The sequence below is a fragment of the Trifolium pratense genome, linkage group LG4, assembly GCF_020283565.1.
Source record: "Trifolium pratense cultivar HEN17-A07 linkage group LG4, ARS_RC_1.1, whole genome shotgun sequence".
NCBI classification, from domain to species: Eukaryota; Viridiplantae; Streptophyta; class Magnoliopsida; order Fabales; family Fabaceae; genus Trifolium; species Trifolium pratense.
The window spans coordinates 27,575,770-27,647,858 of record NC_060062.1 but is presented as its reverse complement, the minus strand read 5'-3'; the positions used below and the strand labels follow the sequence as shown (position 1 = coordinate 27,647,858).

The window sequence follows — 72,089 nt, the reverse complement described above, 5'->3', positions numbered from 1 at the left end:
TACTAATAATTCAACAAGTCTCTATTTGGAAAAACAGCTTAATTAAGTAAGCGTGTATCAAGTGCTTATGTATATGCTATTTCTATAATAAAAGATAAAATAAAGTCAGATTGTTTTCATATAAGCTATAACCTGATTTTATAAGCTATCCAAGAGAGCTTATGGGAATAAATTAAAAACAATGTATGGAAAAGTTTTAAGTTGTTTAAATAAACTCTCCCAAACAGTCTCTAAGCTGATGAATTTAGAAAAAAGATCATAAAATGCACAAAACTCAAAAGCAATGACAAAGCAAACCAACATGCATTTGGCTTGGTATCATCAAGAAAAACATGATAGAAATAGAAAATGCAATTTTGTTAAAGGTTACAGTGAACAAGTGTAAACATAGAAAATGCAACCCAAAATATCGCCTACAAAGTGGCCATTTCATTGACCAAGACGGTAGTCAACCTCACAGCATCAATAAGCTACCTATTAATTGAATTATGAACTTATTCATTATAGTTAACTATAGGGTTGTCTGGGAACACAAATAGATTAATGACTAGAACTACCGCTTAGCGTCCCCATGTCGTAGTGGCGGAGGGCTCACTGCCACGCTATGCCGCTATAGCACACTATTAACAACATAGCAAGAGACCACGATACAAAATCTCCACCTAAAATCTTAAAGACATTAATATATAAGTCAAATCTCTTGTATAGCTCTCCATTATGATCATTCCAAACCAATAACATAATAACCACTCACACTTGATTTTCAACAATAACAATAGCCAAATTGCGAGTTATAGTTCAAAATTGATTTTTTTTTTTACTATCCCACATTACATTGATTCCTTAAGACAACTTTTAAACCTTTCCAATTCAATGTCATAATTTAACATTAGACATTCTAATTAAGCGCTTATAACATAAGCACTTATCATATAAGTGCTTATGCGTAAGCTAATTCTGTAGCAAAAGATAAAATAAAGTAATGTTGTTTTCATATAAGCTATAAATGTAGGAAATTTTATAAGCTATCCTAGAGAGCTTATAGAAATAAGCCGAAAACAACTTATTGACATAATGTAAGATGTTTCTATAAACTCTCCCAAACAGTCACAGAAGTGTTTCCATAAGCACATAAACTCAAATAAGTTAATCCAAACAACGCTAGATTAGTTATAATTGGAGGAAAAAACAAGATTAAAATAACTAATTACCAACTAAGCAAAATTTGAAGTTCATATTCCATGATCATAGAGAAAGAAAACAGAACCCAAAAAGCAAGACATCGTTGATTACTGGAACGACAATCACTCTCCAATGCCCTAATAGAAACATATCTGCAACAAAACACAGAAAAAATCAGAGTCCTAATTTTCTTGTATTCTTTAAAAAAATTATAAAAAAAAACTAAAAATTAATTAATAAATTTACTTACAAAGGACAAAGCAAAATAATTGGAGGCCTGCATGTAACAAAAATAAAAAAGGGAATAGATTAATTTTCAAGAATAAAATAAAAATGTAACTCTATGTTCAATAATAAAAAAGAAAGAAAAAAATAAAAGAAAACGAAAAAGAAGAGATAGCATACCAGGAAATGACGGTGAGTGATTTTGCTAAGATAGTATGAAGAGTTTCAAAATCCATTTTTTATTTTGTATTTTCTTCAAAATAAGAAACTTTTGTTCTTTTTTACTGTTGACTCATAACTTAATGGTTAAGGGAGAGAGAAGAAGAAGAAATAACATAGTAAGCGGTTTGGTTTATAAAGAAGAAGCTAGGGAGAAGAAGAGAATACCAAAAGTCAAGACAACCTTCTTTCCATTGGGTTTTCTCCTGTCTTTTATATTTCCCAAATAACCCCACTATTAATTAAACCGTTCAACATGCTTTTGATCTCTATACTTTTTCAGAATTTTATACTTTTTCAGAATTTTATAGTTTTGAGGATTTTTTTCCATTTCTTGTTAATATTTTTAGTCTCTACTTTTCATTCAATTTATATATTTTCACATTTTTAAATGATTTTTTGTATTTATGTTTATAATATAATATTATAACAACATCTCCTATAAAAATTTATAATTTTTTAACATAATGTTAATTATTGATGAATTTTTATGTGCAAAAAACTAAAAAAATATATTTAATTCATCTTTTGTTAAAAAAATTTAACCTTTTGTAACAGAGATTCATATGATGTACTAAACACGACCGCAGGAAAAAAATTAAAATTTCAAATGGTATGCACGAGTTGAATGAAAAGTAGAAACTAAAAATATTGACGGAAAAAATTTCGAGGACTAAGCATGGAAAAAAATTTCAGGGACTAAAATGAAAATTCTGGAAAAATATAAGGACCAAAAACATATTTAAACCTTGATTAAATAAAAGGGGAATTAAACAATATTTTTTTGTTAAGTAGCCTAGTGACTAGAAAATCCACCTTAAAGGTGAATAAGTGGAGTGTCCCGGGTTCGAACCCGGACTTCTAAACATATGGTGTAATGTCCCTACCAACCGAACTAAGCTCACGAGGACGAAATCAAACAAATTTTATACTCTAGTCTACTAAGAAATTTACTTTTTAGATCTATAATATAATTTAAATACATAAGTTTTATAATAAATCTTTTGGTAATTTTTTTTTGTTTTAATTTTTAAAAGATTTTGTGAGATTATATTAATTTTATGGAATTTTAAAAGTCTTAATTTAATATTACATGATTGTGTCCCACGTGAATTTTGCTAAATTGGTAGGAACATCGTATTATATACGTAGGAGTTGGGGCTCTAACCCCGGACGCTCCACTTATCCACCTTTAATGTGGAATTTTTAGCCACTAGCTACTTGACAAAAAAATATATTTCATGATTATTGTATCTTAAAAAGTATCTTTTAGTAAAAAAAAATATCTTAAAAAATAATTTAAAATATTTTGAAATCTCAGTTCAACACACCTATTACCATACTAACCCCCTCACAATCTAGAGTATAAGCACCGTTCGCATTCTAGAATGCTAATGTGTTAAAAAGGTGACTGTTGGGCCACCCTCAAAATGCGGCCACCATCCATAGAGAATATTTTTTTAAAAAATGTTCGCAATCTATATAAAGTGTGTCCCACACTCCGACCTTATTCCTTTCATTTGAACAGTTCGCAAAAAAAAAACAAAAAATCCTCCAAAACACACTCTCAAAAACCCAAATCGCAAACAAACATTATCAAAATCAACGAGTTGCTGCTCATTGGTGGTCGAAATCACCTAAGACGTAAAGAAGAAAGCATCGAACAAGAGGTAAGTCCACATTTCAGGAATTTATGTTGATCTCTACTTAAAATTTCAAGAATTTACACGTCTGCTACTTAAGTAGATAACTGCATGATTTTTCAACAACACAAAATCCAAATCCCTAACTTGGGACCTGGATTGCATGTTTCACGCTATTGTGTATCTCAACCGTTTATTCTTGATCGGACGTCTCAGATTAAATACAAATAAAGTAATCATCAAATGATCTCATCCATCAATACTTGATCGGACGGCTGAGATGCACAGCGTGAAACTATTTGCTTTTTCAACAGCACCAAATCTAGAGAAATACTTGCATGGACCAAAAAAATTTAGATCTAATTTGGTCACACTTACATAACAACACAAATAATTTAATTATTTTAAAATACACATTATTTTATTACTTTATCTTTCTATCTTTTTCTCAATCACGTGCGTGACTAAATTGGACCTAATTTTTTTTCTTGCAATTTCTCCCAAATCTAAATCGCCAACTTAGTTAGTAGTAACAACAGTCAAAAAAAAAAAAAAAAGTCACAAATCCCAAAAACGCAACATAACCCCTTCTCCTGTAGACGCGTCACACCCAATTCCAATATCATTTTCCGTTACACTGGCGCCATCACCAGTGGCATGTATTGAATCACCGAGCACCTCACGGAACGGATCTTACTTAATTTTTTCATTTTTTGTGTTTTTTCTTTTTCCATTCTCAACAATTCTTCTATTCATGCAATCCACCGCCGTGACAGAGAATAATCGTCTTCGTCTTTTCATTTTCCCCCTTCCAAAATGGCAGTTTCTGCCACCAAATTCCTCATCGTCTACTTCCTCTTTTGTGTTGCACTTACTCTCGCATTCATGTAAGTTCAATGTATCTCGCTTATCCAATTTCACCATATTTAGCTATAAACTTCTATGAATCACTAACACGGACACCGACGAAGATACATCAACACTGATAATTTTTTTTTTAAAATATGAATAACTTTTTTTTTTCCTTTCGCCACCGGTTTAAAAAAAAAATGAATTGATTAAATGTAATCACATGAGTTGGATTAAAACAAAATGAATTAATTGAATGTAATCAAATGTGTCCGACACCGGATATGCTTTTTATCAGAAGTGTCGGTGTTACGGTGATAAAAGTTAGAACCTCGATGTCCTGAAAGCATATTGGACTAATTCTGTTACTTGCTGTAGTACGGATTTTATTCTTTTCATGTTGGATTGCATGAAATCATATTGACTCTGATTTTACATGTTACTGTATTACAGATTTTCTGTTTCATTGCTGTCTTGGATTTTGAGCCGTGTTTTAAAAGCATCTGTTGAATTTTGTGTTGGTGGATGCAGCAGTTTACAAGATGTGGTCATCAAGTTTGAAAAGGTTTTTCATTTTCTTCATTTACTGATTTTTTTTTCCTTTCGAAGTTTATAACATTGAAGTGAAATGTGGTACATTAAGCCTATGACGCACGGATACAGACACATACACTCACATAATTTGAAAATATGGCATAATTCAATGTAATCACATGTTCTGACACTTTTTAATCAGAGTGTCGGTGCTACAAACATTCACCATAATGTTGGATATAATAAATTTGCTCATTGATTGGGTTTTATTATGGTAATCCATGGTATTGCATGACTAAATTTTCCCATTGAGAATATCTACACGTTTCATAAAAGACTTATTGTGAAGATAAAATGTACTAGAAAATAACTATCAGGGAGAATTTAATTCGAATTAGCCTTGTACCTTGCCATCGACTTCCTTTAAGCCTATTTAATCCTAAATGGGCTAAAGAAAAGTTTTCCCGCTGTTTCTGAAATCTATGGTATGGGAACTTGGTTCAAATGATCTGGTTTTCCTTATACACCCACTCACTCTATATATCATAGTTCAAATTCTTTGCTTTTATTCTAGTAAATTGTCATGTTTGTGTCTCTAAGATTCCATAGCAATATATTCTGTTGATTTATGACATGTACAGGGTGCTACTGAATCTGTATCTATTGGTGAAATTAAACTCAGCTTAATCCATTCCTCTGTCGAACATGGTGCGGACGTTGGTTCTTGGAATCCAAAGTTGCAATTATTAATACGCAACTTAGAAGTTGTTACGAGGCCTACAATAAAAAGCTCCGGGACGAAGAAAACCCAGAAAACCCAAAAATCCAAATCCAAAACTCGTTCTTTAGGCAAGGGAAAGTGGAGGACTATTGTCAATATTGCAAAATATTTTTCTTTTTCTTTGACAGAGCTAGTTCTAAAGGTATGAATCTCTATATCATTGTATTTTTCTTCTTGTATGGATAAATATGCTGATCTCTGATCCTGTTATTTTTTGTGTCACTGTCCTTATATGAGATGGCTTGGAAGAATGTTTTACTTGGTATTATTGTATAATTACTTTTGAGATGTGTTGTATAATATGGAGATTTTCAGGATATTTGCTGTATAACGGTAAATAGGAAATTAGCATCATATCTTCAGATTTGGCTTGATTTCTTCATTATTATCAGCCTAGCCTTGCATCTATAAATTCTGAATACTCTTGTACAGAATCATTAATCACTTACAATTTCCTGTAGTCTCAATTCTTACAATTTTATACGGATAATTTACATTATGCAGACTTGGGGAAATATCTACTTGCCTAGAATAGGGCTATATTATTGGAATCAAAACTGTCCTAATTATAGGAAAAGAAGCAACAAACCTGTCACAAATGAAACATAAATACTGTTTGACATTAGTACAAATACTCAATGATATGTAATAACATATTAGAAATTATTTCAGATATTCGAATGTCATAATTGTGAAAGTAAAATATAATTGAATACAACATATGTACTTATATTTGGGTCCCTGAGAGTATTTTGTTGTTGCAGACACCTAAAGGTACTATTGGAATCGGGAAGGTGAATGTTGATATATCTAAAGGTTGTGGATCCGAGTCAAATTTGTTTATTAGCATACATATATTGCCCATTGCGGTTCACATCGGTGATCCTCAAGTTAGTTGTGATCAATTATCTGAATTTAGTGGTGGAGGATGCAGTGTTTCTAGCCAGACATCTGTTGTGCCGATAGAAAAGTCTTCTTCACCTTTTATCTGTGAAAAATTCATCATCTCATGTGAATTTGGTCATCGTAGGTATTTTTCTTCCTTTTATACATTTTACATAATAGTATTAATGCATGTTTGGTAAAGTTGAAAACCACGGCAGAAACCTACAGTGGCACAGAAGCTATAACTAGTAGAGTTCAACAAACACACGTCTAGCTCCACACCAACATGGAAACAAACATGTACTTAAAACTTGTACTTGTTGAATCTTTGTTGAGGAGGAAGTGGACCTGTGTGCAAGTTGTTCACCAGCTGACAATCTTATGGTGTAAACCTTATGGCTCAAGGCAGTGGGAGTTTTCACGGGAGAAACTTCATCTGTAATGGGACATTCCAGTATACAAGTGGTGAACCTCTCTATTGTGAACTGAACTAATGGAAAGAGGCTTTTAGGCTTTACTTTTACAAATATTGCATGGTCTGGACCCAAATATGAAAATTGCAAATAAACTATTACTTTATTTTGGTTTAGTTCACAATTCTGAAGGTATTACCTCAAAATTTAAGTGAAGTGATCTGTCAAACGTAACTTGCTTTTAAATCTTTATATTTATATCCAATTATCTGTTGCTTTTCCCTTGAAAAATACCACTTTTTATGTACTTGGTTTCCCCTTTGCAGTTTCTACAGATGTCCTTGTATTCCAATTTCCAAAGGAAAAAAGTATTTTTTTTCTTTGTTTTATGCCATGTTGCAGTAGGAAAAATTATTTTGTTTTAAGTTGTGCTTTGTATCTCCTTTTTGCACACAGGGATATTGTTATTAAGAATGTGGATATATCCATCGGAGAAGTTACTGTGAATTTGAATGAACGGTTGCTTGCAAAAAAAAAGAGGCCATCAGAATCTCCATCAGGCTCTGATCGAAGTAAAGGGTCAAATGTTGATCCTATGAGCACAAAACAGTCTTCAACAAAGGAAGAAAAACTAGAACGCTACATTTCTTTGTTTCCGGAGAAGGTTGAGATTTAAACATAATTAGCTTTTCTAACCATTATGTATACTTCCTGAGGCTTAGCGCAATGGAAATGTTGTTGCCCTATGAATGGGTGTTCATGTGTTTTAGTCACAACCTTTACACAACTTTAAGCAATTTGCATGGTGCATTGGACTTTGGATGCCTTGTCGATGGTTTTAGTTTTTCAAGGAGCTTTCAATTTCTCAGAATACTAGCATTTGACTTTGGGGGTAGACATTCTTGTGAGTCTCCCTGAATATCATGATTGTGTTCTTGGTATTTTTGGTTTTATTTGGGTAATTTAATTTACAAACCCAAGGCCCTATCAAAGTGTTTGCCTTCTTTGTGGTGCATAATTGGACAATCATTTGTATTTTAGTTTCCTGAATATATTTAACCTAAAAACTATTCAAAGTTTTTTCAGTTAGATTTAATTTTAGTTGTGGAATTATACTTGGTATTTGTAGGTGGGCTTCAATATGCCAAAACTGAATGTGAGTTTTGAACATTGTGAATATGGTCTTTCTGTTGAAAATAACATCACTGGCATCCAATTTAATATCGTCAAATCACGCTCCAATAAGGATATTGGGGAGAGTACACGCTTTCATTTTCAACTGGAGTTCAGAGAAATTCATGTATGTAGTTTGTGTGTTCGTTGATTTGTTGAATCTCTTGTGGTATGATTTTCCCCCTTTTCAATTTGCTTCTTGCTGACAAATTTTATTTTGTACCGCTGACTTTGTAGATTCTTAGAGAAGCTGGTGCTTCCGTCCTGGAGATAACGAAGGTGAATTTGGTCTCCTTTGTGTGTGTCCCAGTGCAGGTAAGTTGTTTGCAATCCACATATGGCACCTCTGTATCTATATAATTTGTATCTTTTAGTGTTTACCAGACCTGGGAAACTTTTAATACAATTGGAGACAAGAAAAAGGAAAAATACTGCTGAGATTATTACAAATAATGTAAATAGCCCTTTTACGGAAGATTTCATTGTTTTTCCGAATGTACGGATGTTCTGTTTTATTTCTCTCTGTTGTAAATATAACTAATTTAGTATAGAAATACCTACATATCGTTTCTAAGCAGTTAAAGGCAAGGCTCAATATCCTTGATGATGATATGTAATATTATTACAAATTAAAGCACTGTAGGTAGCTAATTTAACTAAATGAGTTTTCAAGCAGTTAAAAGCAAGGCTCAATTTATTATTCTGCTTTGACACTTGATCTTGTGATCCTATTTTGTTTTGTAGTCTTTCAAAATATCATATCACCCTCAATGAATACATACCCATCAATGAATACATACCCATTCAGTATTTGAATATTAAAAAGACAAATGATCCTTCACATAAGTCCCTGTCCTAGTGCTCCTTTGATATACTTTAGGATATTAACCATCACATCCCGATGATCCTTATGTTGGGTGTTTAGAAAACGTACCAATAGTTTTTCTATTGCATAGGCAATTCCACATGTATTCAAAGCAATTGTAAATATTTGACAAGATTGCTTGGGAGATGTTGATAATAGTCATATATATGATTATTCTCTTTTTATTATCGTTGACATAGTTTCCGTATTTTTCCATTTTTCCTTTCTTGTGAGATTTTCTCTTGTATATAAATTTGTCCAACCTCATTGTGAAATAAATGTTATTCCCTCAAAATTATTCAAATAGAGAGAAGCCTGAAGAAAGGAAATCTGATTCTTAATCCGTTTATTTAGTTGGATTATTTTACTATATTGTCTATTTGGTCTAGATTACTGGACTATGAATTGTCCTCTTTTGTATTGTCTATGCAAGCTTATTCTCTTTTTTGTGTGGTTCCTTTCCTCCAGTCAATCTCACTTGTTAGAGCTGAAACTGAAATCAAGCTTGGACGTTCACAATGCAATATCATAATGAGCAGATTGAAGCCTTTGTTGCTCCTCCGCTCCTCCAAACAGAAAAAAGTTGTACTTCGAGAGGAAGCTCCGGTTGTAAAACCGAAATCAAATGATAGCAAGACCATTACATGGACATGTAAATTTTCAACTCCTGAGATAACAATTATGCTTTATAATATGGCTGGTTTTCCGGTGTATCAAGTAAGTATTCGTATTATATAATATATATACTTTGTCATTGTTTTATGAACCAAAACTTGCATAACAGCCATGGCTATGCACATCGCAAAATAAATTTGATTCTAGTTATATTTAATATTGTGCACTTGTGATTGATATAAGTTAGTTTTGTAGGTGAGAAATGGAAGGTTAATAATTGCAAATAAATAATATTATTGTCAAAATTTATAATAAACATATCTATATAATATATAAATGAAAATTGAAACTGAGAAGAGGTGCGGTGACAATTAAATAGAGGCACACAGTGTCCACAGGTACTGTTCACTCAAGAATAAGAGGCACAAAGTCAAAGAGGATAAAAAAAACCCTAAACTACTGATCCATGTAAGAAGATAAAAGAGCATATTTGAACATATGTCCACCCATAAGTCTTATTTATAACAAAGTAGTAGGATACAGTAGGATCAATCATAAATACATAAGAATATCTCCTATACTTATTTTGTATTTATTTCCTCTAATCTATATAAACCCGACTCTGGTGCAGTTGAAACATATAGTTTCACCATCTCACTCTCATCTTTTGTTCAACACTAGTAATTGTTATTTACATAATAAACATGTTAACACGTGTTAAATATGTTAACTAAAACTCTCCAACAGGTGGTTTGTTTAGTATGCTTGACACTAAATTCTTTTTGTGAAGTCATAAAATCTCCAACATTTACTCTTCAATTTCTATTGTTTCAACTCTAGGGTTGCTTACAATCACCGCATCTATTTGCAAATAACATTTCAAATATGGGGACTTCAGCACACATTGAACTTGGTGAGTTCAATCTCCAGTTGGTTGATGAAAATAAAGACTGGTTGAAAGAAAGCAATTTTGGCGTGGAATCAGATTCTGGCTCCATTATACACATTACAAAGGTTAGTTTGGATTGGGGCAAAAAGGACATGAAATCCTCTGAAGAAGATGGCCCCAGGTGTATTCTAGGTTTAGCAGTTGATGTTACTTGCATCGGCATTTATCTAACCATCAAGCGTTTAGAATCATTAATATCAACAGCGATATCCTTTCAAACTTTAATGAAAAGCTCCTCTTCAAAGAAAAAATCAACTCAAAGCCGAGGGCGTTCATCAAAACCTTCGGGTAAGGGAACTCAAATGTTGAAATGCAATCTTGTACAGTGGTCAGTATATGTACTGGGGGAGACTGGATTAGAAAATACAGTTGTTCTAGATCCCAAGCGAGTTAATTACGGTTCACAGGGTGGCAGAGTTATAATAAATGAGTCGGAAGATGGCACCCCTCGCACTGCAAAGATAGTATCGACTGTTTCTGATGACTACCAAAAACTAAAGTACTGTATCTCTCTCGAAATATTTCAAATCAAGTTATGTGTAAACAAGGTGAAACAATCCACACAGATAGAACTTGAAAGAGCCAAATCTATCTATCAGGAATATGTGGAGGAAAATAGGCCGATGACAAAGGTGGCATTAGTTGATATGAAAAATATTAAATTTGTAAAACGCTTAGGTGGCGTCAAAGAGAATTCAGCTTCTTCTCTTTTCAGTGCAACTGACATTACAATGAGGTGGGAGCCTGATGTTCATCTATCACTAATTGAACTTGTTCTCCAGCTGAAACTAGTTGCACACAATAAGAAGCTTGAGGAATGTGGTAATGAACACGTGGAAGGTTCATCTAATGTAAGAGATGCTAATTGCAAAAATGAAGCTACCGTGGAATCAAGGAATCATGAAAAGAAGAAAGGTTCTATTTTTGCTGTTGATGTGGAAATGTTGAATATATCGGCTGAGCTAGGAGATGGAGTTGATGCTACGGTTCAGGTTCACTCAATTTTCTCTGAAAATGCTAGTATAGGAGTGCTCTTTGAACGACTACTGATTAATTTTTGCGGGGCCAGAATCTTGAAGAGTAGTAGGATGCAAATTTCACGAATTCCTAGTATATCTGCTAGTTCATCTGATGCAAAGGGACCTGTTGTCACAACATGGGACTGGGTAATTCAAGGTCTTGACGTTAACATTTGTTTGCCATACAGATTGCAATTGCGTGCTATTGATGATGCTTTTGAGGATATGTTGCGAGCTTTAAAGCTTATTGTGGCAGCAAAGTCTAATTTGATTTTTCCTGTGAAAAAAGATAGTTCTAAAGTAAAAAAACCCAGTTCAACAAAATTTGGATGCGTAAAGTTTTACTTACGCAAGTTAACTGCTGACATTGAAGAGGAACCAATCCAGGGATGGCTTGATGAACATTACCAGATGTTGAAGAAGGAAGTTGGTGAGTTAGTTGTCCGGTTAAACTTTCTAGATGAATTTATATCGAAGGCTAAGCAAGATCCAAATTCTTCGGATGACTTAAATAATTCTTCCCAAGATGGAAAAGTTTATTTTAATGAAGTGGAGGTTGATGTAAATAATTCTTCAATTATTGAATCCATGAGAGAAGAAATATATAAAAGTTCATTCCGTTCATATTACGAGGCATGCCAGAAGTTAGTGTTTTCTGAAGGCTCAGGTGCTTGTAGGGATGGCTTTCAATCTGGTTTCAAACTCACTGCTTCAAGGTCTTCTCTTTTTACGATATCTCTATCTGACTTAGAAGTAAGCCTGACAAAAATTGATGGTGGAGATGCTGGGATGATTGAGTTTGTGAGGAAACTTGACCCTGTTTGTCTTGAATGTGACATACCATTTTCCCGACTGTATGGGGCAAATATTCTCTTAAACACGGGTTCTCTTGTGGCTCAGCTTCGAAATTACACATTTCCTCTATTTTCTGGAAATTCTGGCAAATGTAAAGGTTCTCTTGTGTTGGCTCAGCAGGTAATATTTAAAAATATAATTTCATTCATCGTTCTATATGTTTATTCTTGTTTATTTTGATTTCAAATTGATAGATGATTTAAATACTAGAAGAAAACTAGAGAAGATATGATTTTATCCCTTGGCCCCAGATCATCCACAAACCCAGTTTAGGAAGGATAAATACAAATTGTTGCTATTCCTCTCGTGATTTCAAGGGTGTTGGAAATAGTAAAATTTATTATGTTGGAAATAAAGTAAATGTTTCCCATTGAAAATAGAAGCATTTAAGTCTTTAGATTCATGTATTTACTATTTAGGGAGTTGGACTTGTATTTATTACTCCTTGTAAACATAACATTTAATTAACTTTGGAGTGTATTTAAATATCATGGTTGCTGAGATCTTTACTCACTCAAGCACATTAAGAAAATTTCTTATTCATAATTTTCACAAAGGGCCCAAGATCTCTCCCTCCTAGACCAATATCTCAACTTCAACAACGATTTGCCCTCTCTTTATTAGCATATCTCTGCAAATGCTGTTAGAAAACCATTAGTTACTCTAATTTCCTCAATTAACAGAACCTAGGTCCATTTGGATTTGTTTTAAATTTTCTGCTTATCCTCATGTTACGAAGGTCCTGTACTCCTATTAACACAGAAAAATGATCTTTAAGGGAGTCGGTAAATTATTAATTGTGTTGTAAAAGTCCACATGAATTTATATGCTTTGCCAATTCTTCAATTACAAACAAGCTATCCCATTTGCACTTGCCTTAAATTTTCTGCTTATCCTTATGCTACAAAGGTCCTATTAACATAGAAACATAAGGGACCCAGTAAATTATTAATTGTGTTGTAAATGTCCACATGAATTTATATGTTCACTAATTTTTCAATTAAAAGAAGTCGCTGTTACTTAAACTGAATTTTGTATTTGTTTGTTTTACTTTATATAGGGGATTAACTGCATGATGATCAACCTGATAATGTTTCTTGGTCATTATTCTTCTATTTATTTCAACTAGGTCATTATTCTTCTATTTATTTCAACTAGGCAACTAGCTTTCAACCTCAAATGCTTCAAGATGTCTATGTTGGGCGATGGAGGAAGGTGTTCATGCTTCGATCAGCTACTGGCACAACTCCACCCATGAAGACATACTCAGACTTGCCAATACATTTTCAGAAAGGCGAAGTGTCATTTGGGGTGAGTTATGAACCAATTTTTGCTGATCTTAGTTGGGCTTTCACCGTGGTGCTACGGAGGGCTAATCTAAGTATTATGAATCCTGGCCCACTTATTCTGCCACCGAAAAAGGAGAAAAGTTTGCCATGGTGGGATGACATGAGAAATTACATTCATGGAAGAATTTCCTTGCTATTTTCTGAAACTAGATGGCACATTTTGGCCACTACAGATCCTTATGAAAAGCTTGATAAACTTCAAATTGTGACTAGCGCTCTGGAAATTCACCAGTCAGATGGCCGTATTCTAGTTTCTTCAAAAGATTTCAAGATTTTTTTGAGTAGTTTGGAAAGTTTGGCAAACAAACGTGGTTCTAAACTTCCAGCTGGTGTCGTCCCTGGTTCATTTTTGGAAACTCCCATCCTTACAATTGAAGTTACAATGGACTGGGGTTGTGACTCGGGAAAACCCTTGAATCATTATTTATTTTCACTTCCAGTTGAAGGAAAACCTCGTGAATTTGTATTTGATCCCTTCAGATCCACTGCTCTTGCCATTGGATTGAATCTATCTTTTGGATCTGTTCTTCCTTTGTCAGAAAAAAACCATCCATCCTCCATAGCAAGAGATAGTATAGAAGATGTTACTGTATCTCATTCTCCAACAATAAAATTTGGTGCTCATGATCTAGCATGGCTCGTAAGATTCTGTTTCTTGAACTACCTACCTCCACATAAACTTCGCACCTTCTCACGATGGCCTCGTTTTGGAGTTCCAAGAATTGTCAGATCAGGCAATCTTCCACTTGATAAAGTGATGACCGAATTTATGATGCGTATAGATTTCACACCATTCTGCATAAAGAACATGCCTTTACATGATGATGATCCAGCGAAAGGACTGACCTTCACGATGAGAAAGTTGAAGCTTGAATTATATTTTAGTAGGTGCCAGCAACATTATACTTTTGAAACCAAACGTGAACTTCTTGAACTTGCTTACCAAGGTATTGACCTTCATATGCCCAAGTTTTTCCTAAGTAAAGGAGATTGCGGAACTAGTGTGATACCAAAAAGTTCACAATCTGCATCTGAGGAAAAAATTCCCTCCGAAAAGGGTTATTTGGCACAGAAAAATCACGATGATGGATTTCTGCTATCTTGTGATTACTTTACCATACGAAAACAATCTCCAAAGCTTGATCCTGCTAGTTTATTAGCCTGGCGTGAAGCCGGAAGTAGAAATGTTGAGAAAACCTATGTACAGTCTAACTGTGAAAAACAGAGTGAAACTGATGAGCATATGCGAGCAGACCCCAGCGATGATGATGATGGATACAGTGTGGTTATAGAGGATGATGGGTACAATGTGGTAATAGCTGATAATTGCCGGCGTGTGTTTGTCTATGGTCTAAAGCTTTTGTGGAATATTGAAAACAGAGATGCAGTTTGTTTCTGGGTTAAGGGTCTAACCAAAGCTGCTGCACCTGCCAAGCCCTCTCCTTCCCGGCAGTATGCACAGAGAAAATTATATGAGAAAAACAACCAGCAGCAAGATGGAACTGAAACTAGTCAAGATGATGCATGTGAAACCCATCAAGATGATGAAACTGAAATGCACAAAGATGACGGAGTTGAAACCCATAAAGATGAAGGAGTTGAAACCCACAAAGATGAAGGAGTTGAAACCCACAAAGATGAAGGAGTTGAAACTCATAAAACTGTAGGAGTTGAAACCCAACAAGATGAAGTTAGTAAGTTCCTTCCCACTTCAGATTCTCCCTCTTCTATGGCTGCCAGGAATTCTGAGTTCCCTTCATTCCCATCAAATTCACTTAAGTTGGACAGCTTACCATCTGGTATGTCATATTGTACTAGAAATTTTGTTGACTTTTATCAATTTGGACTTGCAGATTAGAGATCAGTAATATACATAAAAATAAAACATTGTAAATATGCTTTCTGTCATAACAAGTATTTTCATTGCTTGCCTTCTTTTGTTAAGTTCAATTTGTTGTTAACTACTTTTAATGATAAGTTTGTTCAACCTGTATTTTCTCTTTTTTGTTTATTTGCCAGATAAATATGAAAATACAGACGAATCGGAGGAGGGGACTCGACACTTCATGGTTAATGTTATTGAACCACAATTTAATCTTCACTCAGAGGGTGCAAATGTAAGTTTAAATTTTATTTTATTTTTATTTCATTTTAGGTAGAGCTTACATTACTAAGGAACACGTGAACTTCAATTATGTGCTTGGCTTCCAGGAAGAAACTTAAACCTCGATAATCAATTTCCTTTGTCATTGGATCTTTTTTTTTTACCAAGTCATCGGATCTCTTTTTGCCTTTGTGGGTAAAATACCCCTTATATGTTGGACAATACTCATATTTGGTGGAATAAAACTTAGAAGTGTACCCTCTAAGTTTTATTTCTTGAAGTACAATTATATAGTGGTTTTTTGCTTTATATAGAATTTATGCTAATAACTAGTTTTTCAAAGATCAAGATATACCATGATACAATTCAAATCTAGAAAAATTATTCAGCTCTGCGTCCTTTTCGCATTAAATAGAAAGAAATTAATCGCATTTATTGAAGAAGCTATAGAGTCGATTACAAAAAGTACTTGTTTGAAAGGCTCGTTGGAATTGATCCGCTACGGGATTTACATCCTCCTCTCGTATTAAGAATAAGAAGTAGAGCTCAATCCCATCTTCTAAGTCGAGTGACTCCGCTCCGTTTCAGTGATGTTTAGCCGCGATAGATATGTAGCTCGGGGCCTTCTTGCAGGTCTTATCGTATTCAGGAGAGATGTAGGAAATTTTGTCCTAAGTCTAGCCTAAAATATTCTAGCAGTTACTATCTATCTATGTTGGAGAAGATGGCTGATAATACCTGTTAAATATAGATAATAAACATAATAAATACTCCCTCCGTACCAAAACTTTAGTCTTTTTGGAGTTTTGCACGGAGATTAAGAAATGATAAGTAAAATCATTTTTACCCTTACTTTATTAAGAAAGAGAAAATATATTTAATTAATGCTTTAACTTTTGTAAGGGTACAAATGGTAAAGTATCACTAAATGTGCATTGATTTTTTAAAAGGACTAAAGTTTTGGGACAAAATTAAAAAGCTAAAAAGACTAAAGATTTGGGACGGAGGGAGTATGTGATAAGATAATAATTAAAATTAGGCCTATTAATTTGCATAATAACGGTTCTAGCTAGAGTAACCTGTAATGGTTTGGGATTTTGAGGAATAATAAATGAACAAATTTAAAGAATAATGATCTCTATATTCATGATCAGAGATTAACACAAGTAAACCAATGTAACAATACAATTTATGGAAGGGAAAAGTACTGAAAAATAAGATACTCCCTCCGGTCACTATTATAAGCAAAAAATCACTTTTTAGGTTCATTGAAAAAGTAATGCATCTGGCCTAAAAAGTGATTTTTTGCTTATAATAGTGACTGGAGGGAGTAGATCATAGAACAATCTTAAGAAGAAGAAATCATTCTGAAGAATGCCAAAGGGAGGAAGTAGAGGCTTTCATCAAATTCTTCATGTCCGCCAAACACTTGCTTTGCCTTTTATAGCATAATGAGGAATATTTTCTGTTAGCATTTTCTCTCAATTCCTTCATTCGTTGATCACATGCCATGTGTCCTCTAAATTCCTCAATTCGGTTATTTGAGATCATAGCATAACCATACCTGTCAGATTTATGCTGTTAAGTCAACCAGTATAATTTGCCAACAGCTGAGGCCAGTGTCTGGTCATAGCTTTAGGTAAGACATCAGCCGTAGAAGATATGTGAATAATTACTGTTGAGAAATGATTCGGCCGTGATTTGTTTTTTACCCATTCCTTAATTTGTATTCCGTGTCATCTTTTATTTGTGATTTGTTTACAAATTTGCAAAAGTCTACTTCACCATTAGAGCATGCTTCCGTCCAGTTGTATCGCACAACTCTGGATTCTCTGTTTAGTTAGCTCTCTACTTATTGCCTTGTGATGGTTAATTTACTGTGTAAACAGCTTTGCTATAGATTCTACTCTCTCTCTGTTAGTTGGGAGTTTCAGCTTTCAATTTTTAACTAACCTTTGCGAATGATCTTGTGTTTCCTCTGCTATATATACTGGTTCATATATCAGAGAATGGTATCACTCAAATATAGTATTCACTCTGAAAATATGCTTGAAAGTTCTTTCTCGTTCTGATATTTTCTATTGCACATAATTTTGACTATTGAACAATCTGATCAGATATGAAATTTACAAAAGAATGTGTCAATTATGCATGTATACATACATTTACAGGGTAGGTTTTTGCTTGCTGCTGTAAGTGGACGCGTTTTAGCCCAATCATTTCATTCAGTTCTTCATGTTGGCCATGACATGATTGAGAAAGTGGGTGGTACACAAGATGAACATATTGGTGAATATCAGCCTGAAATTGCATGGAAAAGAATGGAGATGTCTGTTATGTTGGAGCATGTGCAGGCGCATGTAGCACCAACAGATGTTGATCTAGGGGCTGGAGTGCAGTGGCTACCAAAAATTATTAGAGGCTCTCCAAAAGTAAAGCGTACAGGTGCACTTCTTGAGAGAGTTTTTATGCCTTGTGACATGTACTTTCAGTTAACGAGGCACAATGGGGGCTCTCCAGATGTGAAGGTAAGTTATTTTTTTCCCAATAATAGCAATAAGGTTTAAATATGCTATTGGTCCATGCAAATATAGTAGTTTTCAGTTTTAGTCCCTATAAGTTTTTGTGTTTGGATTTCATTCATTCAAAATAAAAAATCGCTAATTTTATGCCCCGATGTCAAGTGGCCGTTCCAAAAACATGTGCCGGCAAACATTGCGCCACGTGACCGTATTGTGGCACGCCAACTCATCACTTCAAAAGAATTTATCAATTTAATAGTTAATAAAATAATTTATATACGGAGTATTTATTTACGTATCAATTACTTATTGAGATTAAATCAATACGAGAGGGACCCATTAAAAGTCATCATCTCTAATTGTTTGGTTTGAGAGAAATAGAGAAGAGAGAGATAGAGAAGAGAGAGAAAGAAGATAAATTGAATACCTTTTTGGTTTCTCTCCAAAAGTGAGAAGAAATACTAGTAGCAGAGAAACAGCAAAATAAGGACAGCAACCATTAAAAAGTCATTTATGCCATTGAATTTTTTAAAATGTGAGTTACTTATGTTATTTTAATTTTTAACAAAAAGACGTAAAATTACGTATTAATGGTATTATCACTATTGTTTATCCATATGCTTTACTCAAAAAAATAAATAAATGACGGGGTTGTGGTTGTTGATTACTGACAACCGTTGTTGATGGTAATCTGAAGGTTACAAAAAAAAACAACACCAAAACCCAAAATTGCAATTGAAAACTTCAAATCCTCCAAAAAAAAAAACCCATACAAAACCCAGAAATAACAAATCTGGGTATTGTGAAGAAGGGGGATTTGTCTAGTTCATCATCAATAACAGAGAGTTGGACGAAGTCGAGGAAGTCGTCAAGTTCGAATATGATGAAGGTGGCAATGGAGCTGGTTTCCAGCTTATATTTTTTCTTCCAATTTTACCCTTATAATTTTATCTTAAATACATTTTTATCCTTTACTTTTGTATGTGCCCTCTCTTTACACATTGATGAAGGTCGCCGAAGCAAAGAAGAAGACGAAGTGAAGACTTCCGTTTGAATTATCACTTCAATTCATATATGAATATTATACGTTTATCAAAATATATATATTATACTATACTAGTAGTTCATAGCAAGACCTTTTTTGCTTGAGTTTTCGTTATTAAGAAAATGCATAATCTAAAACATGGACTACTATTTTTTTTTTAATCAAAAACATTGATCACTATGGCTGTTATGTTGTGAAGTTTGATGTGCCTGTTTATTTATATTAATCTCTTTTGGTTTCTTTGAAAGAAAAAAATTGGAGTTCTTCTATTATTTTATTATTTATGAATTTGGCATAAATAAATACTGTTATGTTTAAAATGAAAGTAAATTTAAAATAAAATTTCAAACAATAAAAAATCTAACTAAATAAAATAATAATATATATAAAAGATATCTATTAAATAAAAAAAAAAATACTACCGTAAAAAAATTAAATTATTAAACTTTATGTATTTTAAATTTGAATTTGATATAACTTTTATTATGAATTAAGAATGTCCTTTTATGTAATTTTACATCTATCAGCTAGTTGAACCGCTAATTTTACCAAACACTTCAATTAGCTTATCAACTATAAGCTATCAGCCATCAGCCATAAGCTATCAGCTAGCTTATCAGCCATCCGCTATATTTGCCAAACAGAGCCTTTGTATATTATATTTGAAGTTGCATTGGTATCTTGACCTTTTCTATATTTGAAATTTGAATACTAAGTGGAAATGAAAGTGCACTATTTATCGAGGAAAACCTATACGATTTCATACATCTTATGTTGTATCACATGCACTTGAACTGTTCGAACGTGTAGTACACATGGCAAAAAAGAAATTTGGTTTATGCTTATCACATAATATGGCTATCTTTACTTAGTAGCCACCCTATTCATCTTGACAAGAATTTAACTATCGAATATGATAAAATATGTATAAAAAGCACAAGGGCTATAGTTCAGTTAGGTAGAGCACCTTGTTTACACATGTGCCGATGTTTTTTCCCATAGGAGTCCATCATGTAATTAAAAGAGTTAATCTTATTGAGATGTCGATGTCTTACTCCAGGAAAAAAATAAGAGAACAATAGCCTGACAAAGGATTTAGACGTCAAATAGAATCCATAATGGATTTGAGATATTGATAAGGTGAGTACTGAATCTATTCAATGCTAGGCAATGAGTCTTAGGACCTCAAAGAAATTATCTTTTCTTCCTATCTTATGAACTTTAAGGTGTTTGAAGTTTCATTTCCTATTTGATATTTTTAGTTAAGTAGGTTGATAGAGAGTCCATTTAACTTAAGTTGATCCAAGCCAGAAGCAGACCTACATCAGGAAAAAAAAATGTAGACATGGGTTAGGAAAATCGTTATTCCGACATTGGTATTTATCTGAGTAAAAGGTCCAAAAGAATCAAATAATCCTGAACAGTCCTTCAAGAAAATGATCCAAGTGCATCTCGAGAAATCTTCAAAGCAAGTGATACTCTAACATGCTTACCAAGTTGACAGGACTCGCAATTATGGACTTCAAGTGTGAAAGATGAGGATCCAACACCTTTAACTCATCCAGACTTAGATCACTAAGACGATGATGAACGAGTTTCGAAGATGCCGAAATAGTGCATATTGTTCATGAAGGAGGTTGAGGATAATAGAGATCTTGTGATTCAGATCTTGTTCCAATTGTCTGTCCTGTACTTCGGTCTTCTATAAAGAATAGTCAAAAGTAAATGTTATAGAACAATTGATAGAGCAAGTAAATTGACTAATTGAAATCAAATTTGTAGAAAATAATTACGATATATTTCAAAGATGTAAGTAGAGTACAAACACTAATTCGTTTAAATAAACTATTCTAGACTTACTCTGAGTCTGATTAATGGGACGAATACTATTATGACTAATAATTACAAATATACATCATTTACAAACTCCCCCTAAAGTTAGTGAATGAATATCTAGCACTACTTATTTGCAAGTAAGTTTGTTGTCCTGTAAGTACGGTTCAGTTGGTAGCTGCTTAGATGTTGATTACAGGGGTATGAGTTCAAACCTGAGATTCTCCACACTTGAGGATATTTGACAAAAAAACACTGTCTAGCTTCTCTTTAATGAGCAATTTTGATGGCCCATTTATTGTCAAAAAACGGCTTCACGAGACCTTCACACTTTATCTTTAAATCTTCTAGCACAATTTTCATCCACAATAGCTTAGACATTCCTTGTGTCATAGCTCTAAATTCTGCATCAACGCTTGATCATGCAACTACACTTTGCTATGTTATTCTTAATTTTTGTTTTGCTGATTCTTTCTAGAGTCGTGTTATTTTGACACACGACATCAATTTTTTTAAAAAATGTATGGTTAACGCAATTCAAATATGTATCATGTGTGTGTATTTGATACTGGTAACAGAATTTCCTGCTCGACACACGTGTATGTATAGTATGTACATGTATTTTCAGATATGCATATCTTTAAAGAGTATGTATATATGGTTTATATGTCTTTTCATGACTACGGTAGTCAATAGTCTAGTTCAAATGCATATATGTCACATCTGCAGGTGAAGCCCTTGAAGGAGGTCAAGTTCAATTCTCATAATATTACAGCAGCAATGACATCTCGCCAGTTTCAAGTCATGTTGGATGTGTTAAACAATCTTCTATTGGCCCGGCTTCCAAAGTATGGATGAACCCTCTTTGCTTTATGCACATTATAAATCTACTATTATCAATTTTCCTTCAGCAAATGCAGATTGCATGTTTACCATTTAGTACTCTATTAAATTTAACAAGACCATGATGTAAGTTTTACTTGAATATGAATATTTCTCTCATTAACCATGAAAGGTTTTGTACAACTATTTATATGCATGAGAGATATAATCCAAATAGGAATATAATCCTATCATAATTCTAAAGATACTAACAAAACATACTATATTAATTATTAATATTTCAACCCTCAAGCTAGAGCATATATATCATATGCATTCGTCTTGTCACATATGTAAGTTATCCGAGGACTTCGAAGAGAATTAGTAAAGATATCAGCAATTAGTTTTAATTTAGATAATCCAGGTAGTTAAATTGTATGAATATTACCTACCTTGATGCAGTCAATTTTTCCCCTTCAAAAAACTTAAATCCAAGTGTTCTGTTCTATATGAGAAGTCTTGAAATTAACTAAGTATATCATTCACAACATAGGCCTCCAAAAAGTAGCCTGGCACTTTCTGTTGAAGATGATGAAAATGTCGAAGAGGAAGCAGATGAGGTGGTTCCTGATGGTGTTGAAGAGGTGGAACTTGCAAAAATCGATGTTGAAAAGAAAGAGAGGGAACACAATTTGCTTCTTGATGATATGAAAAACTTGTCTTTTTGGTGTGACCCTTCCAAAGATCTACATCCAGAAAACGAACAAGAGTTGTGGATGATAGATGGTGAAATAGCCATGCTGGTAAGGAATGATTCTTGTTAACTATCCTTTAAATGAATGATATAACTGGATGGTTTAATTCCAATTATTGATGCTTGCTCATTTAGGTGATTCTATCTGCCAAAAACTAATTAGGCTAATACTTTACATGGTGATACCAACTGGTTCTTAAAATTTTGTTATCCAATGCTAATTAATGATAAAAGGAAAGTTTTTCTTTGAAGGAAAATAATATGTAGTGTGTAAAATGTATCTGAAATATAATTGAATTTTGGGCTTACAGTACAAACACTAATAGGAGTGTAGTTGAGGTAGTTATGCTTACAGTTTTCTATATTGTTCATGATCCAAAATAACATATCCATCATCAAATAGGAGTTTGTGGATTAGTAACTATAGGGTTTCAACAGGTTTTGCTTTAAGTTTACTTGTATACATACTTTGTTGGCTCTTTGTGCCTATTTCTATAGATATTGTGATGAAACATGTTTTGAAATTTGCACACTACTTTTATAGTTATATGATATTTTAATATATGATAAATTTACATTTGTAATCAAAGTATTCCAACACTGGCAGGTCCAAGGACTGAAGAGAGAACTTGTAACTGCACAAAAATCCAGGAAGGAAGCACATGCATCATTAAGAATAGCTATGCAAAAAGCTGCACAGGAGCATCTAATGGAAAAGGAGAAGAACAAAAGTCCTTCCTTTGCTATGCGCATATTTTTGCAAATTAACAAAGTTGTTTGGAGCATGCTTCTTGATGGTAAACCCTTTGCTGAAGCCGAAATCAATGACATGGTAAGCATTATTTAGAAAGTCTAAATCCTCCTTCCCTTTCACCATTTTTCCTTCCAAAATTCATTTAGTCCACTAAAAATGCTGTTTGTACAAAGTATAAACTGCTATTTCAACATCAAATATTCTGAATTCCGAGTCCGGCTTCAATTTTGTTAGACAGGATCTAGAACCTTCTTTCTTTAAAACTCAAATTTTCTCCATGGATTTTACACAGAAGTATTTGCTACACCTCAAATAGTGTTGTTCTTCTACCGTTTCCAAACTATTGAATCTGGAAAATTCTTCTTTCTGAATGTTGTTATAAGGGACAAAGGAAAAGTTAGGGTTCTTTTCTGATTTAGTTGTGCTTTCTTCTCCTTTCTATGCCTGAGCTTATAGTGGTTCCATTATAATCATAGTTTTCTAACTTTATTAATTCATTTACTTTTTGTATCAAATTGCAATAATATACTAATTCAGTTTCATTGCTAAACACTTAGATCTATGACTTTGACCGAGATTATAAGGATGTGGGTGTTTCTCGGTTTACGACCAAATATTTTGTTTTCAAAAATTGTCTTCCAAATGCCAAATCTGATACGATTTTGTCGGCGTGGAATCCTCCAGCTGAATGGGGAAAGTATGTAATTTTTCTCTTTTCCATACAACATTAATTACATTTCTTAATTTGTGTAATTTAACCAAAGTGACATAAAATCTAATCCTAAGATATACTCTTAATATTATAAATTGATCCTAGGAAATAACTTAAGATACTCTAGTACAATCTCAGATATATTAATGATATCTAAAATAATCATCCACAATAACAATGTTAAGAGTCTCACATTGGATAGGTATCACCTGAACATATGTTTATAAATGAAGGCAATTTTCACCTTACAAGCCGGTTTTGTAAGATTTGAGTTAGGGCCAACCCAAATTTTAAGATAGTATTAGAGTTTTTCAAAGATTTGTTGGGCCACATGCTATCCAGTTGTCGTTATCAGACACTTGGGGTCATGCTCCATATGTCAAGTCATGAGCGTGAGGGGTGTGTTAAGAGTCCCCACATTGGATGAGATATGACTTGACCATATGTTTATAATTGAGGTATTCCTCACCTTACAAAGACGGCTTTGTATGAATTGATTTAAGCCCAAGTCAAATTCTAAGAAACACAAATCATCTAGATCCAGTTATACTCTTTATTCTTCATTAAGTAAAGGTTGAAATTTTGTTTGAGAGAATAGTTTAAGTTCCTTCCAAGAACCAGACAGTTGATTTATTAGCCAACAAGGGTGTGTGAACTAAGTGATTTCAGGATCATGCTTGCAAGTTAGAACCGGTTGATATCCATTCATCAACTTGAAAGGTTGGGTTGTAAGGTGATGTAAATAAAACTATTTTTGGGAATAATAGCTTTATATCTTTTTCTTTCATCGGGGCATATTTAGCATTTGTTTCCCTTTATTGGCTATTAGGTTTTTATATAGAGTCTAACTCATCCTTATAGAAATGGCTTATGAGGAGAGGAGTGGGACTCTTTATAAATGGCTATTAGGTTTTTATATTGTTTCTCCTAGGAATTGATCCTAAGGGGGAGCTCATTAACCGCTTGAGCCCAATCACTTGATTAATCAAGCCGTATCTTTAGTTTATGTTTTTCTCAATACACCTCAACACTATTGGGTTTGATGCGTGGATATAAATGGTGGGGGGCTTGAATCAGTAGGTTCTGATACCATCTTAGAAAGTGGGACTAAATCCACCCCTTGACACCCAAGACAATGAAGATGTTGGAGTCTGCAATGAAAGCAATTAGGCAGCTTGGGGTGAATTACAATGAAAGTAGAATTTCCAAAACACCCCACAACGCTTGGGCCCAATATAAGCTTATAAAAATTGTAAATCACCTATATACATGTTTTCTTAATGAATAATATTTAGAAAATTATTCCTTGCAATTTAATTACTTTTGATTATAAGGTTTATGTGTTAGTTTTACTATTATTATAAAGAATGGTGTGTTTTTTCCATTTCCCTTATCCTCTAGGTATCTTGATATTACATGTTTTCTTCTTTTGTGTTTTTTCTAGAAAAGTCATGCTTCAAGTTGATGCGAGACAGGGAGTTCCAAAGGATGGAAGTTCTATCATTGAACTTTTCCAAGTAAGTGTTTCCTTGAGGTTATTTTGTTCCTTCAAATCATGATAGTTCAGTGCAGAGCAATAGATAGAATCCATCCGATATTCTAATTTAGTTTTTTTTTTTTGAATTTTTTTATGTTGTTTAAATTGGACCATATATGTAGTGCTTTCAGAGTTTTTAAGTGGGCCTTGCCCAAAATACTATAATATTAGTCATTATCAAAATTCTCTTGCACTTTTGTTCTCTGATTTTGGGGATTCGTTAGTTTAACAACTCATACAAGCTTGGGCACCAGAAGATCTCTAATGTACTTTCCTTCTCATAAAGTTAAGGAGCCATTAAGAAAGTGTTTAATTCATATTTCCTAAAAAATAGTCCAGATTTTCAAGTTGCTTAAAGCAAAAAATGAATGCAGTTTATCAATGATAGGACCAACTTCTTTCCGATGAGGGAGATAGTATTAATATAGAAAATGCGTTTACAAAAAGAGAAACCAGAGATTGAGATCCCATCTAGGACTTCTTGTAGCCCAAGGCATAAGCCACTGACAGAAAAATATGCATGTGTCCCATGAATATTTTCCCTAAGCTCTTTACCAATCGCTCCATCTGTTTCTCCTCTAACAAGCATGCAAAAAGGTGCCTCCTTTCATCTTGGGCCTGCATGAATGACTTACTGGATTTTGGGCTTGGGTCTAGGTGACCCTACAATCTATGAACAGCTGAACACGACGAAGGGACTACGAGTGGTTATAATATATATCATCTACATATGGCGGTACATAAGCTTCATGAGAAAAGGCTCTAAACTGATTAACAGAGTAAATGTCACGGAGATTGACCGGTGGCAGTAACTGTACATCATGTACCGACGTTAATAGCGCCAACACTAATTTACTCTAATATCTAAATAAATTACTAATGAGTAAATATTGCATTGGTAATCTGATGAGTGGAAATGGAGTTCACTGTAAAATGTCACCAATTAGATGTTAGCTTGGAATGCTAAGACTTGTGTCTTTTGTTTCCTAACATGAACTTATTTTACACTACAGGTAGAGATATATCCACTTAAGATTCATTTACAGGAGACAATGTACAGAATGATGTGGGTATATTTCTTCCCAGAGGAAGAAAAAGATTCAAAAAGCCGACAGGTAGGTTTAAAATTTCAAATCTCTGTTAACCTGTTTCCAAACCAAGACTTTCCCAGATTTATTGTTAAAATATTGGTTGTTTATACAGGAAGTTTGGAAGGTCTCAACCACAGCTGGTGCACGGCGTGTAAAGAAAGGTCCACCAGCCAATGAAGCTGCCTCTTCAAGCAATCAGTCTGGCATCTCTGCATTGCTATTTCCTGCAACTAATCAGCCTTCTGTGCAAGCTGGTTCTGCACAGGTGAGTACTTAATGAATTGTTTGGTGCATGGTTATTTTTGTTTTTGTTTTTGTGATAACCATGTTAATAGGTGCGAAATATTTATTGGCTTTGCCAATGATTAATCTCCACCAACGAATTTAGCTGTCAACAATTAGCGGGATCTCCCTTCAAATCAATATTAGTATTTCTCTTTCGCAACCCATCCTTCAAATCAATATAATAAAATTATTTTGAATATATCTTTCCTTTTCTTCTTTCCTTACCTGAAATCCCTTTAAATTCAAATTCTAATATTAATAAAATCTAAAATCAAAGAAGGCCTATGCCAAACTTCACAGGTAGTAGATCTAGGGAAGAATATAACTTCTTCTTTCTCCTCTGTTTTTCTTCTTTTATGAGTTTATTATAGACTAATATGCTAGATAGACATTCCATAAGAAGTTTGGAAACATGCATGCAGAAATCCAAAGCACAAAATGTCAAAGCAGCTGATGAGACTGTGGCAGAATCTGTAGCTGATGAACTCGTCGTACAAAGCTCTACTTCCAACAAAAATGGCCCAATTGGCTCTTCTGATCAACAAGATAAATCAAAAGATCCAAAAGGTGTAAAAGCTGGTAATTCGTCTCTTGAAGAAAAGAAGGTGTCTAGGCCGCAAAAGATAGTGGAATTTCACAACATCAAAATTAGTCAGGTTGTAATTAATTTTGTACCATTTGATGAAGTTGTTAGCTGTTAGTAGTTTTGTTATTACTTATTAGTTCTATTATTGCTTAAGCTGAAATCATGTCAATTTCAGGCAACTCATGTCTTCTTTCTTGCAGGTGGAATTGTGTATTACATATGAAGGGCAAAGATTTGTTGTAAACGATATGAAATTACTGATGGATCAATTTCACCGACCCGAGTTTACCGGGACTTGGCGAAGACTCATTTCACGAGTTAAGAAGCACATCATTTGGGGAGTCCTAAAGTCTGTGACTGGCATGCAGGTGAGAGTAACCGTATACTACTGATATTTTCCGTTGTACACATGCTACTCATACCTGCCAGTGCAAATTTAAGGTGTTGCAAAACAAATTTGAGTTAAACTGTTTTTCCAATTCCCTTTGAAACGGCTAATTGCCTAGACCTATGTTTTGACAATCTTTAACTGTTTATAATGAATTCATTTAAATGCCTTATTTTCATGGATCATGTAGGGGAAGAAATTTAAAGACAAAGGTCAGAATCAGCCAAGTGCGGCTGTTGTTCCAGACATTGACCTTAATTCTAATGACACTGAAGGCCATGAAGGAAAACCTCCACCATCTTGGCCTAAGCGCCCTACTGATGGAGCAGGCGATGGATTTGTAACATCTGTTAGAGGACTATTTCATAATCAACGCCGCAAGGCAAAAGCATTTGTTCGTAAGACAATGAAAGGTGAAGGAGAAAATGAAGCTCAAGGAGATGTGAGTGAGAATGATGTAGAAATTACCCCTTTTGCTAGACAGCTAACCGTAATAAAAGCTAAAAAGCTTATTAAGCGGCAAACTAACAAGTTCCACTCTAAAGGACAAAAAGGTTTGTTCTCTTTCCAAGTTATTGCTTTTTGCATGCTTAACATTTTTCCAAGTTATTGCTTTTTGCATGCTTAACATTTCCAAGTTATTGTGGACATTTCTTATAATTTGGAGATAATGCACTTCTAGGTCAAAAAGTCTATCATTAGGATGAAAATAAATCCCCTTTAAGAAAAACAACATAATAGCAATCTGTGTGTGTGTGTGTGTGTGTGTGTATTTATCATTAAATATTATACTATACTATACTATGAAAATTATCTCCAAATTGAATGAAAACATATTTTAATATTTTGCTTTCTAATCTTGCTTACTCATCTATGCTCGTCAATTCATTTCTTGTTGACTTGATTTCTTGAGGACTAACAGTCAATTTTTATAGGTCCGTCCGCAATACAAAAAGAAGAATTATCATCTCCAAAAGAGACAACTACATCCTCAATACAAAAAGAAGAATTACTATCATCATCTCCAAATGAGATACTTACATATGACAGTGATTCGTCAAGTGGATCCTCATCCTATGAAATTGTTCTTGAATAGAAACGTTTATTTGAAGGAATTCTCACTTTTCACCGGAGCATGAAACACATTTTATCCGGTTCTTATGACTAAAAGGAAGCAAGATCTTGACAACTGATCTTTCTCAATCAGCAGGTACCTTTAATGTACACTTAACAGAATACAACTGGGGAGAGGGGGAATACCAAAAAGGGAAGGAGAAATTAGGACTCAACATTGTACATTGCATGATTGATGTGGATTTCTATTCAGATAATATGAGCATGACTACCTCAGTCATTGTAGATAATTGCATTCATCTCTTGTCTTGCATTTTCTATCCCTTGTCATTTTGATGTAGGAGAGTTTCCTTAATAATTTATTATTTTAGCTATATTTAGTTTTATTATATTTTAGGCGGATTTCTTATTTTTATATTTCACCTAGATTAGTTATTTTTATATTTTAGGTAGATTTGTTATTTTTATTTAGTTAGGTTAGTTATTTTTATTTTTACAATCTTTTAGGAGATTTGTTATTTTTATTTTTCACTACTATTTAAGCTAAATTATTGTAGCCTTGAAGGAACCTTTTGATTCAATAAAAATTCAGAGAATTTTCTCAAATTTGGTGGATTCCAAATTACTCTTTCGGTGGACTCCGAAACCCTATTTTGACAAGGTTGTGCTTGCGGCTTGTCTTTATCAATTAGGTTTAGCGTTTTGCCAACCTAGCGCTTCCGTACTGCGTCAGTTGGTATCAGAGCAGGTTTCTCCTGTTTTTTTCCTAACGTGATCAGATGGGAGATCAACCGGTGACGAAAGCAGAGTTTTACGGTGCCATGACGGCTTTAACCGCGGCCATCACCGCTCTGACAACACAGGTGACAACGTTATCTAACAACAACCGAAACTACAACAGCCATAGAAACAATAACAACAACAGAAACGGCGACAACAACCGCAACAACCCATCTACTGATGACTCGAGTTCTGAGGATGAGGAAGTTGTGTCCGAAGACAGAGGTGAAGAGAATCCAACTAGGATAAAAAAAATTGTCTTGTGCAAGTCTGGCGATCCACAACTTGATGTCGACCTACCTGTGGCGGCTCCGTCTAAGCCAGATGTATTTGTGCGAAATCCGGCAACAACCTCACCGCCACTAGAACCTCCGGACACTAGGATGACTTCCATCTCAGCAAAACCGCCGCATCACAGCCGTCACATTGAACTCAAGGATTTGCTTATAGATCGGGTTCAATTCGGGTTTTACCTTAAATCTTATGGTTTATGCACTAGCTCAAACCTGTTAACTGAGTTGGGTCAAATACCCTTTTGTGATAAATTTCCAATTCTGTGTTCTATCTTTGAGCAATGGAACCCCGGTGGTCATTTGGATGTGTTGACACGAGACAGATCCTCTCACTTAATTCAATGGGATCCAGGAGGGTGGTCTCTTGTTCATTGGAGGAGTCAGCCTGCAAAGAAAGCTCTTTATCAAGAAGAGAACTCGGGGTCGAGTTCTTTTGAGGTAGAGGAGACTGATGTAGGAGAGTTTCCTTAATAATTTATTATTTTAGCTATATTTAGTTTTATTATATTTTAGGCGGATTTCTTATTTTTATATTTCACCTAGATTAGTTATTTTTATATTTTAGGTAGATTTGTTATTTTTATTTAGTTAGGTTAGTTATTTTTATTTTTACAATCTTTTAGGAGATTTGTTATTTTTATTTTTCACTACTATTTAAGCTAAATTATTGTAGCCTTGAAGGAACCTTTTGATTCAATAAAAATTCAGAGAATTTTCTCAAATTTGGTGGATTCCAAATTACTCTTTCGGTGGACTCCGAAACCCTATTTTGACAAGGTTGTGCTTGCGGCTTGTCTTTATCAATTAGGTTTAGCGTTTTGCCAACCTAGCGCTTCCGTACTGCGTCACATTTGTCAACCACATTTGCCATTCTAACATGCTATATTTCTTGTCAACCTTACCTTACTAGTGTCAAGCCTTGAGATCTTTTCTGTGTCAAACATTTTCTGGTTGTATATTGTTGTAGCATCTTTGTGAACGTGTAATTTTGGGCTCCTTTATTTTTAGGAAATAGAAGCATAAAAGATTGACAATGATTACATATGAACAATGATTGCTTTAGCACTGGATTCACTCGAAACGAACCTCAAGTGAAGAACTGTAGAGATGTTAGAGAGAGGAGTGTTTAAGTCGTGGTCTACGATACCCAAGGTTAACTCACGTGAGAGAGGATAGGATTTGTGAAAGAAAGAGAGAGAGGTTAGAGATGAATACACGTGTTAGTATGTGAATTAATTCATATGATCCATGAATAGAGTCACATTAGACAATGAATCTAATCACAGTGGAAGGTCAAAACTAGTTTCTTACATTTTGAATCAATTTGCAAACTGCATGATCACAAAAGTGTGCTTAAATGCTGTTCAGAAAAGAAAAAAAGTGTGCTTAAATGACCTAATTTGGCTTGATGCTCTGTGTAAGAAATGTAGGTATGGATGTTAGAAAACTAATAGATTTGATTTCACCTCACAAGAACTTGTATAGCTCAAGATATGTTCAAATAACGAGTAATGTCAAGTTGAATAGATAAGGTGATGAACTTTCATTTCACCAAACGATTGAACATAGAAAGACAGCTGAATCAGGCTTGAGTCTAAACATAAAGGTTGAATATATATTTCTAAGTTTTCTTCTTCTGTTAAATTGTTCCTTAGCTTTCTAAAGATACCAGAGTTAAATCATCAATCTTATAATAACAGGCCATGGAAACAAGTAACAAAAATAAAGTAGGAACATCTAATAAGTTGGGATATACTAGAGTATGTTTGGATTGGCTTACTTTTACTTTTAAGTTTATGCAAAACAACTTATGCAAATAAATAAGTTTTTATGTATTATTATAAAGGAGGGATCCGTTGACTCCAGGAGTAAGTCTTCATTGACTTACTCCGCTTAATAACTCGATATCAATATTATATTTCTTCAATCCTGTTAGATAATAAAATAATAGTCTATGTTATTGGGCCTGTTAGTTTAGAGTCCATCAGGTAGGTTTTATTATATATTCTCCAGTAACTTTTTTGTAATGTTAAGCTATTGTTGAAACTCTAGCCGTCTTTCTCTTTTCCTATTTGTGTATCTCTGATTTTAACATGGTATCGAGAGCTTGTTTCGATCCTCCTTAGATTGTATGTTGTTATTCCGCTAGTGAGATTCCCAAAAGTTTGGGAATGTATTCGTATTGTTGGATTTGGTTCGGTGAAGCTTATCTTTCGCATGGAATTTGTAAGTGGCATATTGTTGCTTTTCTTGGTGATCGACTTTTATTCAATTTGTGAAGGGGTATATTGTTTTATCAGATTGGCATATTGTTGGTCAGCGATAAAATACTAATAATAATTGTGAGTAGCAAAATTTCACAAGAGTTGATTGTGGTTAGATCGCTCATAGTTTGTTGCAAATCAGTCTTGTTTGGTTTCGTTTGGTAATATTTGAATTGGTTTAATTCTTCTCTTTGGTTCTTTGGCTGTTCTTTTTCTATTTGATTGATTTCTCCTGATAATTATTCTCCTGATTGCATGGCACTTCTCCCTATTGCATGACACCTCACTTCTGATTGTATTGTATTTCTTCTGATTGCATTGCATTTCTTCCGATTGTATTGCACTTCTCCCTATCGCACTTCTGAATGCATTGCACTTCTCCCTATTAACTTCTTCTGATTGTATTGCACTTCTCTTCTGATTGTACTGCACTTCTCCCTATTGCACTTCTGTTATGATTGCATTGCACTTCTGTTGTGATTGCACTTCTCCCTATTGATATCAGAAAATCAATCATATAAATATAAACAATCATTCAAAATCCACCATACATTCAAAGAAAAATAGTAACAAAAGATTATATTCATACAATTGACAAACCAAAGTTACTATTAAGTACATAGACATTTCATCAAATGTCTAGAGTGCATGTTAATAATTATACAATTTGAATTTGGCTAATGAAAATTAAACAAAAATAAAATAAAAATAAAACAGTACCTGAATTCATTCCAAACACAACAAATCTCCCCATGCAATTGTTTTGAAACCTACACAAACGAAGAAAAAGAAGAATCAGTATTTTCAAACAAATCAAAATTATAATAAAAAACTAACCCATTTCATCATATTGATCTCCTCGTGTCTATCTTGAAAATAAACCCTAACAAATCAGAAGACAACTATCTGCAAACAAATCAAAACTATAATCAATATACAAAATACAGATTTATTTATTGAAAAAATGCACCAAAGAAGAAAGAAAATAAGAGAAAGGGGTTATCAGTGGAAACTCAACAATGGTGGAGGCGAGAGAGATTGTATTCGTTGCCATTGAAGATGGTGGCTGCAACTAAGATTGTGGTCGGTGTCAGGTTGATTTAGAGAGAGAGAGAGAGAGAGAGAAGGGGTGCCATTGAAGATGATGAGAGGTGAGACAATAAAAGAGAAGATGAAGACAATGTTTAAGTTGAGGATGGGAGGGGGATGCTAATGGTGGTGAGAGGATGAATGCTAAGTAGTTACAAAGAAGAAGAACAGACGTGAATGGGAAAAGAAAGAGAGATTGGAAGTACACATATTTTGGAGCGTGAAAAGATTAGTATTTTAAACCACCTTTCATCGGTAAATGGTAACCAAATTAAGCATCAGACAATTGCCTTGGTAAAACGCATAAGTACTTAACTGCAATAATCACACTTTTTATGATCAATCCATGCATTAATTAACAGATTCCCGCCCTTGTAAAATTGGAATTAGGGTTTTGATTGGAACTTGTTATGGATAATAGATAGGCTAAATTGCAGTTTTTGCCCCCACGTTTCATAATTGTGCGATTTTGGCCCCCCACATTTCAAATGTGCGATTTTGGCCCCCCACGTTTCATAATTGTGCGATTTTGGCCCCCCACGTTTCAAATGTGCGATTTTGGCCCCCCACGTTTGCCCCCTTTTGCATTTCTTGGTCCCCGTTGACTATTTTGACCAAAATTTACTGACATGAAATTTTTTTTACACGTGTCTTAATTGTATTGGCCAATCAAAATTTATTATTTTTTTTAAAAAAAATAAGAAAAATCAAGGAAAGGTCAAATGATAAATTTTTTTTTTTAATAAAAAAATTAATAAATTTTGGTTGGCCAATACAATTAAGACACATGTAAAAAAAATTCCATGTCAGCAAATTTTGGTCAAAATAGTCAACGGGGACCAAGAAATGCAAAAGGGGGTAAACGTGGGGGGCCAAAATCGCACAATTATTAAACGTGGGGGCCAAAATCGCACATTTGAAACGTGTGGGGCCAAAATCGCACAATTATGAAACGTGGGGGGCCAAAACTGCAATTTAGCCTAATAGATATAAGAAGATGCTTTATAGAGGAGTGCTAGCAACACACTCTTTAATAAACACACTTTAACACACTCTCTTCTATTGGTTAAAATTTATATGGGTCCCATAAAAGTTATATGGGTCCACATTTTTTTATGGGACTCATGTGAATTTCAACCAATAAAAGAGAGTGTGTTGGAGTGTGTTTGTTAAAGAGTGTATTGCTAGCATTATTCTATATATTTTTTTCATACATTTTCAAATCTTTCTTTCTTTTTTGTTTTGTTGATATTTCTTTTCTTTTTCTTAACTAGTATTTCTACCCGTGCGATGCACGGGGAAAATTATACATAGGGATTGTATTTTTATTACAAATTTATAAATTTTTTTTAACAAAAATTACAAATTTATGAATTTGAAAATAACAATTTATTTTAATATTATCTAGTTATGTTTTTATGTGACATTGATTGGCAATTTTAAAATAACATTTTATTTTAAAATAGTCTAGTTATGGTTTATGGAATAAAAGAAAAACATATGTTTAATAAGTTAATACATATTTTTTCTGTTAAAAAAAAATTAATAACCAATAGTAAACAAAATTGAATTATTATATATGGGACTGCTATGAATTACACATCCTAAATGCACAGTCAACTCAGTAAACCTCACATTTGTATGAAAGTTGACAATTAACATAAAACACATCTTGACAGTTACTCAGGTAAAAAAAAGTAATTTTCCTACCATGTTCTCAAAAGGGATTGACTCAATGTTGTCAAGACTTATATAATATGCATTAACTTCTTTTGAAGGATCACAAAACAACGCATCAAGATATAGTTAAATGTGTATAGTATATATCATACATGCACACACAACCAAAGAGTTTCATTGAAAATTTTAAACTAAGTTAATTGAGAACTCAGAGTTTCATTGAATTTATAGTTTTAACAACCAAAAAACATTGAAAGAGTTAGTTGCAAAGTACTATATATATATATATATATATATATATATATATATATATATATATATATATATATATATATATATATATATATATATATATATATATATATATATATATATATATATATATATATATATAGCTTTCATTATAAAATACATAAAAAAATAAATAAAAAAATAAAAATAAAAATAGGAAAGGCATATGAAGACACAAAAAGGTCTTCACATATTGAGAATGGCCATAAACATTTTAGCTACAACCACAACAGTTTTAGATCTCCCATGCAATCGACCGACAATTGAACATATTTGAAACTTAACATTTATCATGGTCAAAGTCATAGAAAAATAATAATATCAAACATCTACTTCATAACAAAAACCCCAATAGAATAATTTAACCCCTTTCTACCCAAAAAAGAATAATTTAACCCCTTTTAATGGGATGTTGATAAAAAACAATGGGATGATTAGATTAAAACCGCAATAACAAAATATGATATAAAAAAACACCATCAACGTGTAGGAATACAAAAAAAAGGAAACGAAAAGTAAATAAAGAACAATCAAATCATTCTAAGCACCTTTATGAGTCGGTCACTTTTGATTCTAGATTGGGAGTTAGAGTCTAGTGACAACTTTATGGGTCGGGTTGATGGTCGTCTTGCTGGTCTGGAGGCTGATGAGTGTTCTCTAAGATTGAGATTAGAAGAACTTATATATATTAGGTGGTATTTGTAACACCCTAACCCATACTACCCTTAAAAACGTAATTTTAAAAACTTTTTAACAAGTGTAAAGGCAGAGTGCCACGCGGTAATTAAAACACAAGCATACACACAGAGCGTCATGAAGTTTAACATGAAAAACAACAGCGGATTCAATCAAACCAAGCATGCATATATATACATATATATATACATAAGCCATATTCATCCCTAAGGATGTCACTTATACAAGAACTAGCATATCAAAAAGGTAACACCGATATACGATGTAATCCAAGCGTAATCCCCGACTCGATGTTACATTACCAGAGCATTTACTATTTACAAACTCTAACCAAAAGTTAGTACTAACAGGAGAAATCTATGCTAAGTCTCCTCACCAAAAGGTACTTCAACACCAAGCTAAAACAGCAGTCTAAACGTCGGCACAGTCCTCAGCCTGAATATCTGAACCCCCAAAGGTCCAGCAAATAACACAAAGCAGAGAGTTAGAAAACATAATCGCATAACATACGAACATAAGAAAGGTCTTACACTTTCGAACTACATCATACATATTCTAACTCACGCCAAAACATCGCACTAAACAATTATCAATTAATAAAGTTCAACACAATTCAACCAAATAATGTCACATACCATTTATCAAATATATGCGCATTTACCCTAAGGTATCTAATGCCAATCAATTCACTGTCATGCCATCCCTAGACATAACTAAATGCATGTGGTACCAAGGTGTCTCACCAACGGTGGACCAAGAACAATTTTATATCTTGCTGGATATGTCGGAACTTACCGAACCATCTTATCTCCCTTGGATAAGCCAACACAGTTTTATATCCTGTTGGATAGCAACTCCGGACTCATGGATTCATCTAATCCGATCCTCGGCTTCATTATGGACACATAATCCATTTTCGTTATTGGAACCCAAGTTTCCAATGTTCACATACAATCATGAATGCATGTATGTATGCACATATCAACCATATGATATTCTTTAGCTCGAAGCTACTCTTTCATGAATGCGGGAACACAATCCTAACACATTCACTTAACATTACAAATTAATGCCAAAACATCACATTGCTCACTTTAAGCTACAACTTATTGCATACGCGTTTATCAATCATATAACGATTAACAATAAGCATTAACAGTATCAACATGTATCAACAATCATGTAAGAATACCATTAAACCATGTTACAAGTGCCTAGTCACACTTACAAACATCAACAAAAATTGCTGTCACAGAGGCCTTCGCTAAGCGAGGGCTTAGCGAGACATGGCGAACCTCACCAGGAAGTCACCTGCTCATGGCGAGCATTGGCGAGCTTCAGCGAACTATTCGCTGAGCGAAGGCTTAGCGAGCCTACGCGAACCTCACCAGGGAATCACCTGCTCATGGCGAGCATTGGCGAGCTGTGGCGAACATGTTCGCTGTAGCCAACTCCTGGTCGCTTAGCGAACTATACCAGAAAAATATCTGTTCTTGAGTTTCAATAAGGCGGTTTAACATTGAATCAACTCAAAAATTCATTCAAACATGTTATAAATTCTTATAAACAGCTATTTCAATCATATAAGATATCAAGGAACATTAATCATCCCTTCCAAACATCCAAATACCTCAAACAATCAAAATCATGCCAATTTCTTGGGTTTTAAGCAACTTTCATAAACTTTTCAAACATGATTCAAACACATACATATTTTTCATGAAATCAAGCTAGTGATTAACACATACAAAGTAATGATGAAGAACATCACACTCACATACAAAAGCTTAATCAAAAGTCTAAAAGAAATTGAGTGGGAGAGTTCGGGAATGGAGACATAGACAATCTCCCCTCTCCTTGCCACTCAAGAATCATGAATTCTAATCTCTTACCTTAGCAAAGATGATGATCCAAGCCTTTCCTCTTCTCTCTTTCTCGTGATTCTCCTAGCCAAAACCCTAGCTTAGCTTTGCTCTTGCTCTTGCTCACTCAAAACTCAAAGAAATGAATTGTGATACTATTCATGTGTTTGACTTGCCACTTATACTACTTTCTATTGTCATGAACCAAGCCCAATTGGCTTAGGCCCAAATGGCCTCTCACGCCCTTAAGCCCAAAACAAAGGTTCTCGCGTCTAATAACTTACGCTCGGCTAAATAATTATTCGTCGCTCACTAAAATAATAAAAGCCAATTAATAAATAAAATAACATTTAATAAAATATACGAATACGAAAAATGGGTCGTTACAGTATTTGGTTTTGGCTTTATTCATTGGTGTTCCACTTATATACGACACATTTGTTTTGTAGTTCCGTTTTTCCCGATCACTATTCGTCTTGTGCAGAGACCGATTAATAATAATAATAATAATAATAATAATAATAATAATAATAATAATAATAATATATTTGTCATTAAAAAAATCATTCTAAGCACCATATACATTATTAAGCACGGAAAAGAAGAATGAAAAAAAAATATGAAGAAATGATATATCATATACATGTAATTTGGGGTTTTGCTAATTAATTTCGAAAACGTACTTCTTTTCAATTTTTGAGTCAAATACTTCTTTTTAATCTTTGAGTAGCACATTCAACCTATATAAACCGTGAAAATGAAAAGAAGTGTGCAGTGAAAGTAAAATAGAAGATAAGAGACACAATATATTCTCAAATGGTAATGTGGTAAAAAAAAAATATTTTGGTCAGTCTCACAAAATCTATTACTTTTTCTGTCCCAAAATATAAGTAAAACTTAGTCAACAAAAGTGAATGTATTTAGTCGAAAACTTTAACCAAATACATCAAGTTTCTTTGACTCAATTTTGCTTATATTTTAGGCCGGAGGGAATATATTATTTAATAATTTAAAAATTAAAAATTATTTAATTAATTTTTCAAATACTTATTTATCTTTTTGTGACCAAAATGAAATTTTTTATTCACGTGACCATCTAAAAATATCTATAAAAGAGAAATGCAGTTTGGGTTCAAAATGAAGGGGAGAATATAGTAAGAATAAGAGAGGAAGAAGTTATAAAAGAAAAGAAAAAAAAAAGAGAGGAAGAAAAGATGTAGAATAGTAAAAGCTGCAGACTTAATTTACTTGTGAGAGAGGGAATCGAAGTGTTTTTGTTGGAGTGGGAAACTGAATGGTTTGGGTGGGGATAATTAATTTGCACGTGACAATTATTATTAGGAAAAGGGTTCAGGCGGGATAATGTTGCATATTAGGCGCTAATTGGGTAACATATGTATCCTGTTTTAATATATTAAGGATATTCCTGTAAATTTAGTCTTGATTTCCAAGCCAAACTGTTTTGCCAACCTTTTTTTTTTAATGTTTAACCTGTATTTTTATTTTGAGTAATCAGTCAATTTAGTCATTAAACTATCACTCTCTCATCAATTTAATCCCTAAACTATTAAAAATAACTAAAAGGTCCCTAATCTATTTTCCATCTGTCAATTTAGTCCCTAAACTATCAATCTCTCACCAACATAGTCCCTAAACTATTAAAAACAACTAAAAGGTCCCTAATCTATTTTTCATCCGTCAATTTATTCCATAAACTATTAAAAACAACTAAAAGGTCCCTAATCTATTTTTCATCCGTCAATTTAGTCCTCGGTTAACTTGTCTATAAAACCCTAAAATATTATCACCCTTTCTTCTTCCACGTGCTTCGACGAAAACAACCACCCTACTCGCCGCCAACCACTCCACTCTTCGGCAACAACCGTTTTGCTCGCAACGCAAATATAACCTCTAGTCGCCGAACTCAATTCATTCTTTCAGAATAATCATTTAGAACGAAAGAGATCTTTAGTATGAAAAAGTGGCAATTGTCGGTTTCTTTTTTTCTTTAACACAAAATATTTTTTTTATTCAACTTTTTGACTGAAAGATTAAAAAAAATGATATGATTCAACCGCTTTTGGTTTTATAGCTTGTTGTTTTGTCTGGTTTAATAATACTGCTTATCCTAGTGAGTTTTATGGTCCCACTGGACCGAAAGCTTCTCAAGCTCAAGCATTTACTTTTCTTGTTAGAGACTACGCTAAAATCAGGTCTGTTTTTTGTTCTCACTTTTGTAAATTTGTAAGGGTTTGTGATTTTGTTTTATCCCTTTGAAGTTTATGATGTGATCCCTTGTTTATTGCGGGTCTGGGAGTTTTTTTATCCTTATATTCCTTTTCTTCCGTTATTGTAAGGAATGTTTTGAGGTGTGTTAGTGTGTATAATGATGACATAAAAGGTACAAAAGTGTCATTATATGTAGTATGCTAACAAAGTCTTATTAAATTCCAAGCATTTGTATGGTGAATTATCTTTGCAGGCTGGTTGTGTTATTGGTAATACTAGTAGGAGCTAGCTTTTTTCATCCATGCTAGTGTGTTAAAAAGTGCCTTGGAGATATTATAACAGGTTTGTTAGGAATCATAAAATGATGTTTAGGAGGGACTAAATTGAAGGATGTGAATATAGATTAGGGACCTTTTAGTTGTTTTTAATAGTTTATGGACTAAATTGGTGAGAGAATGATAGTTTAGGGACTAAATTGACTTACTCTTTTATTTTTGGTCAAGTATCTAACCTGTATTTTATTTTACACTTTTTTGTTGGAAAAATAGTTTTTTTTTTCTAGTTTGATTTTTGTTGGAAATTGTCTACTTGTATGTTATTTTAATTTGATATTTATTTTAGTGCTTAAATTTAAATTTTAGAAGTGTAAAAGATTAATTAATGCGTATAATTTAGCAAAAACTATTATTATTAGTTGAGTGGGTGTATAATGAAAAGTCATGAGTATATAAATGTAGACATATGAAAAAGTGTATAGAGGTGACAATGATGTAAGTAGAAGTGATGTGGCATTATTGAGTAGTTTAATTGGATATAAGTGGCTGACGTGGATTATGGTTAGATTAGTGGTTGCACAACTATTTAGAAATTATATATATACATGTTTATATATTTAAAAAACTTATTTATACATCACATATGAAGTTACTTTGTTATCTTCTTCATTAACATTGATTAGCAATATCTTTAACTCATTCTTCAAAATAACTATGGAAATGACAACATATAATTGACAATGGAAAAACGATCGATGTTGAAACATAAGTTTTTATTTATATTATAAATCTCATTGGAGGATTCTGAGTTGGATAAACTACTTCATTATCTCTTACCAAAAAACTACTGTATTATCAAATTTGACATTTATATTAATTTGAAACTTATTAGAGCAAAGATAAACCAACTTAACTCATACTCAAATATCGAATATGATAAAAATCATACAGGGCATAACAACCATTAGTAAATTTTATTTTATCTTTTTTTTTACTAACATTAGAAAGTAGTCCTGACAATCGACCAACTCCTTATATTTACAAAGATTGGACAAAAGATTATTAGTAAAAACATTAAATTTTTTGAAAAAAAACAATAAAATAGACAAAATAATAAAATGAACAAAAAAAAATTAAAATGAATAATAACCCAAAACAACAACAACAACAACAACAATAATAATAATAATAATAATAATAATAATAATAATAATTATTATTATTATTATTATTATTATTATTATTATTATTACAATTAGTACCCCACATTAAATGGATGTAAGTGGATGATGTGGCTAAATGAAAGGTTTTCATTGGTTTGTGGATTAGGGTTTAGATAGGCAATTCCACAACTATCTAGGATTTATATATAGATGTGTGTACCAAACACATGATAGAATAAATGTTATCATATCTTTATCATATCATATTCTTATCCAACTATTTATCATATCATGTATCTATCCTATCATTTGGACCAAACGGACCCTTAGGAATATTATTCCCAGGAACAGGAATATTACTATCAATGTACTGTATTTGGTAAATAAATAAATTTTCTTGGATCATTTTTTAAAATAAATTTCAATTTAAATTTTAAAATATTAAAATTAAAAATAAATGAGTTAAAAATAATGAGGTAGCGAGGAGTTATGAGTGGTTACCTCTTATTCTCATGGAAATGTATATCACCCTTTAACATGAGAATAAAAAGTGAAAAAATCATGTGTATATTGTATTTCCACGAATAAAAGTTCCTAAGCATAATTTATGACAACTTGAAACAAACATGAGAATGAAAGATTCTCAAAACCGCATTCCTTAAAATAAATTTGTAATTCATGAAACAAACACTCGCTAAAATTGTATTTAAGCGAGAAAAAAGTTCTAATGTATCAGACACACTGTTGTGGCTAACTTGTAAAAAAATATCAAAATTATTAGTCCGGACATCATGACGGGGATTCGAATCATGTCTCTCTCTCACTTATATGTGTGACAAATTATGATGACTTTGCTATTTCCGACGTCTAAAAATGTTAGATTTCATTTTTCCCTCCCAAATTGTGAGTTGTGTTTTTTTACCCAGTCAGTTTCAGTTTATCCGCATGATCTTGATAATTCGACATTTTGGCATCCAGGAATGCATCTTTTAGGATATTATTTTTCAATTTTTAGAAAATATTAGGATCGTTAGATTTTTTTTTGCTAATAGAATTTTACCGTTAAGGGGATATCTCCGTCTAGAAAAGATTTTTTGTTTAAAAGAGTACTTAACTCAGCTAGTATATTTTTACGTTCATCTATTTAGCAATTTTCACTGTGTTGTTTTCAATGTTATGTGATTAGAAATTTCACTTTTAAAGGGGAATAAATAGATCGTTTGTAATTCGAATTTCAACTCTTATATGTATAATGTGATGCCCCCACTAGACTACCAAGGATTGTTTATGTTAATAAAAAGATAATAACATTGTTTCTTGGCAAAAAAAAAACAATATTGTTCAAACATCCCTGCTTGAACCATGGTAAATGAATCAATAATTTGGCAATACTTGAAAGCGAGCAAAAAGGAAATGATAGTACCAACTAGCTATGTATTGAAGGAGATTGTCAGTGCAAAAAGACACAATCGTAATGCTTTCCAATTGACCGCAACTTCGTTCAACAACATAACGACCAATCTTAACCAAATCATCATCAGAATAACGAGAAATTCCATTGTTGCTCATGTGAATGGTGCGCCACATGAAAGGCTCCTTTCAAATGGTCCACCATAAAGGACACACTAGACATACACTTGTTACAATGTTAATGATAACGAGTCTCGAGAGGATGTTTCTTGTAATGTCTATTGGAAGTTCATGCCAATTTGACCCCATTGTTCTCTCCCCTTCTTTTCACAAGTTTTATAACTAAAGTTTTATTTGTTTTCAACTTATTTTCGTAAGTTCTCCAATATAGTTTATGAAAATAGCTCGTAGCATATAAGGGCTTATGCTATAAAGTACAAATATGGTGTTTATCCAAAAAAGCCATCAAATATATTATAACTCTATTTCCCTTTTATTCTATGTATCAAATGTTTATTGGAAACTGATAAAATTTTATCCTACATGGTGTTTTATTTTAAAAATGTTTACAAGAAAGGGGAGAGAACAGTGGGGTCAAATGGCACGAACTTCCAATAGACATTACAAGAAACATTCTCTCGAGACTCGATATCATTAACATTGTAACAAGTGTATGTCTAGTGTGTCATTTATGGTGGAACATTTGCAATGAGACTTTCTGTGGCGCACCATTCACATGAGCAACAATGAAACTCCTCGTTACTCTAATGATGATTTGGTTAAGATTGGTCGTTATGTTTTTGAACGAAGTTGTGGTCAATTGGAAGACATTGCGATTGTGTCTTTTTGCATTGATGATCTCCTTCAATACATAGCTAGTTGGTACTATCATATCCTTTTTGTTCGCTTTCAGGTATTGCAAAATTATTGATTCATTAAGCCACTAGATTTGGTCTAGTGGTGAGGGGTTTTGGTAGTATGCAGGAGGTCCTAGGTTCGATCATGTCTGACTCCATTGCAACAAAAAAAAAATTATTGATTCATTACCATAAACAAAGATATTTTACTTAATAGATTTTTCATTGCGGTCATTACTGAAAAGCATAAACATTTTTCGTCAGCAAGAAACACCTTAGGAAAAACTTTTTTGGTAATGATCGCAATGAAATTGTGGCTCTTAAGTGGACAGGCTCTCCTCAACATGATAATGATTATACCGAAAAATTGTTTTGATAATGAGAAGGTTAATAAATATAATATCTACTTTTAAATTTTTCTAATGCCCAAATACTTGGAGACCATTTGATGGAAATTCTAAAAAAAATAGAAAAAAAAAATAACAAGGGGTTCTTCAAATAGTGTGGTTGTGCAATTTATCTTTATTCTTTCACCAATAAATGTTTCGGACTAGACCAAGGCCCACCCGCGAGCTAGATCGGGTCTACCAAACCATACTTAATTGGATGGACCATATGGTAAACACACCCTAAAACACAATATTACCGCCTGTTGTGACATGTGAGACGCCAGATTCTATTGAACCAAAAATGATTTGAAGAACAATGGGCTCTGATTTTGAGTTTTGATTAAAAAAAATTATGTGCGAACAATTTGATACTCTAACGTGATCGTACCTCTGTGTAGCTCTATTTGATCCTCTATACATGATTATTCCAGCTCTGGATGCATCTCGTTGTCATAATTTGGAGATAGATGATCAATCGTCCTCTGGATAATACAAATGATTAGAAAGTCAAAATAAACACTTCACGCCTTCATATGGATACAAGTTGAAGAATTTCTATCATCTTCTTCAAACGAATAACAAAAAATGAGATCTTTATTAATAAAAGTGTGGTATAAAATCCATTGCGAGATTCACAACTGAACAAGAAATAAATAAGACAGTTAGAAAATTAAAGACAAATGCTTGGCAATGTTTACATTGGGAAAATCATAGCAAGAATAATGATAAAAAAAAATTACAAGTTAAAAGACACCGTAAAGTTGAAATTCAAGAAAACAAAACAATTGCTTCAACAAATATTCAATGATTCATTTAATTTCTTTAAACAGGAAAACACACCGGAAAAAGATGAAAGAAAAGAGAAATAGATCTCATACTCCCTCGACTATAACTCACCAGATTAAAAATATGCAAAGCATCAAAGCCACCGCCGATGAATCTTTTTAGGTTTCATATAGAGCTGTATTTATAGGATAGGATTTAGGGTTTTACTTTCGACCCAACCAAGTGTTAACAAGAAATTGAAAAATGGGCTGCCGTGGCCCAAACCGGCTATATGGAGCTAGGCTAAAATCTTGAATTATACAAATTTTAAAAAGTGTGTCATATTTATGGAGATGAGTGATTTAGGGTTAATTTAAGCCTATACTCACCCCTTCAAATCGTTTTTCTTTCAATTTCACATATATATAGCCCTCCCACCAGAGAGGATTTCTTTTCCCGTCCTACCTACTTCTCGCGTGCCCAACACGTTTTCATTTTTACCGTTTCACTACTTATATAGAGGATGCTATAAAAATGAGAAATTTTGTAAATGTCGTCTGCTAATTAAGTAGCGGACGTTATAAAAAAAATATGGTAGAATGTATGTGGGGTGTATCTACTACTTAAATAACAGACAGTGATATTTTGATAAATTCATGGGGAGCGTGAAAAAATGACTAGGATGGCAAAAAAAAAAAAACACTCCCAAACAAATGCACCAATCGATAATTGAACTCTAATTCTATCACTGGACCATCAATGCTTGTCGTTCTCTGATTAAAATAAACATCTTTTTAAATTATCTCATTTATTTTGTCAAATTCAAAATCTTCATAAATATAAATTCTGAATTTTGTCTAAAATATCTGAATCAAATTCAAAATGTCTTACAAATTAATTATGCATTTAATAAATTAAATTATACCATTTTCTTTTTACGGTTTCCAAAGGAGTTGGGGATTAAACCTACGACATCTTCTTACCACCGATCAAAATCTAAGGGTATGACTATACACCTAATAAAAAAGAAAAAAGAAAGAAATAAATGTTGATAGACGTTTAAATCTATACACCTAATAAATTTTATTTACTAAGTATTAAAAAATAATTATAAAATCATACATTATCGTCAATGGATTGGTTAGATAATCGTTTCTTTAGATAATTAGATGGAGATGATTTCAACACGTTTTTATCGTGTTACATTCTTTTTTGTCAATTGTTTTTTTTTTTTTTTTCGTCAAGATTGTTTTGGTGTTATTACCATGTTTGAAAGTAAATAATCTCCAAAAGTATGTGGGCAAAGTACATCTTAGGGGAGAGAAATATGATAGGGTGTAGTAGAGAAAATGTGGGTGCTAATGTTGTTGTCAATCAAATAAAAACTCAGTCCACAATTAAGGGTATGACTATTTGCACTCCTATGTTTTATTACTACATTTTAAATTTTAATAAAAAAATCACGTGTTAAATATACACTTTCGTTCACAACATAACATCCAAAAGCACATACTGTATCATGCATTCAAAAATGAACATTTGGATGGTATGCAAAGAACTGATAATTTTTTTAACTAAATGGAACCTCTTCTACATTACTGCACCTTTTAGATGTAAAGTTCAAAATTATATCAGATTTCAAATGAGGAAAAAAATATAGTAAAATCAAAATGAAAATAAAGAGATCTAATTGGAGAGTTTAGTTTGAGGATGGAATTTTTAAGATTTATGGGTGTGGAATTTGGAAGATTTCAGAGAAAGAGAGAAAAGAGGGAGAGTAAGATGGAGAAGAGGAAATACCTTCCTTTTAAACAATCTTTAAGTTTCACCCAAAAGAAGGACGCCACCGGACCAAGCAGACGGCCACGGGTCATAATACACTCTTGGCACAACAAATACACTTTGAAGTTAATATTTAGACACTGTTTGGTAAGTACAATAAGCTAGCTTATAGCTTATTGAACTAACTTATAAGCTTGTTTGAAAAAAATGTGAAGTGTTTGGTAACGAGCTTCTCTGACTAGTTTATAGCGTTTTTTGAGATGCTATTTCGAGTAGTGTATGAGCTTATATCTTATTTTTATGTCATTTTGTACTTACAACAGCTAAATTTGCCAAACACTTTAATTTTATTCTTCTAGCTTTTCAGCTATAAACTACCAGCCATCAACTATCAGCTAGCTTATAGCTTATTTTTACTAAACAGAACCTTAGACTAAATTAATTTTCACTTTATTTCTAATTGAAGGTTTCTTGGTGGTTTAGGGTCGCAATAATCAAAGCAATGAGGGTGTGAGATTGGTGGGACACACATCATAATAAAATCAACATTGAGCCAAATAAGGGGAGGGGGAGGGGAGAGATTTTAATAGAGGGGAGGGGAAGGGAGAGGAGGGAGGAGATGTATTTTATTTAAATATATGTTTGGTTTAAAAGGGGAGAGGAAAGGGAAGATGAGATATTTAAATCTATATATATAATTCCTAGATAGTTCTCCTACTATCCATCTTAACCCTAATCCACATCACTCATTTACATCCAATTAAATCACACAATAATGCCACATCACTTCCTTATATTATATCATTTTCATCTCTATTTTTTTTGTTTCCACATCACTTCCTTATATTTTTTTTCAATATAATCAATATTATATCATTCTCATCTCTATTTTTTTTTTATATTATATCAGTCTCATAATAAATAATAAAAAATTATGCTTCTCCAATTATCCAAAAATTGATGTCACAAGATGTTACAATTTTCTACATTATTGAATTATACCTCTCCAATTATCCAAAAATTGATGTTGTGATGTTACATTTTTCTACATTATTATAACATTTCTTAGTGACAATGAAGATGAACATGGTTGGATTCTCTTTCAACATTTATCCCATTTAAATGTCAACCGTTTTCATAGAAACAACAAAGAGTTTATAATTTAGTCACACAAAAACAATACGAAGATATACATTATTGACTTAATTATATTATAATTTTAGAGAAGAGTGAAGGTTATGCAAAAAGTTAGGTTATGAGATTGAAATATATAATAACCATTATCATTATCATATTTCATTCAATTTTAGTGTGTCGCCTATGCGTTGCACTATTGCATTGGCTGGCACACCCCACCAAAAAAATAAATATATTTCATTCAATTTTGATGGTCTGTACTCATTCTCTATACATATAGGTATATATATTGGTTGGAGGAAGTGATAAGTACATCACTTTTATATTATTATTATTATTATTATTATTATTATTATTATTATTTTCATTTTATAATACTTATTGTTACAATTTATACAAATAATTTTTCAACATTATAATATAAAATACCACATAACACCTGTGCATCGCACGGGTGTGGGACTAGTTAAATATATGTTTGGTTCATGGCGAGAGATTTTAAAATTGATTTACCTTTTTACCCTTAAAATCATACAAACCAATCAAATAATTTTTTAAATATATATGTATCACATACTGTCAAAAGAAAAGCGAAGAAAATATAAAACAAAATATAACAGATTAACTAAAATAAATAACAAAGCAAAGAATTGAAAACAAAAAAGGAGCAGTACAAACGTAGTTACGTAGCAACTTGCAGCAACAGAGTAATTATAAAGAACATACTCCTAGTTAAAAAATAACACGTAATTTTATAATTTTAGATTTAACTAGTAGCAAGTAATTATAAAATAATTACAATGAAAAGTAGGGCTAACTAGCAAGAGTAATGGCAACAACAAGCAATAAACCAAGAACAAAACACGTAAACATGAATTGAAGAAAATAGAAAGCACTAAATAGCAAAACTCATATAGGCAAAATACACTCAACAACGAAACAGAGAAGAAGTACCCGAAATCAATGACATATGGTTAAAAAATAACATAGAATATTAAAACTTTAGGCTTAATTAGTAAAATAGTCCTTTAAAGATATTTTTGGTTTCATATTGGTCCCTTAAAGAAAAAAATGTCCGAATAGGTCCCTTAAAGAAAAAAATGTCCGAATAGGTCCCTTAAAGACATCACCGTTAATCAGTTTGGTCATATTCAGACCTTTTTTTTATGGACCAAACTGAATAACGGATATGTCTTTAAGGGACCTATTCGGACATTTTTTTCTTTAAGGGACCTATTTGGACCTTTTTTTTTCTTTAAGGGACCAATCTTAAACCAAAAATGTCTTTAAGGGATCATTTTACTAATTAAGCCAAAAATTTAAAAGGATAGTTTTGGAATTTTAAATTAAAATTGAGGATAGTTTTGGAAGTTTAATAAAATTGTAAATAGTACATTTTACCTCCCCTCCTCTCCTCTCCCCGTATTAAACCAAACACATAAAATTTAAAATATTACTTCATCTCCTCTCACCTCTCCTCCAAAATCCCCGAACTCAAACCAAACAGACCCTTGGTTCAAAAGAGAGGAGGGGAGAGATTTTAATAGAGGGGAGAGAAGAGGAGGGAAGAAATTTTAATTACTTATGTGTTTGGTTCAAAAGAGAGAAGGAGGGGAAGAGATTCTAACTACATATTTGTTTGGTTCACAAGATGAGGGGGGTATTCTAAAACTAATTTACTTTTTTAACCTTGTAATCCTATAATATATACTGCAGTCTCATGATTTTAAAAGGAACTATTAACCTAATATACAATTACAATTAAACATGAAAACTCAATAACTAAAAACTCTATAAATAATCAAACATAAAAATTATAGCTATATATTATGTGTTCGAATATATTAGAGCGCTTCTCAAATAGTTTGGTAAAATATGAAAATATTTATAAAACAATTTATTGGTAGTAATTTTCAATTTTGATAATCCATCTAAATATAAAAATATTAAGTATAACTAATATACAGTTATATAAAATGTATATTAAAAGAAACAAAAAAAAGAAGTTAAATGGAACAAAAATATGCAACACATATTGTAAAATCTATATATATAATTCCTAGATAGTTCTCCTACTATCTATGTAAACTCTAATCCACTTAAACCAATAAAATTTTTCCATTTAGCCAAGTCAGCCACTTACAATGCCACATCACTTCTCTTTACATCATTATCATCTATAGACTCTATCTACTTTTCATATACCTACATTTATATAGATGACTTTTCATATTGTCCACATTAAAACATGAGAAACTTATACTAAAGAGCCACATTTTACTACTTACTCACCATATATTCCATTGGTTGCAAAAAAAAGTCCATCCATTTACATCATGCACGTTCCATAGTTAATGCATTAAAAATCCTTTATATTTTATTAAATTGATTAGTTTCATTTTTAAATTATTCCTATGCACTCAATACCTATATAGCTATATATATGGTGCATAGATATTCATATTTTTTGGTGAAATATTGTGATGGTTTTTATCTCCACAAATTCATTCCTCAAGACAGATATACATGGCAAGTGTATATATACTATATCAATTTAGAAATATTTACCTTACTTTTTCCATTATTATAGTAAATATTTTTTGTTTTCTCATGCTCATTTACAAACCAAAATAGCTATGCATTGCTATAACAAGTGTCTAATTTAGTATAAAAATGACACCTGGGTCATTTGGAGGGAATTAGTTTTATTCTCTACCCGTGTTTTTTATCTTCTCATTCAGATTCACCTCTTCATCCTTCTTATTTCTTCATTTTGTTCATTTTTTATGTGTTTATTCATGGTATTAATTAATAGTTTGTCATTTCAACTGTGCACAAGAAAAAACTAATGATAATGTTCCAATGCCTAACCAATTTTGTTTCCTCCCTTTGCTTTTTTTATTATTGACTCTTTTGCTTTTATTATTATTATTATTATTATTATTATTATTATTATTATTATTATTATTATTATTATTATTATTTTGATCATATTTATTGTTTCAACTTTTCCATATCTTTTACTAGTAAAAGGAAGGTTAAATTGCTCATAGGCCTTCATTGTGATGATGTGGCACCTCTAAAAAAACTCCATATTTTTATTGAAAATTTACCAACTTCTCTTAATTATTATTAAAAATATCTAAAATAAAATTTATCCTCCACAAATTAAATTTCATGTATAATGATTAATACATGAATAGAAAAAGAAACCCCCATAATTCCAAAAGACTATATTTTTGCATATATAAAATGATAAATATGGATTAATAGAAAACGTAAATGACTAAATAATTAAGAGTAACCTAAATATCCATATACTTGCCCAAATAAAAAACTTAATTCGTATATATGGATCAATAAAACATTCATACGTAAAAACCAAAAAAATATATCCATATGTCACTAAAATATGTACATATAAATTATATGTATATATAATTTTTAGTATTGTTATTAAATATATATAATCTAATTTTCTAAAAAAACCAAGATAAATCATATTAGGCTTAACTATACATTTGGTCCCTTACGTTTATTTTAGGTTTCAATTTGGTCCCTTACGTTTAAAAAGTATCAATTTGGTCCCTTACGTTTATTTTAGGTTTCAAGTTGGTCCTTTCCGTCAATTTTGTCACATGTGGCAGTCAATTTGCATACGTGGACTGACACGTGGCACTTGGACACGCTGACACGTGTACTATTCAAACGGTGTTAGTGACAAAACTAACGGAAAGGACTAACTTGAAACTTAAAATAAACGTAAGGGACCAAATTGATACTTTTTAAACGTAAGGGACCAAATTGAAACCTAAAATAAACGTAAGGGACCAAATGTGTAGTTAAACCATCATATTAATATATTATTACACATTGCAAGAGGTTAAATCAACAATCAAACGATTAGCTTATCAAAAAAAAAAAAAAACAATCAAACGATTAATTACAAGGGATAAAAACAATTATGATTGACCTTTAGGTATTCATATGATGCAACTATAACTGCAAAATTATTATTATTATATTATACAATTAACCCTCATGATTGTTGGAGTTCCTTTCAATAATTATAAATAAAAAAAAAACTGTATGTTTTACCACAATAGTCTTTATAAATATTGATACTCACACATCACTACTTGCCTATGGTCTCATATTTTGTAATCTTATTTTTTTCTTTTTTGTGTTTTCTAACCTTCTTTGTAGTAATTTCATCAAGTCATGTCTACTCTTGAGTAAATCAACTACACTATCTTATTGTTTCAAGGAAAAATGTAATTCTATTTTCAAATGTATTTTCCTCATTGTTTTTGGGATATGTTCTTTTTTTCTTTCAATTATAGCAATGAAATGTGTATTCAAGAATAACATTGCGACAATGAAAAATATATATAACTGCAATTTCTTAACTTTTTTTTAGTGGTACTTGGTTTTAATAGAGAAGATTTGGAAATGTAATACAAGTTGGTCGTATGAAGCAAATTTGGAAGAATTTAATCTCTACTCGGTTAGAGGTGTTTTCATATGCTTAATCATCTTGGTTAGGATTCAAATAAGTGGATTGGGCTGGTACGAAGGTTTTCAAGTTTGCAATTGAGCTAAGTTGTATTTTAATTTCTTTATTACTTTTAGAATAAACTCATTTAAGTCACTAAGAAAAATCGTAAGATTCCATTTAGTTTCTAAGACAAATATTTTGTTTGATTGATGAAGGAAAAGTGGCGTAGCAATTTAGTCACTACTTTACAATTTATACTTTTTTATTACACCAACATTTTAACTACTAATTTTGATATTCCATTGCTTAAAAAGACACATAAAATTAAAGATGCAAACAAATTAAAGAGAGGATAGTGGCATAAACCTCACTAAGAAAAATAAAATTAAACCAAAATAGAAAAGAAAAACAATTAAGCATATGATGAAAATGATAAACGAAACCACTAGCTAAATAATTCTGACAAATAAAAGGCAAAGAAATCTTAATAAGTAATATAAAATGTTATATTATATTTATCTATTTTATTATTTAAATTACTCTCTAAGCATAATAGTATTTAGGAGATAAGATATTATAGTTATGAGTTAGTACATAGTGAGATAGTCTTAAGAATAAGATGACATGTTGAATGTTAAATTCTTATAATATTATGCAAACTAAAAAAAGAAGAATAGTATTTCTTAATCTTTGTACTTTCGAACAGGTGGAGGGTGTTGAAGCCCTAGATTTAGACCCCCAAAAATATTTTTTTTGGTAAAGGATTTAGGCCCCAAATTTTTTTTATCACCTTTATACTATAAAAAAAGTTTACAATCTCTATTAAAAAACTTTTTCATCATCTCTTTTAATTAAATTAAATCATTTTAATTTTAATTATCAATATATCAAATTATCACTATATAACTTCTTACACAAGGGACCAACTAACTAAAATGAAAAATTAAATTAAAAGGGACCAACTAATATATAAGATTTATATAACCACAAAATATTCATGACTATTGAAATTCTTTCAATACTAATAAAAAAAATGTGTGTCTCTCTTCATTGCATAGTTAATTGGTTCCTAAATGAAAAATTTAATTAAAAGAGACCAATATAACCACAAAATATATTCTTTCAATACTAAGAAAGAAAAAAAAAAGTGTCTAAGACTATTGGAATTCTCTTCATTTCATAGTTAATTGGTCCCTAAATGACAAATGAAAAATTTAATTAAAAGGGACCAACTATCGATATCGATTTATACATATCCATTAGAATTATCAAAAATTGGATGGATTTTCAAAAGAAATTGGATGTGGCACTCTATAAAAAAAGTTTACAATCTCTATTAAAACCTTTTCATATTTCATATAATAGAGTTACTCTAATAATAAATAATAAACAATAATAATATATTAAAAAAAAACTAACACAATTTATTGTTGTTGAATTGAGACAAAAATGAATTGCAAGCAATGAAAGGTGGAACGATGCATCATGTTATTGTTTTATTAATTGCATTGCAATATATTATTAAAATATATATTGTATGTTACAATTCCCTATTAATGCAATTGAAAACAAAGAATTCTTGGAGACACTAATATTGAATATGTAAATTTAGCTAATTATCAAACACAAGCTCTATATAAAGTTAACCCAAAAGCTAATTATCACCACCATATTGAATATGTAAATTTACATTGAAGTCTAGCTTATATGTTTTAACAAAATTTTAATTTATCTATCTCATGGCAAAAACTCTATGGTTTCTTTGTCTGACATCTCCATGAGAAAAAGTTATGTATCTTCACCTTCCATATGTTAAAGTTACACATTATAGTCTATTGAATTGATTTAAAAGCTATCGTGTGCATATATATAGTTACATCATAAGTATATTGGTTTTTGTCCTTGGTAGGTGATGGTGTCTAACCTCTTAGAATATCAGGTATGTCTACATGTGATTGATTAAGAAATTGATATACATATATGTGATAGTTGCCTATTAATATGTTTGTAAATTGGAATTTTTCTACTACTCTGAGTTTAGAACATCTCTAATAATTTTTTATATTTCTTTTTTAGGTTGGATATTTTTTTAAATATCAACCGATGTTTTGTTCGATGATTAATAAAACTTTGAGTTGAATCGATTAATATGAATATGACTATTTTTTCATGTGAAGGAGGAGAACAGGATAAAACATACTTCTATTTTTGCTTACGTTGCATCCTTGCTCCTTATAAAGCCTATGAAATGACACCTCATGTAAGGATGTGTATTTAACTCTAATGGGAGTTTGTAAACCATCATTTTTTTTATTGATATAATGTTTGTAATTAGACAACTTTTCTTTTTCATTTATTATTTTATTAGTCTAATGTTTTAGGTTATTTGTTTCTTATTTTCTTTTTCATTTATTATTTTATATAAGGTAGAAGATTTGTATAAAAAATTGTTGATTAATAGGAATATAATTATTTTTTTTCATGTGAATAAGTTGAAGAGGATAAAAGAGACTTCTATTTATTGATTTTGAAGTGCCTTAAAATTTATATAGATCGAGGGTATATTGATGTTAGAGGCATTCAATTAAAAGAGGACAATCCAAATAATTTAGAAATATAAATATGTGTCTCATTTTTAAATATTATATTGTCTACAATGTGTAGGTGATCTACTTGATCTCGATCAAGAGAAATATAGAAACAAAAACAAAGTAGAAATTAAAATAAGTTTTTTTTTGTAGTTGACACTCAAGTCATGCGGTTCTTATAATTGTAATACATGCAAAAAGTATATTGATTCAACTTGACTTAGAGGTTGTCCAAATATATAATCTTCATGCATTTATCGTATAACATTTGCCTAATCCTGGATGGTTCAATATGAATATATATGAATTTTAATAGACGGTCCTATTTTAATCTACGCATGTCATCTTATTCTTACAACCATAAAATGAATCGATGAAAAGAATTGTGCTAAATACTTTTTCCTCCCACTTAGAATTGTACTAAAAGCTTTCTAAATTAAATTAAAAAAAGACAAAAATTATTAAATAAAAATTGTTGATACTCATTTGTCAAAATAAATTTTAGAAATTATTAAAACCGTAGATGTTAAAATATATTTACATATATTTAGAAAATATAATCACACATATATTTAAACATATTTACACACAACTAAAATTCGCCAATAATTCAAAAATTATTAATTTAATTTACATAATAATATAATTTTTTGGATAAATTAAGTACATATTCTAAAAGATTGTTTACGTTACGGCTGAAAATAAAATAGTGGAATATTTATAAGAATAAGATGACATTTCTTTAAGCAAATAAGAAGATGACACATGTTAAATCTTAAATTCATCTATAAGATTTTCTTTACCTTAACCAAATAACTAAACCTAAATTCAAATATATAAAATCTTCGTCCAAACTTATTTATTAACAACAACAAATATTCGAGTTTATATAATATAATAAGAAAAATAAAATAAATGTTCAAGAAAATATTAAATAAGAGGGACAAAAACTAACAATAATTTTGAAGAGACACAAACCTCGTCAAGAAAAAGAAAAACAAACCAAAAACAAAAGGATCAAGCAAAAAAAAATGTGAACCAAACAATAGACTAAAAAATTGGGACTAATAAAGTTGGAATAAAATTTCACCAAGTGAATAGTGAGAATAAACTCCAAGAGAACGAGAGATGAGTAAGTAGATAAGCTATTTGGAACCTTAAATTGCATAGAACGTAGTAAGCAAATACACTATTTGATACATAATTTTCAAAAAATGAGATCACGCGGAACAAATAGGCAAAACCACCATATATGAATCATATTCTATAATCAAAACTTATTTTAACATTTCTCATGAGCAATATTGTCTACAAGTATAATTAGGTACGCCTCCAACTCTTATTGAAAATAATAAAATAAGGAATAAATCAAAAATAAAAAACAAAGTGACATTTGACTATAAAATTGCAACTCATATAAAGAAAACTAAAATCTTATATGATTACACTAATAAAATAAAAAATGATACATCCTTTCAAACTTATGAAATATTATAAGAGATCTATTACATTAAAATATAAACAAACTACGATATAATAAAAAATCTAATATTTCTAAACAACCTTTTTTTTACTCATATACTAATATTAAACATAATCATATTTTAAAATAATATATATTAGGGTAAATGATCATTTACCCCCCTGCAAAATAAGAAAATTTTCGTTTACCCCCCTGCACAAATTTTTTTTCTGTTTACCCCCCTGCAAAAAATAGATTCTCTCATTTCGCCCCCTGGGTGTACAGCAGAACAAGTGAATGTGCAAATTTGCTGACGTGGCTTGTACACATGGAAAAAAAATCATTTATATTTATTTTTAAATTCCACGTCAGATATTATTTTTTTCAAAAAATAAAAATAAAATATTTTTTTTCCTACAAAATTTAAAAAACGAATTTTGTTTTTTTTTTAAAAAATTTTAAAAAACATTTCCTAGAAATAACTTTTTTTTTTTCGTACAAAATTATTGAGTATTTTTTTCCTAAAATAAAATAAAAAACGAATTTTCTTATTTTACTCCAAAAATAAAGATTTATTTTCAAATCTTTTTGAATTAAAAAAAACAAAATCTTCGCCGTAATCGTTTGCTTCCACCGTCATGATTGTATTCGTCGTCGTCTTCTTCAATCGCCGAAATCATCTTCTACTTCATTATTGTCTTCTGCTTCTTTATATTTTTCTAGTTTTAGGGCAAATGGTTTTGATAGAAGAGGAAAACACCAATAAAACTTGTTTTTCTATTTTATATTTTTTTTGAAAATCTTTTTCTATTTTTTTTAATTCAAAGAGAATAACAAAAAATAAAGTTTTATTTTTAAAAAATAAAGATTATGTTTTTTTTAATTCAAAAATTTTAAAAATAAATCTTTAAAATTTTTATTTCGGAAATAAACTTTATTTCAGAGTAAATCTTTATTTTGGGAGCAAAATAAGAAAATTCTTTTTTTTATTTTTTATTTTGGGAGGAATTTTTTTTTGTTGGAAACTTTTTTAAAATCATTTATATGAAAAAAAATTAATTTTTTTTTGTAGGAATTTTTTTAAAAAATTTTGGGAAAAAAAAACAGATTTTTTTTTTTATTTTGTAGGAAAAAAATTATTTTTTATTTTTTTAAAAAAATATTATCTGACGTGGAATTTAAAAAATAAATATAAATGATTTTTTCCACATATACAAGCCACGTCAACAAGTTTGCATAGTCACTTGTCCTGTTGTACACCCAGGGGGCGAAATGAGGGAATCTATTTTTTGCAAGGGGGTAAACAGAAAAAAAATCTGTGCAGGGGGGTAAACGAAAATTTGCTTATTTTGCAGGGGGGTAAATGATCATTTACCCTATATATTATTTAACTATATGTGATTATAGTTATCACAATCATTATTTTTTTATTTATAAAAATATTTTAATTATATATTTTAATCGAACCCGTGCAACGCACGGGTTTATTCCTAGTTATTATAATATAAAACAGCGAATCACACCCGTACATCGCACAGGTAAGGGTATAATGAAAAAAGAAATACGCAACAGTGGAAAAACGTAACATATAAATGTTTTGATACAAACATAGTAATATATAGGAAGTCAATGTATTTTTTTTGGATAAAACGTAGCATATACAATCACAAGTAGGAAAAAAAACTGAGCATAAATTATTGAATAATTTTGGTATTTTAAAATAAATATGAGGAAAATTTTGTCAATGTAATTAAAATTGTATTAATGCATCTCTCCTCACCTCCCCTCCCCTCCAAATTCCCCCACCAAATTCCCCCAATTTGGGGGGAAACAAAAATTGAGTTTATGAGAGATTTTGCTCCCCTCCTCTTCCCCCCCAAAACAGGTGGTGTGTGTGTGTGTGTGATTTTTTGTTTTCACGGAAAAAAGCTTTCAATTCTACTATTCGTTAACCTGAAACTTATGGGACTGTTTGTTTCAAATTTTTCAACAAAAAATTTATTTTTTCCAAAAAAAAATCCATTTTTTTATCTTGTATTTGTTTTAGATTTTAGTAAAAAAAATCATTTTTTCCATCAAAATGAGAATCTATTTTCAATAGCTTTTATCAAAATCAATTTTTTTATCACTCATCATCACTCACCATCTTAAAAAAAATAGATTTTTATGATTATAAACAAACGAAAAATAGTTTTAAATTTTCTTCAAGAAAATCTATTTTCTTGAAAATGATTTTTTTCAAAAAAAATCATTTTTTTTTAAATCTCAAACAAACAGGACCTATATTTGACCATGCATTCAAAAGGCATATGACAAGACAAAGCATCCAGAGAAACTCTTGTATGGTCTCGTCACCATAAAATAGCATTTGGTCAACCAATCAAAATTTGACAACTCATATTAAGAGAGAGAAAATTGTCAATGAAAAGCAAAGAGACAAAACCAGATTCACTCATCCACCACTGCCCACCTCCTTCACCAGCGACCACCACGAATTGTCCACCTCCCATCACCGACCATCATCAATCTTCGTTCCCATCCTTTCTCCACCACACCTCAGGCCTCGCGTTTCCGGCACCATCGCCGTTGAGAAATATGGTTGATACCAGAGAGGAAGAGAGATCTGAGAGTGAGAGAAGAGGATAACATTGTCGGTGGCGTCGATCTCTAACCAGATCAAAATCTGGACAACGGTGGTGCTGTGGTGTGGACAACGGTGGTGGGTCTTCCTTCCATTTGCTTCAATTTGCAGAGAAAAAACAATTTCTCTCTCTTTGTTGTTTTTTTGTTAACAAAATTTCTCTTTCCATTCCATGTGTCAAAATTTGAGTGGATGAGACCAAATGTTCTTTTATGGTCACGAGACCATAGAAGAGTTTCTCAAGCATCCAAGTAATAGCAAATAGTCAAATACTAATAAAGGTGCATTAAACCTCTAAATATTTAATCCTTTCAAAACTAATTAAACAATCAAGTTTATAGCCCTGCCACAAGATCCACTGAAGTCACCATCCATTTTCCAAGTTAATAGGTGTGCTTTATTCCTCTTGTATGCAATAACATTTTCTTGTCACAGCTTTAGCTAATTTTTACTTTTCTTCTATCAAGCCAAAACCTCACCCTTTAAAATGAATAAGTGAAGAATTCAAATCCAAACCTCAACTCATATCCCTATACCCTACCACCTAAGTTATACTCACGGGACATATTTTCAATCATTTACTTGTAGAAGATAAGCAATTCAGTTATTAAAATGCAAATAGCTATGCAAATGATTATTTAAAGGGCATTTTCAACACCAAATTTCTAATTAACTAGGGACGTATCTTAGTTTAGCTCAAGACTAGTTTCATTTATGTTGTCAAATGAAACTATAAAGCAAAATTGTCCATAACTATGGCTATTCCACAGGAAACTGCAAATCATAATTGTCAATAGGCAAACTTATATTCAAAAGTAGTTACGTCCTTGACCAAGAAAAAAGTATTATTACGTCAGAATGAAGGTCCTGCAAGAGATCACCAAGTTATAATATAACTAGTCCAGCTTATACATATAGATCAACAGAAAAGGCCACTGATCCAAACATAATAGACCTCTTGAATTGAAGAGAGCATTGCTATAACTGTACAATCTATTGATCAACCTGAATGAATTGTTATAGGCCGAAATATGCAAGAGTCGAAAATTCTAGCAACTTTTGTGACTGGAAAACTTAACGATCAGCTACCAAAGCTTGGTTATTATTCTCAGAGAAAGCAGCAAGATTATTGCGTGAAGGGATAGTTGCTGTTCCACAGTCTGAGCTATTACCTTGATCAACCTGGTCATCGCAAGCAGACAAAATGAGGGTGAAAGGCTGCACATATTATTATACTGATTAGTAATAGTCAATATATGAAGATCGAAAGAAAATACCTGCTCGGCTGGTACAATAGATAGTTCATGATGTCTCTTAGAAAGGTCTCTCAAAGCACCCTGTAGAATAACATACCATGTCAATAAAGAGAACTGGTAACAATTAAGCAGTAGCATAGAAGAAATTTAAGATTCACAGTTGAACAAATTTGGCTTTGATGGAACAATGAACATAGTTGAATCTCCCTCAGACAAACAATAATTATACATTTTTATTATAAAAAAACAATAATTGGACTTCTGAGGATGAGAGCAGAAGAAAATTAAATTACCCTGACATGTTTTAAAAGAAAATAGTTCACAAGTTCCAAAGCAAGATTTTGATATTCCCAACTAGTGCAAGAAATAGACCACACAGGTGGCATTTAGTATGGTGAAGTAATAAACTTCGCCACCATGGTCAAGTTGTTATTTTACAATTAGATTCAGTAGGGAACACAGTTTTATCATAGTCTAGCAACACTAGATTTTTTCACATCATCTTCAACCACCATTTTCCTCTACCACTGTATCGTTCCACCATTGATTTGTTAATGATGGCAACACTATTTTGTTCAAATGCCACAGATAAATCATCTCCAATTAGAAGAACCTTATATTTCTTGGTGGTGTTTATCTCCGACGAGATCCCGACCAGTTCAACGTGTTTGGGAAACAACAAGAAAAAAGTTTTGATTTTTATTTTTCCCTCGGTCATTGTGGAACCGAGAGCAGAAATGAAAATCTCTCAGATCTTGGCACGGACGACGAGGTGGTTTGTGCCTTTGTGGTTTGTTTGGTACAGCATAGCGGAGTGGCTTTGAACAGAAGCTGGCTGCCCAACAACCAAGACATTGTTTGAATTGAAATTGGGAAAATGAACGAGTTTGGAATATGAATGTGATGCGTTGTGAAATTGTTGATAAGGTTCCTTCAGACATTATTACCAAAGCAACAACAATGGTGGAAAGGTACAGTGGAGAAGAATGGTGGTGGGAGTTAATGTGAGACAAAATCTACTGTTGCTAGACTATGATAAAACTGTGTTCCCTACTTAATCTAATGGTGAAAAAATAACTGGACCATGGTGGAGAAGTTTATTACTTCACCATACTAAATGCCACCGACCACACATTATGCAGCAATAAATTCCCTCAGTTTGCTGTGAAATTCCTACTATTATTATGCATATTCAGTATCATTATTGTATTATGTAGCCCCAGGACATTTGAAAACAGCTATAACAGCCAAACATATTAACCGTACTGATTGAGAAACTAACTCTAGGCAAAAAAAAATCATGCGTGATGTAACAGAATGAATTTGCAAATTTCAATGCAATGAAGAAACAAGGAAGGGCATGCATGAGTGCATACGTTAGTCAGATGAATGTACACATTTAAGAGGGAAAAATACAAACCCACCAACACATTTTTCCAAAAATAAAAGCGTTTGGAGATAACACCTACCCTATTTGCCCAATAAAGCCCACAAGCATTGCAAAGTGACCTTGGACCAGATGGCCCTCGCCGCATCATCGGAGTTGATTTTGAACTTGTGCCACAATGTGTGCAACTATTTAAACATGCAAATAAAAGAATGGTTAAAATCTAGTTAAAAACCTCCCCATAAGGAGAAAATTTGGATACATTGTTATTTCATATTGGACTTTTCTAGAAAAATAAATGGCTACAAGATTCAAACTTGGCTATAAGAACAGTAAAACAAAACTCACGAGGTTTCTGCTTGACTGTCATCCTGCCCAGAATCCTGGTCTGTACCCCAACCATTGGCTCCATCTTGTTTCTTAGATGAAGTAAATTGACCCTTATTTCTCTGCATCCTACATTTTGACATAATATAAGTTTGAAATTAGCAACAACAAATTGAATTTTTTTTTTTGGTACATGAAGAGGGCAGCAACAACAAATTGAATTTAAGAGCTACAGTAAGAGAAACTAGATAAAGTTTGAAATAATGACAGTTGACATGACAAAACTTTAAATTTTAGTTCAACAAAAAATACAATATCAACTCTTAAAAAAATTATTGATGAGAGAAATAACTAGCATCAGTTGAGCTCAAGTCATTATTGATACAATACATACAATTATGCATACCAATTACATTTGTTCCACCTTTCACTTTATCAGATAAAAATTATTGATGCATCATGCATCCAAGATCTATGCATTAAATTCAATATCTTTGTAAGTTACATTGTTGTGTGACTATAGGAGGAAGGAACAACATGAAAGTGCTACAGTTAGTTTCTTGTTTACTATGGTCAGGAGTCAATATTTGTTTCTAAACAATATGAGCATAAGAAAACGAAATATTTATAAGACATATTTGAGATCTTCGTATTGACTACAAAATTTCTAGAATTTACTTCATTATTCATAGGCAACTTTCATACTTTCATTTCAATAAACCAGAAAACAGGCTTAGGAAATTAAAATGCTTAGGAAACATTTATTAAAAAGGGACCAAATCAGCCAAAACAAAATCCTTTACATCATTTCCAGAAACCGGATGTTGAAAACACAGCGGCAACTACATAATTATAATAAAAACTATTTGATACAGTATTAGTATCCATACCAGAAGTGAATCGTCAAACAGCCGTTGATTAGTGATTTCACCATAGATGTTAAAAAGTTCAGAAAAGCACAAATAAGTGCCCTAAAAAGCATAGGTTACAGGATCAAAAATAGAAAAATTGCATTTGAAAGTGTAACTGTTAAAGTTAACTATTCATTAAATGTTGCATTTTTCAAAAATTACCTTCGATTACTTGTTAGCAGGATATTTGTTGAATATAATCAACAAAATTGTTTGACCAATTGACCCAAGGTACTAGAATCCTTTGGTGAGCGATATGTACCAAAGTTATCCACTAATTCTCGGTCAACTGATGTAATTTCTAAAATTTGAAAATGAAAATCATTTGAAGGAAATGAAAGAAAATGTTCTTGTTTTGATTGAGTTGATTTTGCTACTGAACAAAAAATTTAGAATGCTAAAAGGAGAGAATTGCATGTCACGCTGAAAATAACACAAAATGAAGGACACCAACTAAAAGTGCACAGAAGAACACCCATGTCAACAAATTTAACAAAGACAATTTGATATTTTTGAGATTACATATTTATCAGACCACATTTTAATTAATGCATAAACACAGCATAACATAATTTATCATTAAGTTCAGATCCTATTCCTCCACACTTGAAAAAGACAGGATAGGTTTGAGATTGCACAAAATCAACAAAGTTAAAATTGTCCCACAACATCGGCTGTTGTATTGTCAATTTGGTAACAGAGCAAAAATTAAATTCTTCTAGACCCACCCACCGTAAAAACTACCATCCTATGGCACTTCATAATGAGAATGCAATTTAAAGCACATATGTTTTTGTGATGGACCGGCTCATATGACTGAGCTTGGGCCTTAGTTTGACCAAGTCAAGCCTAAATGCCAACATGATTCTATGTAAAATGAAGCTCAAAGGCAACATCACTATACAGGAAAAAGTAAGCTCAGCCTGCTAACAGATTTAATGTCTAGCACACAGTTTAGCTATATTATTATCTTGTTGTATAATACCGCTCAATGAAATCATGCCTACGACTTATCAACAAATTTCTTTATAGAAGCAACGTGGAAAAACCCATTCCCAATCATCACCCACATAAAGCATAAAACAATTTAAGCTTAGAATGCAGAAAAACAACTATACTTCATAAACAAATTTCAAAGTAATTCTGTTGGGCACACTATTGATGATAAGCTCATTATTAATGTGGACAGAAAAAAGGGGAGGGGGGCATGATGACATTGATGAGTGTGAAGTGGAATTAGTCGGGCTGTGTAGTTGGTGATTCCTATCTCAGAGGGGGTGTTCTCATTGTTCAGAGTATCATTTACACACTCTTTTGCAAGGAAATTCATCTCTATCCACTGTTCATTTACTGTTTTGTTGTTTGTTATCAATACCATTTCATTAGTTTCAGTTTATCATTCTGTTGTAGCCCTATTACATTTATATTACAATTACAAAGTACAAACCCTTGTAAGATAATTATCATACCTGAGTGCAACTTCTTGACGTACATCATATCTAACTTTCTTCTCAAAGCATCTTTCTTTCCTCTTCTGCCGGAACCTATTTAATGAGGCTTGTCGATGTGATTGACTGCATTTTGGATATTCCATTGATTCCTGCACCAATTCCCAAATAATTAGAAATTCCCATCCAACACAATGAGTTCAACATGAATCAGGTTCTATTGTGAATAATGCCATCCACATAGAGTACAATTCACATCACACACACATCAACTTACCAATTCCTAGGTAATCTATGATCATTATCAACCATAATTAATATATTTACCACCACACATCAACACAACTACAAATATTGTTGACTTAAACTATCATCATTAATATATTTACCACCGCACATAATCACTACCTTCTTCTTCTTCTACTCACTATGTAACTTTAAGATTAACTATCATCCAATATCAAAATATTTACTACTCAAATCTCATATACACAAATTATAAACGATCACCATGTTAGACGATGATTATCTAGTAAAAACACTTTGTATCTGTAACCCATTAGACTTAGACGATGATTATCTAATCTATCGTATCTGGTAAATGGTGAAGTGATTTGAGTGCGTGTTTGCATGCATGTGTGAATAGAATTATTCTTCGTCAATTAGAAAATATACCCTCTGACTTTGTTGAGACACCGGATCCACATATGTTGCATCCGCTTGAGGTTGTTCACATCCACCCAACAGTAACAAAACCGACTGAACCTGCAACATGAAACCAAATACAAATCTTCATTATCAATCAATTTAAAATTAAACTTTAACAAAAAAAAATTAATCAAATTACATTCATTACTCAGCTTAGATCAATTACAACAGCCAAAAAACATAATTTTTTTTAACAGAATTACCGAAAAATCGATGAAAATTAATCAGCGGTTGAGAATCGTTCGTACCTTATCAGGAGTAACAGAATCGAAAACATAAACTTGACCACGAAACGAAAGCGTAAGTTGATCAGAATCTTCAAACCGTTGAATACCTAATTCAGAGTTTCCACCGCCGTGGCCATAAACGGCGTCGGAGGTAACATCCTCAACAACAAAACCGCCACTTCCATCATCAACAGTTTCGAAATGAATGTTATGGTTACCGTCGATGGCGGAGTCAGGACCAGAACCGTCTTCAGTTTCTCCGGTGATGTTCAAGGGCGTAGAGTTTCCGAACATTGATGGTTCCATTGTAAAATCAAGAGGTTTCAATGCATTACAGGGAAAATTGGGGTGAGATTGAAACCCTAATTCTGTAGTTGAGAATTTGAGTTTGATTGTGTTTGTGAGTGGGAAGTGAGTGTTTGGGGGGTGAAGGCAAGTTCAAGAGAAAGAGACAATATAATAGTGAAAATAAAAAATAAAAAAAATTAAATAACCCTAGTGATGGTGGTGATAAGGTTAGCCCGGTTAAAGCCCAATAGGTAGGCCCATTGCACAAATAAAACAATTTTAGATTAATTAATCCTTGAATTTTTCTCTTCTGGCCCCCTATGTTACTGTCAGACCCTCCGTTCTGATCAAAATGCCCTTAAGAAGGCTAGGTTGTTGAACAAAACGTATAAAAAAGTTGAAATCGGAACGTATCTTTCGAAGTTTTTTTTTTTAACTTTTGTTTGTGTTTCAGAAGTTACAATCAGAAAACGCTTAATTTTGGAACGTAACGTTCGAAGTGAGACTATATATGTCAGCTAGCAGAAACTGTACTTTCATATCAACTACAACACTCAACCAAAAAGTTTAAGATTTGGTGCGACTTTTTGACGTTTGGAAGCCTTCAAATCAACATTTATTCACTCATAGAGGGTTCTTACACACATTTGGAGTCATACAACAGATAATGTGCGCTTTAACCGATTTGTTTTTTGAGTATTTATGAGTTTTCTGTCAAAGTTGATTTTGGAAGCTGCAATCCGAATGCAGTTTGGAATGTATAATCTGAAATCTGTTCGGAACCTACATTCCAAACTGGGCAGATTTTTTGACTTTGTGAAATTTTCTGATTTGTAGTGCTTGTATTGGTTGATAAAGGTAGGTGTTAGGATGGCCGAACCTCCGGTTGAATTGAAACCGAACATTGATGAACCCGACATTGCTCAAACTCGTGGTGTCGAACCCTTTGAAGCAGTTAAGGTTCTAGATGACTTTATCAAATAATGTCGCAAAGAGGATGCAAAAGCTGGATTTACTGTTGTGATTGAGAAATCAGCTCATGGTTCTGACCGAAAGAAAAAGTATTTTGTATTGGGTTGCAAAAGAGGCAGTGTGTACAAAGAAAGGAAAATGAACTTAAAAAAATAAGACATACCAATGATGAAATGTAAATGTCCGTTCAGGCTGCGAGGTTGCTTTTTGGCATCACAAGAATGGATTCTAAGTGTTGTGTGTGGTGAACATAACCCATGAGTGTCAAAAAATTTATAAGGTCATATTCTTGTCAGACGTTTAAACCCGGAGGTGAGGGAGTGTGTCCATGAGTTGAAACTACATAATGTGTTATGCACATTGGCAACACTACAACCAACAAAATTTAGTCTCAACATGGTGTATTGAAAAAATATTTGATGGGTAGTAAGGGTGATTTGGTAAGGGATTGTGAAGCGACGAATCAGATTTTGTAAAAACTTGATGCTGTGCGAACTGAATTTCTCCCTACCCATACCTTGTTTCGACAATCCGAACGGTGAAAAGGCTGCCACTAGAGCTGCGAACTTGCCCTCCAAATTTCGGTCAAATTCAAATCGAGAATCAAAGTTTTAGTGGGACTACTATATCAAAAACGGGAATTGATTTCTCCCTTCTTTTCTCTCTTTGTTAATTGTTCTTTCTCACAAAATTCACTCTCTTAATAATCTTAGATAATCACTTTCAACTTATATAAGTGAGACATAATGAGCTAATAACTTGAACTTTTCTTTAGGTAGGAAGGAAACCCCAAATCCAACAATTTTAAACTATAAAATTTACTTAAAATACATTGTTGGATATGCTTTAAGAATATGATCACAATCTCAACAAATAGAATCTAAAAATACTGGAATTGGTTTTTTGAAAAGCAATATTACAATGTTAACTTACTTGATTATTGGATAGTTAATAAGTGATGAATCATAATCATTTCTTAAAATATTACTGCTATTGCTCTTGCTATGGCTATAATTAATACTGTTAAAACTATTCATTTGTGGACCACTAAACCATATGAATGCCGCCCATCACGTGATATCATGCGATTTGATCTTTTTTAATGAATAAACTTAGGAACTCTCTACAATGTCCAGATTAAAATATCTATATAGAGACACAAAAAAGTATATATATGATAATTAAAGTAAGTTGCATAATGGTTGGAAGTCAGAACATACTAGAATTGCAGTACGTCCTGTATAGAGTGATCAATGGCTTACCAAAAAAAAAACAATAGAGTGATCAATGAATAAAAAATGCAACGTTGGCTAATCAATCTTAATGTTGAATCATTAAGCTAGTATATTGGTTTTATGATAAGTGGTGTTTGTTTTGTCGCATTGGAGTATCGCATTCCCTTTTTATAGGTTAAGGGTTCGTTTGGTGCACAAGATAGAGAGATCGGATATGATAAAATTATTCTATCCTATTCAAATTCCTTGCTAATTGAAAATGATAAAATAAACCTATTATCTATCATATCCTATTGAGCCTTTGTTATTTTTATCCTTATATTAAGCTAGGTTAGTAATAGGATAGGATAAGCTAATCATATAATAAGGCTTATGGTGGATACCTAGGCACCCAGAGACGAAGAAGGGCGTAGTAAGCGACGAAATGCTTCGGGGAGTTGACATTGACAATAAGCATAGATCCGAGGATTCCTGAATACCATGTCCTCTCTTCGACTCCTCTCTGACGCATTTTGATAATTTATTTATTCTTTTTATACTCGCCGTATTTTGCCATTGTCTGGCATGTATATTTTGCCAATGTATTACTAGATTGCTCATGCACTACTAATTTGCTATATGATTATTTTTTTTATACCGTATACGTGACTGTTTGATTTTTTTATTATTATTTGTACAAAAAAAAAAATAGATATTTATTTATTATTTTTAGTCAAAAAATAAATCCTTTTTTATAAATAGACTTTTTTTTAACTAATTGCTTATGTATCATTTCATAAAAATATTGTTTATAACCATTTTTAGTCAAAAAATATATTTTTTATTTTATAAACTATTTTTAATAAAAACATCTTTTATTTTATGTCAAAAAAAATATTATTTATAAACTTTATTTAAAAAACATCTTTCATTGAATAAAAAATATAAAATAAAATCAATTTTTTTATTTAATCTTATCATGTCAATATGAAGTGTGCACCAAACACATGATAGGATAAAATAATGATATCATCTTTCTTATTATTTGTGTACCAAACACATGACAAGATATGTGCTTATCCTGTCACTATCATATCATATTCTTATCCAGCTTCTTATCATATCATATCTCTATCCTATCATGCGCACCAAACAGGCCCTAACAGTTTGGAAAGCATTGAATCAAGAAGATAAGGCATACATAGATTATTAGTATTTTTTAATGGAAAAAGCTAATGCGTGTCTTTAGGCACATGTTATTATTTTAAAAAAGAAATATTTTATCATAATTTACGTATTTAATTCACCTTATTTATGTATTTAATTTATTTTTTAAACTTTATCATAAATTAATTATACAAAATTTAAGAGAATATTTATATTTTTGAATTCCTAACATGTACGCTTAAAATACTCTCTCCGTTCCAAAATATAAACAAAAATAAGTCAAATAAATTTGATGTATTTAGTTCAAAATTTCAAATACATCCACTTTTGTTGACTAACTTTTACTTATATTTTGGGACAGATGAAATACATGTTATCAAGACTTTTTTAATTATAGTCATATATATGCGTTAAAAAAATATTATAGCCATGTATAGATAGAATATATTTTTTTGACTTAATAAGTTAATATATACTAAATAGAATATTAGTAGCATGATTTCCCGCAACACACATCTCTCTACCTCTCTATTTTATAATATACACTCCGATATGTTGGATGTTAAGTGTGCGTTACGGTTACCTCTTAATAAAATTGTATAATTAATTAAATGTCAAATAATATGGTTTTCACTTTTAGAATGAAAAATCATATCATATTCAAACAAATTCCAATGGGTCTGTCTTATTTCTAATCTTTATTAAGTCTTACTAATCCTAATTCAATTTTATTTCCCTTCTAAAGTGTAGTCCTATTTTTTCTCTTATTTCCAATTTTTTCAAGTCTTATTAACTCTAATCCAATCTTATTTTCTTTCTATATATGACCCCAAGTTTTCTTATTTCTATTTTGTTTTTTTAAATATCCTATTTCCAATCTCTTTAAAGTTAGGCATGAACATGATCACAACTTAAAATTTTCAGCAACAATAAAAATGGTTGCATGGTATCTCTTGAGTCATGCAAAAAAATCGTAATTAAGAATCTCACAGTATACAATTTCATGCAATACAGAAGCACTTGAGCATGTATTAGCTATTAATGTATGCTTTAATTTTATTTTTTTGACAATAAGAGATGCCTTAATTATCATCAAGGTTTCTTGCAAAACAAAACTTAATTATAAACTACTTCATCCGATCATTTTTATAAGGGGCAATTTGGAAAAAACACACAGACCAAGAACCTTATTTTTCTTATTAAAAATTAGAAAATTTTACAATCTATCCCAAAACTAACTTTGGTGTATTAATTTATTCTTGTCTATTGTAATATAGAAAATATGCCACTTTAATTAACGCATGAATTTGGATGAATTAATTTGATACAGGTTAATAAGGGTAAAAATTGTTTCTTATAAAAAAAGACCAAAAGAGAATACATCTTTTTGAAACTCACAATTTATTGTAAACACTAATCATTAATATTAACTATTAAGGTATGCCTTAATAATACTACCTCCGTCCCAAAAAAAATGACTCAGTTGACCGAAACACGCATGCCAATGCATAACTTTGGCGACTAATATCTTTAATTGTATAATAGTAAAAATTATAAAAAATTGATATTTTGAAAATACTCATCGAGACGAATCTAACAACATCTTATATGTTAATATTTATTTTTATTTATTAGTAGAAAAATATGGTCAAAACAATATATATGAATAGTGCATATATTCAAAATGGGTCATTCTTTTTGGGACGGAGGGAGTAAAACCTTTAATGCACCAAAACTTATGCGATAGGATATGTCAAAGGTCTAGTAGGGGGTCAAATATCCCTAGTGACTAGTGAGTGTCTTTGAGGCAGGAAATGAACCCGCCTTACCGTCAATTACTATGCCCATTAGATCAATCAGACTGAACTAAATTAAGCCATGTGTCTAAGCCATGTATTCTCTCCTTTTGTTTTGTTTTTTTTTAAAAAAAAACAAAACCAAAACAAGTCGGTCCAAATATGAGTCACACACAATACTTTCACCTTTCATGTTGTCGGTCACCCTCTGTGCTATGATTGCTGATCATTTGTCGTCAATTTGTAAGGTGAGCATTGTTAGGGTTAGGGGAATGAGATGGAGATGAGATTTATATTTTGGGTGAATTTGAATATGTTATGCAAGTTTGCGTAACATTTCATGAGAAAGTCTTGTGTAGTCACAAGATTCGAAAATAGATACTAGAAAGAAAGTTGAAGACTAAATAATTAAATAATATATTTTTGTTTCATATTCTTCTTTTTTCCATCTTTATAATAAGAAAAAAAATATCATTTGTGGTTTTAATAAATTTATTGTTTTTTTTTGGACCGATAATCTACAAGTCGTTATCATGTATGGATGTAGGTTGAAATTTTCTTCAGTTTTTACAGTATAATTCACATGGATTATCTTATCAAATTTGATCATCTCTTTCTTTCTCTTCTTCTCTCTCAAACTCTATCTCTTTCTTAATCTCATTTTCTATTGGAGAGATTTTGCTTCCCTCCTCTCCCATCACCTATGCTCCTAAAAATTGAACCAAACACAAATACTTAAATATATATTTTCTCACCTCCCCTCACCTCTCCTCCATTTACCCCAAACCAAACAGATTTTTCGAGTCACTTGTATGGTTGTTCAGTGTCCAATGTGTAAATTCAATTCAGAAAGAGGATCCCCTCTTAGTGCAACAGTTAGCCTGGTTAGGAGCAATAAGTGAGCAGTGATGGATCGTGGACGCGTAGAGACTTACTCTTAAAGAGAGATGTTATTATCTATCAAGTGTGAGTTAAGTCCCTAATGCCTTAAGATTTTTGGGTGAAAGTGTGGTGTCAAAGTTACTTGTACGGTTTCCAGTGGCAAAACCAAAAATAATAATGTGGGTGGGCTAAGAAGAATTATAATATATAAATAGTTTAATCGTACTTTTAGTCCCCTATTTTATCAAACTCACAAAAATAATCCATTTATTTTAAAATCGAACTTTTTGAT

At 32.0% G+C, this 72,089-nt stretch overlaps 3 protein-coding genes and 1 long non-coding RNA gene across 8 annotated transcripts in view; 1 reads left to right on the top strand and 3 right to left on the bottom strand.

Annotated features, from left to right (window-relative positions):
* Window positions 1–1,888, bottom strand: part of LOC123920141 — a 4,395-nt gene extending 2,507 nt beyond the window's left edge. The window contains exons 1-3 of the mRNA XM_045972297.1: window positions 1,588–1,888; window positions 1,433–1,459; window positions 1,212–1,334 (exon numbers count right to left, since the gene is read on the bottom strand). Of these exons, the coding sequence (XP_045828253.1) occupies window positions 1,212–1,334; window positions 1,433–1,459; window positions 1,588–1,643 (206 nt within the window). The 5' untranslated portion in view covers window positions 1,644–1,888. The remainder of the gene's footprint in view (window positions 1–1,211; window positions 1,335–1,432; window positions 1,460–1,587) is intronic.
* Window positions 1,889–3,785: 1,897 nt separating this feature from the next.
* LOC123920140 (protein SABRE-like) lies at window positions 3,786–29,446 on the top strand. 4 transcript variants are annotated; one of them, XM_045972294.1, is made up of 23 exons: window positions 3,786–4,156; window positions 4,572–4,683; window positions 5,294–5,575; window positions 6,198–6,463; window positions 7,188–7,395; window positions 7,861–8,031; window positions 8,142–8,219; window positions 9,238–9,486; window positions 10,225–12,327; window positions 13,366–15,355; window positions 15,576–15,673; window positions 17,832–18,188; window positions 21,790–21,908; window positions 22,436–22,685; window positions 23,244–23,468; window positions 23,948–24,087; window positions 25,547–25,619; window positions 26,653–26,754; window positions 26,843–26,995; window positions 27,438–27,671; window positions 27,802–27,969; window positions 28,180–28,543; window positions 28,925–29,446. In XM_045972294.1, exons 1-23 carry the CDS (start codon window positions 4,086–4,088, stop codon window positions 29,083–29,085), a joined length of 7,974 nt encoding a protein of 2,657 aa, XP_045828250.1. In that variant the 5' UTR covers window positions 3,786–4,085; the 3' UTR covers window positions 29,086–29,446. The 4 variants fall into 4 exon arrangements, 3 of the variants coding, with proteins under 3 accessions (XP_045828250.1, XP_045828251.1, XP_045828252.1); XM_045972295.1 differs by having other exon boundaries at window positions 3,835–4,156; window positions 5,335–5,575; XM_045972296.1 differs by lacking the exons at window positions 3,786–4,156; window positions 4,572–4,683; window positions 5,294–5,575; window positions 6,198–6,463; window positions 7,188–7,395 and adding an exon at window positions 7,408–7,635.
* A 3,388-nt stretch (window positions 29,447–32,834) lies between these two features.
* LOC123920139 lies at window positions 32,835–45,294 on the bottom strand. 2 transcript variants are annotated; one of them, XR_006813548.1, is made up of 5 exons: window positions 45,239–45,294; window positions 44,730–44,823; window positions 33,238–33,306; window positions 33,121–33,170; window positions 32,865–32,892 (listed from the first exon to the last, which is right to left on the bottom strand). It is a non-coding gene; the product is annotated as an uncharacterized LOC123920139 (long non-coding RNA). The 2 variants fall into 2 exon arrangements; XR_006813547.1 differs by having other exon boundaries at window positions 32,835–32,892; window positions 33,121–33,306.
* A 14,747-nt stretch (window positions 45,295–60,041) lies between these two features.
* On the bottom strand, window positions 60,042–65,948 carry LOC123920138 (GATA transcription factor 25). The gene is made up of 7 exons (XM_045972292.1): window positions 65,500–65,948; window positions 65,219–65,308; window positions 64,565–64,695; window positions 62,206–62,313; window positions 61,940–62,045; window positions 60,492–60,551; window positions 60,042–60,396 (listed from the first exon to the last, which is right to left on the bottom strand). The coding sequence occupies exons 1-7, from the start codon at window positions 65,782–65,784 to the stop codon at window positions 60,289–60,291; spliced, it is 888 nt and encodes a 295-aa protein (XP_045828248.1). The 5' UTR covers window positions 65,785–65,948; the 3' UTR covers window positions 60,042–60,288.
* Window positions 65,949–72,089: the final 6,141 nt, after the last annotated feature.

Coding starts and splice junctions, on each gene's coding strand:
- LOC123920140 (XM_045972294.1), top strand. CDS start 4,086: ATGGCAGTTTCTGCCACCAAATTCCTCATCGTCTACTTCCTCTTTTGT. Junction 8,032..8,141: donor TGGAGTTCAGAGAAATTCAT/GTATGTAGTTTG, acceptor CTGACTTTGTAG/ATTCTTAGAGAAGCTGGTGC. Junction 18,189..21,789: donor GGGGCTCTCCAGATGTGAAG/GTAAGTTATTTT, acceptor TCACATCTGCAG/GTGAAGCCCTTGAAGGAGGT.
- LOC123920138 (XM_045972292.1), bottom strand. CDS start 65,784: ATGGAACCATCAATGTTCGGAAACTCTACGCCCTTGAACATCACCGGA. Junction 65,309..65,499: donor ATTCTGTTACTCCTGATAAG/GTACGAACGATT, acceptor TTCATGTTGCAG/GTTCAGTCGGTTTTGTTACT. Junction 60,397..60,491: donor CTATTGTACCAGCCGAGCAG/GTATTTTCTTTC, acceptor TGCGATGACCAG/GTTGATCAAGGTAATAGCTC.